Below are 70,672 nucleotides of genomic sequence, written 5' to 3'. Positions count from 1 at the left end.
GGGATGAGGAAGTTATCTCATTAAAACATCAACACAGACAACTATAGAAACACAAAGGCTGACCTGAAAGAGGCATGATCATTGTAGAATCATTACGAGGTCACAAACGTCCTGCTATATGCAAGCTACCGGTAAGTTAATTCAGAGCCATCCTTTTTGCTTTACTTCACACAGGTAAGTCTACTTTGGGTAATTTCCAGACAATTATATATTTACAGGCCGGTTAGGGTTAGAAACATCACACCTGTCTTCCATGGATTTCTTTTGGGACTAAGCAATGAGATTTCTCAACCTTTGAAGGATCAGTAAAGGTGACAAACCTTTACTTTAAGTGGGTCTTGCAAGCATCGCAGCTTGATGCAAGCTAAAAAAGAAAATAATGGATATGGAAACTACAAACACAGATTTCACAAAAAACAAAAGATATTTAGAATCTTAAATAAGCTGAACATGATTTAGTCTTGATGTTTAGTACCTGATAGTTTATTTAGTGACTAATTTGTCTGATATAACACACATGTTTGAACTGAAGCTGTTTCAAAAATAACAGTGAGGTGATGTAATTGGCTTCCATGAATGATGTACAGTTAAAACAAAACTACAATAAACTGCTAACTCTGTGTTTGGATGTAACTACAGTCATGGTCCAGCGTTGGGCTGGAGGTTCTGCCATCGTCTTCTCCCTCTTCATCACCTCCTTTTGCCCCGGAGGGTCGGCGGGTTTGTTTTGCTAATGACCCCATCCTACTATGACCTCATTCAGTTTGCGCTCAGTAATTGTTGGCACACTGGCACACTGTGGTGTCGAGGGAGGGTGTCACACGCCTTGGGGGGGGGGGGGCACCCCATTGTAAACATTCCTCCCCGACAAATAAGGTATTGTCATTGATGATTAACGACAATGAGGGGTATTCTGTGTGTGTGTGTGTGTGCGTGCGTGTGCGTGTGTGCATGGAGAGTCGATGAATAATATTGATTAGCGAGGTGTTACCACAGATTAACCTCAGGGATAGATCACTCATAAATTGAAATATTGCTGCTTTCAGTGAAGTAAAAACACTTTACCATAAAAGGATCAAATTTGATGACATGGTGGAAATAGTTAACATCTCTGACAGGAACGAAGACGTTCCTGTCTTATACTAGATACAGTATATTTTGCCTGGGAAGGCATCTCTTCCGTGACTTGTCACAATGACAAGACTCCGGCTGAATGCTCTGCTGCTTGTGTCATTTTTATTTTATTTGAAGAACAAAAAGAACACGGATTCAAACACAACCATGCAAAATCTTGCTTTTTTTAAACCTTTTGTGGGTAGCAAACAGCAAACAGCAAAAGCCATCGCTGCGTGCTGCCCTACTCCTCCTTCTCCTCCTCTCCTCATCCCACTATCACATCGGACAGGGTCTACTTATAGTACCACGCCAGAGAGCGGAGAATGAAGAGAGAAAGGGTATTATGACAGTGAAGAGAGAGAAAGAGAGAGAGAGAGAAAAGAAGGGCAGACGGGGTATTATGAGAGAGAGGGATGAGAGCAGTGAAGGCATTTGGAGTCTTTATTCACCTTCCTAAGCCATGGGCTCCGCTCCCAATCCGATTGGTCGATACGGCCAGCCATGTAAATGAAATGCAAAGCAGAGAGACTCTGACTTCCCTTTGCCAATTTGGGGGGCCCATTCTCTCTCTTCCTCCACCGATGGCTTCAGTCTTCCTCACAACGTGATGCCTTTCTTCCTCTGTATCACAGCCCACCTCCTCCAACCTCTGATTCTTCTCCTCTCGCTTGAAGATAATGATGTACCTTTTTTCCCACAAAGGTCTATTTATTTTTTTCAAATCCAGGAAAACCTTTTTTTTAAAATAGCATTAGTCTAAATGTATTTACCCACATTTATATCAAAATTCCTCGATTTAGACATGTCAATAATGTCTGTGATGGAGACCGTCCTCCACCCGCCAACCGAAGGAGGGTCTGTTGACACTGAACTCTTCCCAGGAGGTAGAGTACTATTAATGGGGGCTCCGGCTTTGTCAACCCTTGTCTGTGAGATTTACTGTGCAGTTTATTTATTTTATTTATTTATTTTGATGAGTTTAATCAGCTCCAGCAGTGTTTTTTTTTTTTTTTTTTAATTTTTAATGGGTGGGACATGGTGATAGACGGGGCAGGACTGATGACAGCTTTAAATGCAGACAAATGCTACAGTCTGTTCCAGATTAAAAATGCCCACTTCCACAGTAATCCCTGTAGCGCAGCCAAATTGGTATTTCCTTCCCTTCCCTGAACTCAGCAAACGTGCAGGCATAGGAAGAATGCGTCTCACACTCCTCCCCCTTATGTATGAGTAAACCGGACTAAATCTGAAAAACCAAGAACAGTTACTCAAAATAATTTACAAGAATTTGTTACATGGATGCTCCTAAACAAAAAAAGAAAGCACGCTTAATATTATCTTTACTGATAGACGTGAAGAGAGCAATTAAATCCGCAAAAACCAAAGCTATAGAGGAGAGAATTTTAAAAAAAAGCACAAATGCAGAAACAGATAAAGTTGAAGGAGAGCTGCAGGCTGCGGGATAAAATGGGTTCAAGCAAACACAGATCAGGGATCAGGAAAGAAATTCATCATATTGTGTTCAAAAGTACAAGAACTGCTTCGTAATAACATGAAATCAAAGCAATCATGCAACCCTGGGTGTAACATCAGTAAAAACAGATTCCTCTGTAAACGGAATCAGCACATGCTTCAGCTACGGTTGGATTTTATTATTGTTTTATTATATTATTATGGCAGATTACATCTTATTACATAATGCAATGACATCACCAACCGCATAAACTCCTCAAGTATAGGATCAATTGATTTCAGTTGTTTTCATGGAAGACACTTTGATGGGTAGAATTAATAAAAGTAGCTGAAATAATGACTTGACTGTAATAATGGATTAGCAGGTAGAGGAGAATTTTGAGGAGGTGTGCTCTAGGAAAGAGAGGGATGAAGGTGCAGAGTGATGGAGAACGTGGAAAGGAAGTGAAGGATCGTGTGCAGGCAGGCTGGACCGGGTGGAGGAACGTATCAGGTGTGCTCTGTGATAGGAGAGAGTCAGCGAGGATGACGGGAAAGGTCTACAAGACAGTGGTGAGGCCAGCCATGATGGACGGCTTAGAGACAGTGTCTCTGAGGAAAAGACAGGAGGCGGAGCTAGAAGTGAAGGAGATGAAGCTGCTGAGGTTCTCCTTGAGAGAGACCAGGCTGGACAAGACAAATCTGCATAGCTAGAATATATATTAATTAGACCATAGATGAGTTTTGGAAACTAATGTTCACGTTGTGACATGAACCTCGGTCACGATATGAAATGTGTGTTTTTGCAAAATGCAAATATGCACCATGATGGGAGGAGGTCTACCAAAACACACGTCAACCAGTGCTCCCATCAACCCCCCCTTTATTTGGCTCTCCCCTCCTCCTCCTCCTCCCGAACCCTCCCAACAGTCCTGCCAAGCTGACAGCTCCAAGCTCCATGGAAAATGAGTCTCGCTCGCATTACAATTGCGTAGGACACATTCCATTAGCGCTATCTGAAATTGAGCACGGGCAGCAGAGAACAGGAGGCAGCAGCACGCAACCCTTATCAGAGGGAGAGGGTAAGTTCCGCCAACGTCACTAATCCAGCGGGTAGGATTGAACAGGCACGCAAAGAGTGAAAAGACAACTTAAAGGAAACACAGGATGTGCAGAAACACACACACACACACACACGCTTGTCGCTTTCATATACTCTAGCCTAGACAAAAGGGACAAGCAGAAACTTCTACACACATTCAGACAGATGCCCAGTAGGACACACAGAAAATAAAAGGCTCTCTAACACACACAATCGCAACACAAATATTCTACATTCAAATGACTGAAAAGGATCCAAATTTGCATTTCGCAAACGGACATGATGAAACTGGTGGAAAACGGGCAACAGATAAACTCTCACACAGCCCGTGTGTGTGTGTGTGTGTGTGTGTGTGTGTGTGTAGGTCTCCACTCAAACATCCTCACATACATAGATGTGTATTTGCACCTCCGAGTGTCCTCATGCTCATAGTTATTAACCCTTGACACATAAATCCAAGGGTATGTGGGTGATACTAGTCGTGTGTGTGTGTGTGTGTGCGTGTGTGTGCATGAGGAAGGACGGGCTTTATGTAGTGGGAATCTTTCACACAAGATCACTCAATTTAAATAGAGCAAGAACACTTTGATGTCTCCAGTCCTCCCTCCTTGCTTTACTCTCTGTCTGTCATTCAACCCTCTAATTTGCTTCATGTTGCCCCCCCCCCCCTCTGTGCCCCAGTGATAAGGTGTAATGAGAAATGTTCTCAAAATGGCTCTTACCTACCATGCAATGCTAATCGAGAGGGCGCTTGATACAGGCAGAGAGTAGAGGCGAGCGCTCATCCATCCCTGACTGTTGAAGGTGCTGAGGAGAGAGGAGGGGGGGGGGGGGGGGGGTAAAGAAGGAAGAGTTAAAGTATGAAAACGAGGACTAACAGCCCTGTCTCCTTAAAGACACAAAGTAATGAGGGGCAATACAATCTTCATTAGTTGTCATTTAGAGGGAATTATGACGACGCCTCCTCGGGGCTTTTATTGGTCACGCTGAAAGCGAGCTGTGAGCGAGATCAGGGATTAAAAGCAGCAGAGCCTCCTCCCTCGTTAAAATGGAAACGCAAAAGAGAAACAAACCTTCGTTCCAGCAGCAAATTAAAAAAAAGGAATGATGGGAATTTTAGGATCAGTTGAGTTTCAGTGGAGAATATAATCAAATATGAGGAGAAGTGATACATCAGATAAACTCGAGGGTTGACAATGAAGAATCCCAAGATTGATTAAAAGCACAAAATAATTTTCAAAGAACAGACTTCATAATTTTCCGATCATACAGTCTGTGAACGCCACGGAGAGGGTGTCGGATCCAGAAGGTTTACGTGATCTGTATGTAACGGGTGTGGGAACAAGGTTCCCCCCCTCTGTTGTGTTCTCATCCATTTGTCAAACAGGTTGGGCCTTCCCTTCCCAAACAGTGACATGTGAATCCTACGCCCAAGCTCAGTGAGAGATTATACGACAGGCACAAGACACTCTGGATTAACAACCTCCCTAACAGCATAATAAACACCAGATAATCACGTTTATTAGAACTCTTAACCAACCCGGCTTCACACATTCTGCTCAGCTGATCTGTCCTGTATTCCACTTCCACATCGATGGACACAAATGAAACTACAGTCTTATAAGACTAGCAGCAGCTTGTGAAAGCATTTGCTTTAATTGGATTTGTAAATTATGTGACTAAATTAACCTTCAGAGTGTCTAACAAGGAGCACGATTTCTGAGTCATTTACCAACGTTACGTATACATTGTAGTTGTGTGTGTGTGTGTACACGCACATTTAAGGCATAAATAAACATAGAGAAGAATACACACAGTCCCCTTCAAACCTCCCAGTCTATCCGTCACTTCCCATGGAGGGTTTCACGTTAATTAGCCGGGATCAAAACCTACAAATCCCTCCACTGAGGATTGAATTGTATTGCTTAAACCCCACCTCATCATTTACGCTAGGTCCCATGATAGACAAACACACACACACACACACACACACACAGGGCAGGAGTGAGGAGGAATGACCTGGAATATATAATCTGCTGTAATCTAATTTAAAAAAACACACAAGAATGATCATTTAATTATAATTTAATTACCAATTCATAACAGAATATCATCGTGAATATATTTGTCAAAATACTGCAGCTATATTTCTACGTATATATCACACATATATTTATTTTAAAGTGAATCTGCTAATTAACTATTAATTAGTAGATATTCATTGTTTCGTTATTACTGTCTATTAATTTATTGCTTATTATTTGTAGCTTTATGGACACTATCATGTCCATTATCATGCCAGCTGATATTGTGCCTTTAGGACAGGATTATATAATAATCTGCTACACTCGGCAGGTCTTGGGCCGTCACGCTGCTTTCATTATCCTACAGACAAGATCAGGGAAGGTCGGGAAACAGCCCCTGTGCTGACTGATCTCTTAAACACGTATGTATATCCTCATCATTGTTCAACAGAAATCTACACACAGATTGTCTATCTAACTTCCTTTTTATATTGTTCTTGGACTCATTTTTTTTTTGTCTTGATAATATTTTTAACCACTAAACTTACTTGGATTCATCCTGTTCTCCTGATTACGACATCGCATCCATATATGTATTTCCGTAACTGAAAAAAAGTCTGAAGTGGCAAAGCCATGCTGTAAAACAGGGGTCCCCAAACTTTTTCCTGTGAGGGCCACATCACTTTTCCCTTCTCTGATGGAGGGCCGGGGCCAGTTTGTAGGAAAAGTGTGATGATGGCAGGGGTGCCTCAACATTTAGGGGCCGAATGTGGAGGCAGGCTGTAGTTTAGGCTTCATCTCACCATCACAACTACACACAGTGACATGAATGGAGTGTCACACACGCAATGCCTCTCACACCCAAACTCAGTCTCTCTCCAGCATTATCACGAAGTGCAGAGGCGAAGAACGACTGGATCAATCAGCTGATCCAATACAGCTGCAGAGGAGCAAACAACAAACCTCAAATTCTTGTAAAAAACCTGAACGCCGCACGCCTTGGTTTTGAACCCAGGATCTTCTAGCAGGGAGTCAAGTGCACTACCCACTACACCACCTAGAGGCTACCCCACCGAACGTTAGGATAAATAGACAGTAGCATTGTGGACTTTAGACCAGAGGCACTGGTTTTGAATCCAGTACGACGTCACCTGGTCGGAGACATGCCCACTCCACATAACACAAAAGGAAAAAGCACAACATAACAACACAACAACATAGCGACACAGTAAAACACAACAACATGCTGTGGTCTGAGAATACCTCGAGTTTCCTCACCTATACGGTGGCGTAGTCGGTAGGGTTACCGGTCTACTGCCAGAGGAACTGGGTTCGCATCCAGCTGTGGGAGTGGGGGTGGAGCAGGGGCGGCAGGGTAGGCCCAGGGCCTTGCCTGGGCGGAGTGAACTGGACCACTGGTCCACTCCACTCCGCTCAGGCGTGCCCTGGACCTACCCTGTTGCCCCTGCTCCATCTCATTCCCGTAGTGGGATTCGATACCAGGGCCATTTTGCCCCCCTCTACAGTGCTGCCAACCATGCCAGCGTGGAGGTGAGGAGACCTGCCCTGTTATTACAAAGTAATTACTATGTAATAAGTTGATATTACAGAGCACCGGAACATTAACTTTCTGGCCGTATGTGACCATCACTAAAATTGTCCCAAATAAAAGGGAGGCTACTCATGTTGTATGGAAAGGAAAATAAGTAAATTCTATTTTGGGTCTCTGGTATTGTTCAGGGGGCCAGGCCAAATGTGGAAATGGGCCGGATCCAGCCCGCGGGCCGTAGTTTGGGGACCCCTGCTGTAAAACATATTTTTAGCTGCAAAGTGAAGTGCGCAATAAAAACTCGCACATGAAACTATTTTTTTTATTCTTAAACAGGTTTCAGAATAAACAACGAAGATTAAGGTTCTGAGTGTTGCTTGTTAAATGAATGCTTTAGAACCATGATCTAACAAAATGTGTGAATACGTTCCAGAGGAAGGGACATGTAACTCGTTACCATTTATTATACGACAATTATCGTGCCTCATAGCATGTAACAGAAGTGGCTTTGTTCACACAGTCCCTTCTATAGTTTCTGCCAGCTTTTGGCTTTCCGTCTCCCATGCTTGAAGGAGATTAAATGCAATATGGCATTGAGGAAGCCATGAAATAGGATTCTGAATCCCTGAAAAGGCATCTTTAGAAGGAGCTTCCTCCCCGTGGCTTCGAGAGACACGCGGTGTCTGAGCAAACTTCCCAGTGACGCTGCTCTCAGTAGAAATTCTGAATTCTTTGTATTCTTTCCAAACCTAAGTCTTATAAATTGCTATTTTAAAAAAACCAAGCTTTCCCTAATTCTGTGGCATTTTTATCACATTTGCGTGGTGATGAACGTGACTGCCAAAAGCTGCTCATTAAAGCGGTCGGTTATTTTAAAGAGGTGATGCAACTTAAAGCAACCTCATCTCAGTGCGTGCTTCAGAGCTGGTGGAGTTTGCCCTCTGCTGGTTGCATCGCTCGTCAGTGCACACCTGAATAGTACTTTTTAGAGCACATTTTTGAGTTTTCTGCTCCCGTACTTCATCAACCTGGAGATGAATCCTAGAAGAACAGTCAGAGAATCAGAAGAAATGCAACTTTTTTAACAGGTTTATTGACATGTGTATAGCGATTGTCTGTGCACCGGACAATTACAGAAGAATATGATATAAAATAATCCAAAGAGCTGTACACAACACAGACGTATTCAAAGGAATGCATTAGTAACTGTGAGGTTTTTATGCTGTGTAATACGTGCTGCCACTCAGCAGTTTATGAGTTGAGGTTTTGCCATCCTGAATGAAGGTCAAGGTGATACGTAAAATAACCGGGAGGAGTTAAGAAGAGCTAATGATCATATTGGGAGGTATTTAAACAACCTGACGCCACGCTAACACACTGTATATGGAACAAAGAAACAGAATTCTAAGAAAGAGAGAGAAGGAAATTGAATATAGCCCAAAGAGCATAAAACAAAGACTAGGAAAAGCTAAAAAACAAAAACATCAGTTCAAATAAATGGTCTAAACTAGGAGCCAATGATGTCCTTCCATCCACATGCCAACGGCGTTACGTTCGTTGTAACATACACCATCTGTAAAAGCACGATTCACTTGATTTGGCGTGCTCAGTAAAGGGCAGCGATGTTTTCATATGCTTTTAGACATTTTAGCAGGATTTCATGGCAAATAAATTTTACAATACAACTATTTTGCTGCTAAAGTAACTAAATGTTACTGTAATTATTTAATACAGTACTATTACTATAAAAAAACAAACATATCTAGGACCCTTTTGATTCGCCGTGTTGCATAAAGTCAACGGGACTTGAAGGAAAAGCTCGACGATGTTTCTCTCTCTCCTCCAAGAAGTTTCTTCAGTTCCGCCCAGAATTTAAAGGAGTTTATTTTCTAAGTCCAGTTGACTTTATTCAGAGGAGATCTTCCGTGACCTGGGTGACTGAGACACCCTTTAAAAAAAGAAAACCCATGTATAGCTGCCACTGACACTGTGGTTACTGCATATACCCTCAGTAATCAGGCTACAGCATCAATGATTGCCTCACATCTAACCCCTTCTTACGATGTTCTGCTTTCTTCAGGCCTGGCCAGCGGTGAATCTGATATCCTGAGCTGATCCACCGAGTAAAAAAAAACTTGGTCTTGTACTTCAAATGGAAAGCAGAACATTTAGCCCGTTTGAAACGTTCCACGGTCAATTCTAAATGCGAGAGGAAAACCTGCGTTAGTGCGGACATCTTTCCGAAGTGGACCAGTTTGGTGGAAACTGTTAGCATAGTAGTACAACGTAGGATTCGAACGTTTTAAATCCCGACATCACAACATGTGTCGAGCACGAGAAGTATTCTAGGCTGTTTTTCTATGTTTCATCGTTTCCTTTAGATCGTTTCCTTTAGAGACGTGTTCTGGAAAAACAACCGAAACACAAAGTGGTGCAGCCGGAGACTCGGAAGACAACTGGGTCGGCGACAACGCGTCATCATGAACAGGTTCCATTCAACCGTGCAAAGTTTTCCAATAGGAGTATGTATAGAGTACACACTGTACGTGTACGTTCAACACATGCAAGCTACACACAATTTTGATGTGAGCGTGTGTTACGAGTTACACATCGTCCACGCTTGAGGCTATTATTGAAATGATCTGACTTTTAGCTAGTTCACCAAGACACACCGTAATATTAATTTACAAAAATAGTATCACAATATAGACCATTCAATATGAGCACCAGGGATGGCTAAACATAGCCTGAGTATTTGGCTACATTCATTGTCTGGGCAATGTTTCTTGTTTGTTTTTAACGGAAAACGTGTGTTTGTTGGACACAGTGTTGGCAAAATGTTTCCACTCACAAGCGCTCCTACATCTACCACACAATACTATTCAGAAACATACAGAACTTGCTTACACTGGAGGGGGGGGGGGGGAGGGGCGTTAACTAAAGCCAGTGATCAGTTAGAAAAATAGCTGTTTTTGCTTTGTTTTTGTTTTTGTACACTCAACATGTAAAATAATTAAAATAATTCATCCCACTTTCCCCAAATAAAACCCTCCCCTTTTCCTAACAAAATAGTTTTCTTTGAAAAGGTTATCTTTTGAGGTTACACGAGGTCACACCTCTTGACCCCCCCCCCCCCCCCCCCCCCCATCACAAAAACACGGACCCTGTTTAGCATAAATCAGGAACCAGAGGTGTGTTCAAATGAATGCAACGACAGTTGTGGGTATTTTCATTCATGTTCTTCTGCAGCTCGTTTCCTGTCAGCACGTTTCAGCTGACAGGAAACGAGTCACATTTTTATTCTCATCTTTAGAACCCAATGCTTTGGTCGAATCACATCGCTGGTCTGAGACACCGAACACGCCTCTGGTTGAACCTTTAACCTGAAACCATTTCAGCCATGTTTGAAGTGGCTGCTGACATAACACTTGGCTAAACATTTAGCTTATCCATGCCAGTGCTGTTATTGCTGTGGAGAGTTATGAAGGAGATTTGACCGAGAATCAACCCCACCCTTGAATATCCTTGGTCAGCTTGATAATCCTGGACAGGATCTGGATGAATTCTTCCCTCTAGTGCAACAGAGTTGAGTGGTTTTCATTCCAAGCTAATGCTAAACAAGGGATCGTATTAATGGGGTCTCTCTGCATAGATTTCACAAAATAGTTAAAAATGGATGTGTGTCGTTTAGAGCGGTATCACAGTGTTTACATTAAAAACAACAACAATGTGCATATCAGAAACGAACAATTTCTGTTAAAAGGGAATGGAAATGTGAGAAAGAATGTGCTCGACTTAGGTCAGGATGCAGAACGCTGGTCCGTGGAACACACTCGCAGGCCAGCAGAATACAGAAGCTGCTCGTCATCTCCAACGCAAAGAGAAGCTGACTGGCTCGGCCTGCGTGGGGCGACAGACTTTATAGTCAGCAGAGTGTTTGTGCTTGTTTTGAACGGGAGTTAAGCAGCTCTGTGTAGACTTTTACTTACTATATCAATCAGCGCTCAAAGGATAAACAAGGGGTGGGATTCTTCAACATTCAGTAGCAACATTTAAGAGTGTCTGTGACACAGTACAGATGGTCCTCACGTAACGACGGACTCGCTTAAAGACGACTCGGTTACAATGGGCTTACGGAAATTTAAAAAGTATGTGTTCAGCGACAAGGAATCGCTGTTACGACGAGCGGAATGCACCGAGTTGTGAGCGAGTAGAAGTAGAAATGCTCTATACCTAAAAGGCCTCCTTCATTCATTCAATCTCACGTTCTCTTTATCGGCCTTGCGGGTCACGGGTGTAGCTGGAGCCGATCCTAGCTTTTCTATGGGCGAGAGGCGGGGTACACCCCGCAAGTGTCGCCAGCGCATCAAAAAGAATCCTTCGTTAAGTGAGGACCGGCTGTACATGCGGAACGCGCGGCCCGAGTTTTAACTCGACAGAACACTGATCTGTTGCTACGGGGATGAAGCTCGGGACTCTTCCTGTGACTGTGAAGGCGGCTGCCGAGTTGTGGCCGTTAGTCGATGGGACCCTGGAAGATGAGCCGCGTCCAGCCGGGGGAGCTGAGGGCAGTGGAGCAGAAGGGGCAGATTGGCCTGAAGGCGTGTGTCCCGTGTGGGAGTGGGGTCTCAGCCCAGTACCTGGCTGTCCTCTCTGAGCAGACGTGGCCGCATGGCACGTAACCGTGAGTGGGAGCTCCGGCGTCGACGTACACCGCAGGCTCGCAGCCCAGCCACAGAGGAACGTAGGGCCCCACGCTCCTGCACAGGGGGCATTCCCGACGCGCCGTGGAACCGTCGGCCTCTCCGGGCTCCTCCATTCTCTCGGCTCTCTGGCCCCAGTCGTGGCGTCCGTGGACGTGGCCGCAAGTGAGGTATACCCAGGGCTGACGCTCTTCGAGGCTGAAGTAAGAAAACAGCGGCGTTAAACTCACAAAAGTGGAAACGTATTCCTCACAAGGCAGGCAGGAGATTCAATCCGACCGACCTGTGGCTGCGGGGCAGGCTGGGGAACGCCAGCGTGCTTAGGCCCACGGGACACTGGGGCCGGGACGCGTTGAGCTCCTGGCGAAGTGCTTCCAGGTGACGCAGAGTGGGAGCGCGCATCAACCCCTCGCCGGTGCGCCACAGCAGGGTGGCGCCGCAGAGGTCGACCAAAGAGCCGTCACGCAGGGCGCTGCTCTCGCCCTCCGCCTGCAGAGATCGACGCAGACGGGGCGCTAAACAAAAAAAAAGCCTCTCCAAACGGCATGAAACCGAAAGTCTGGCGGCTCACCAGTTTCCCCCGGCTGGGTCCGGAGCGCGTCTCCCGCAGGGCGTAGACGTCTCCGCAGACGGAGATCTCCCGCCACAGGCCCTGCTTGGGATCCTCCGGGAACCCCTCTGGGTGCATCACTAGCACGCCATTGGTGGTCAAACCATCCATGTGCCCGTCAGGATTTTTCCATTTGGTTGCTTTCTCCTGAGGGTATATAAAACACGCATCGCGAAAATGATCGCAATTTATTACAACGGGATTATTATGGGACTACTTCCAATTTCTTTGTTAAAAGTCCACTCACCCCTAAGAAGATATTTTTGGATGAATCAAAGCCAGCCGCGTAGATGCGCGCCGTGTACGGGGGGTTGCGTTCGCAGACAACTCTGCAGGCAAAGCGTGAGATGGTGCTGGGGGCGATGGAGGGGTCCTCACCCTCTTTGCCCCCGCCAGAGGTGTCCGTCACCACGAAGTCAATGGGACTCTCTGTGGAACGTCCAATCTGCAGGACAGAGAACAAAGGAATGCTCACCTCACGACTCACGTCAATGCCTGACTGAAATAAACGGCTTCCTAACAGATGTTAAAAGTTGGTACTGTTTCATGTAAAAATACAACGACCAAAAATGTTCAGCCCCCCCCCCCCCCCCCCCACACACACACATAATTGTGGATTTTATTGCCGTAGTCAGATTTGCCATCCCCATGTTGGAAACTAATACTGATACTATTTTAAGAGCAGAACTCGACGTATAAAAATAGACACACGTTTTCCACATGTCTCTATTCATAGTACTTAATGAACCCAGTGTACAAAAATAATCTGCTAATGCTAGAAGTTTCTTTGATAATGTTACATAACAGTATATTTTGGGAGAAAACTGCTCATGGAGACAAACGTAGGTTTATTTTTGTGAGCACGGGGAGCCTTTGCAGGAGGCGCACGTTCCCAACACGCTCCCAGTCCTGCTCTGATATCCTTGATGTGTTACCTGGAACATGTCTGTGTTGTTGTCATGGCAATACTCAACCACCACCGTCTGGTTGCGGGACAGAGTAAAAGAGATGCTGTGCTGCCCCCTGCTGTGTACAGCCTGCAACAGCAACAAGCAGAGTCCAGAGTCTCATATATCATGATGAGGAAGCTACAGGAATAAACCTAAAATATATATCGATGCTGCATTTGCAAATATATATATATATATATATATATATATATATACAAAGCACAACGACTTCACTACAAAATTCAATATTCATTTTACTTCACCATCATCATCTGACAATCACTGCCACACATGCACATACGCAGGAGCACGCACACACACACGCACAAAAGACTTCATCACCCTTTGCCATTCTTCCTCTGGATCATTTTTAAAAGACAAGCAAAAGCCACAAGGGAAGGAACACCGCACACTGCAAACATGCTATCGCACGCACACACACACACACACACAGACTTACCTTGCTGTCCTGTGGTGTGTTGAGGATGTGCACAGCGCTGGGTTTGACACCGTTGGCCTTGGTCCTTCGGTACAGAGCAAAGCGGCTCTTTCTCCGTCCACGGTCGCCGCTTGGAAGGGAGCCATTGTACCTGGAGAACAGCAAAGAACAGGAAGGACAGGATGACAATACAAGGACATGAGCGCGTCACACTCAGACTAATGTCAACAAGACTACAAACGACTGGAGTTAGCGAGCCGTTTTAGCTCATCAAGCTTTGCTGAGAATTGCCGTCGTCCCATTTTTTTCTGCATTTATAGTGAATAAAATGTCCCTGATGCTGTCGAGGTGTTTACAGAAATACCTGTAATCAAAGCACGAGCTCACACGGGCTATAAGGCTTTATTATTATTATGTATACCTCTGAAACGCAACGGGCCGGTCATGATTTACGTCACTGCTTCTTGATCTCGCTCACTCGGCTTGTACTTGAGGCTAATGCATTCAGCAACGTCCTACACCATTAACCACGAGGATATATCAGCTCGTGCTCATAAATGAGCTCTTACATCAGAACCACTCTGGTGTTATCGTCTTTTTTTGAAGCGAGCTGAACATCAGTTTGGCAACGAGTTGATTTTAGGACTTCAAATGAAGAGCAGGGCAACGTTTGTAATTAAAAACGACTCAGTGGAAACCCAGAGGGCTAAACTCAGCGTATCTGGTCTGGCTCTGGCCAGATCTGTCTCACCGCGTCTTCCCAGGGTGGGCTGTAGGAACCTCTGCCTGTTTCATCAGCGTTTGTACGATTAAGCTGCAATTGTGATCGATTCTTCAAGACGTTCCCATAAATAAAACAAATCAACGGTCGTTGTGAAAAAAATGACGAGGTAATGACATCATAGCGGTACGTGGCGCCGCAGTGGTTAGCGCTGCTGCAAGAAGGTCCGGCTTCCACTCCACCTGGGGCAGAGTTCGCGTGGGTTCTCTCTCTGGGTTCTCTCTCCGGGTTCTCCTGCTTCCTCCCGCCATAAAAAACATACCGTTTCGGTTATCTGTGCTTCGTGTGGCTCTGCAACGAGTTGGCATCTCATCCCGCCTCTCAGCCAGCTGGGATAGGCTCCGGACGATCAAGGAGATGAATGGATGAATGAGGTCATGCGAGGGCAGGCATCGAGCGGCGTGTCGGTATGACGATCGGTATCTCAGGACGAAGCTTCAAATAAGCCGTGATGTTTTTTTCTAAATGCGAGTTCGATCAGAGGATGACCTGCTCCCTGCTCGTGGGTTCAAACCAGCACCGGGCCGAAGAGAGGAAAGACTGGGTCAGGTGCAGGTTTCTAAAGGGTCCGGTTAAAAGGCACAAAGACGTGAAATGGGACCACGGGGAAGAGGGCATCAGATTACTAAAAGAGACACGCTAGGAAAGCAGCAGCCAAATTCATGAAATTAAAGTCAAGGGCGGGGAGACGGGGGAGGACGAGGGAGGACGAGGGAATGCTGAGAGATAAGGCCGGAGACAGGACCGAAGGGGAAGACCAATGGAAGAGCAGCGCGACAAAGTGTGACTTCCTCTGGATCTGCATCACGCATGTGCAGACATCACAAAGCACAGAATGAAATATTCACTCCATCTGCTGCCCTGCCCTGTCCCCCACAACACACACACACACACACACACACATTGAGGGCAAGCCACCAAGGAGATCTACCTCCGGTGAATCAGCACTCTGCAAAGAGGGAGGAGAGCGGTGCGGATGGGACAGAAACAAGAGGGATTCCAAAAAAGAAAGGTGTGGGGGGCGATAAACAGAGAACCAGAGGGGGGGGGGGGTCTTCACAGCGAGGGGACAGGTCTGAAAGTGAGCCCAGCTTGCGTACGACTCTTCGACTAACTAAGGCCATGAGAGACGGCAGACAGCCGCTAAAACGTTTAACCGCGCCGGCGCAGGAAGACCGGCAAGAAGCAGCAGAAAGAAGAAACGATTCAAACTGGACGAGATGAAGCCACACCAGAACCACGACCCAAAGCGACGCAGCAGAGACGCACCGCAGAGCACGCCACAGCAGAGCACGCCACAGCAGAGCACGCCACTGCAGGCCTGACACGATCACTTCCTCATCCCGACGGGCATGTGAAGGGCCGCCTCTGTTCCAACGGTCAGACGATGAGGAGGGCAGCTGATCAGTATTCCGAGGCAGGCCGGCCGCCGACGTTGAGCCGGAGAGGAAGAGGATAGGCCAGTGGGTCGGTTATCTCCGGCGTGCACAGGAAGCGCCGCGGGGCGAGAGGGAGGCCCGCCAGCCTGGGTGTGACCGTGCGTGTGTCCCCGCAGGGCCGCGCGTGTGTCCCCGCAGGACCGCGCGTGTGTCCCCGCAGGGCCGCGCGTGTGTCCCCGCAGGGCCGCGCGTGTGTCCCTGCAGGACCGTGCACAGCGTGGTGTCCCCGCAGGGCCGTGCATGTGTCCCCGCAGGGCCGTGCATGTGTCCCTGCAGGACCGTGCACAGCGTGGTGTCCCCGCAGGGCGGCGCACAGCGTGGTGTCCCTGCAGGAGGGGGAAACGCTGCGGAAGCTGGTGGCCGTCATCAAGCACATCCTGTGCTGCTGTGTGCTACTGATGAAGAGGGCTTTTCTCCTCCTCCTCCTCCTCCTCCTCGGCAGCGATGGCCGTCTCGCCGGCTGCTACGTTACTCTATTAGCGAGCAGTTAGGAGTACGAAACGACTTATTCCTAAACTAGACTGCGTGAGACGCCCGCATGTTTCATCCCATGATGTCACCCCCCCCCAGTCCTACTTTTACAAATCTCAGATCCAGCATAGTATGACGTCACTGGAATCTTCAGCCCCCCCCCCCACACACACACACACTACTACCATTGATGAAAAGCGGCTACATCCGTAGTAGCAGTGCGCGCTACAGCACATTTAGCATCCTTTACGCAGAAACGGATCGTGAACGCGGTGTCGTAGATTAGAAGAACATTCTTTCGTCGGAAGCGTAAAGTTAGTTTGTAGCATCCACAGACTGATGGTGCAATAGCCGAAGAAAATACCCCCCAAATGTGTCGCTCCGATGTGAAACACGACGAATTCACGCGTCATCGCGTTGGATTCATGCGCTGATTTGAGCCGATACAGATTTCACGTTGATTTGACGCTGTAATATTTCCCCCCCCCCCCCCTACCCGATACATATATCGGTTTAAGTTCTGAGAGACTTACCCCAAAATGACCAGTTCGCCGTATCTTATCGGGTCTTTAACGGGAACGTCGTCATCGTCGCCTTCTTTTTTCGGTGAATTCATCAGACTGAACTGCTCCAGAAGAAAACAAAAAAACAAACAAAACCGCGTCCAACAGCAATAAGCGGCGAGATAAAACAATGCTAACACACTCGAAAAGTGTTTGAAGTAACGGTGGTTGTGGTCGAACAAAGTTTGGACACAATTGACCAAAGTTTCTCCGGACTTCTTTAGTTTGTTGTTTTGTCTTAATCCCATGAAATCACATCTTCTCGCAGCTTTAATGCTAACATTGCTAGTTAGTATCGCATCCTATCTGTTCGGGTAGCATACAGCAGCTAACGGAGGGGAGAGGGCCATACCACCTCCGCCGGGGGGGGGGGACGCTCAGAACATATGTCGAAATAGTTTATAACGTTGCCTGCACGAGAGGCCATACGCCGTCGTGACACTTTTAAAACGTTATACTTCTGGAGCAGGAATGAGGAGATGTAAAAATATGATCCGGCGTTAACGTAATAATAGACTCCGATTTGAACCTTCCCGTGGAATACGAAATGGATGCGTCTCGATCGCAAAGCTGCTGGCTCCCACTAATAAAATAAAACGACGAGGCATGTCGAAATTTAGGGGAAGTGCCCACGTCCTCTGTGGAGGATGGAGCCGGTACATTTAAAGTAAAAAGACTCGGACACTGTGCATCTATAAATCACACATATCTCTGAATCTGTCGGTGATTGTGCAGCCTGGCGTCATGAGATATGGTGTGAGCGTGGACAAGTCAGATGTGGGTCACCGCTGCGCCCCAGACCAGACATCTTATTTTATTCTTATCTGCTTTTCATGTGGGAGTCTGGAGACAGATATAGGCCGACTGGAGACCAACCTCTCTCTCTCTCTCTCACACACACACACACACACACACACACACACACACACACACACACACGAGTTTTTCTTTACATGTTATTTTTTGGGGGCAATTTTTGCCTTAATTGAAAAAGACAACCGCGAGATTGCGACAGGAAATAGAAAGACAGAGTGGGGGCCCGTGGGTTATCCGCGCTCCCCTCAATAGAGTAGCATCAACGCGCTTCTTAAATAATGTGCCACAGAATTATATTTAAATACATAATTATGTGACCACATGAGGGCAGCGCATTTCAATTGTGAAATGAAACTTCCCGCTCTCTGAAGTTATTCAAGTATAATTACACCTTCTGTAATCCAACAGCTCATTGTGTGTATGTGTGTGTGTGTGTGTGTGTGTGTGTGCGCGTGTTCATTACAGCTACTGCTCTATGTTAGCTGTTCTTTTAACACAGCCTACTTTGATTTCTGCTGGGTTCATTTTGACATGTAGAGGCTTGCATGAAAGGGAGGCACACATGGACCCTGCAGCGTGTGCAGCGATGTTGGCCCCTCCTAACAGATAAAGTGCGTAAAGCATTAAAACATTTACCTGCTCACACAGATAATCACTTGAGTGAAACGATAATGCAAAATGGAAATGTGTCCCGGCTCAAAGACGGAGAAAGTTGCTACTGTAGGGAGGCTATTGTGGCAGTTGGAAGTTGTAATGACTCGTGAAAGAGTCACCTCGTGAGTCACCCTCCACACCCATCGTTTCTGAAGAACGGCTCTGTGTGCTCATACAATAATTGGCTCACCTCATGAAGATTTACAATACACGTGTTACAGTGCTGCTCACAAGGTCCGCCTCCGGCATACTTCCTAAAATGTACAAACTGGATGGACCAGATGTGTGGGTATGTGTGTGTCTCAGTAAGTGCGACTTTCTTTCTTCCCCACTCTGGAAATGAGGCCACACCCTCCTCCCTCTTACATCTATTTTCTCTATTTATTCTCCCTGCTCTCTCTTTTCTCTAACTTTCCACCTTCTTTGGCAACTTCAGCCCGACACCATCATGCATCAGGAAGCAACCTCTTCTTGATTTATGTTGTTTATGGTCATAATGATCAATGAGCAGAGCCCGGATCCAGTTTGAGCTGCCGGAATTATTCACCCAGCTGTGTATAACCAGGAATTTACTGTGCTTGAAATGAACAAAATGCACTACATTTCACGTATTTAACCTTAACTGATGCAAAATATTTGATGTGCATGCAGTACTTCATCTCCAGACAAGAGTTTCAGTAATAGGATAGCTAAAATAATTAATCAACCTCAAAGAGCAATAAGGAAGAATCAACTGGACTCGCTTAAATTTGATTAACGACGTTTCGTTCCTCTTCCAAGGTGCTTCTTCTGTTCTGAACTTGGATGAGAGGTGAATTGTCTTTGACCAAACTTCAGTAAGTCCAGCTGATTTTTTGCTCTTCGTGGATTGACCTGGATGACTGAGTACCTGCATGAACAACATTCATCAATCTGTTTGTGAATTCGTAGCGGTAAAGATGCTACGAAGCATTACAAATTACATCCAGTAATCCACTCTAATGCTGCAAACAGGCAATATATAGTTTATATAGGCCCTGCACGGTGCCAGTTCTGTCATCTAGCAAGTCAGTTTAGATTGCATTTGTGACTGAAATCACTTTTCCTGTATGACACATTCACCAGTCAGACAAATTCTTGAAAGTTGAATCACTAGGATCGGCTTGAAAGTATTGCTGCAGCTTCTTTGTGATACTTTTGTTAACAGTTTAACAAAGTATACATCAGCATTGACATTAAAAAAAAAAAAACTATCTTAAAAATGTGGTGCAGCTGAGTGAGCCGGAGCATATACAAATTTAAAATCTCCATTTATGGCAGGGTTGACATTTAAATGTCAATGAATATAATCGATGGAATCCAACCGTACTGGAAAGGAATTTGTTGTTGATGCCATATCACACTGAATATTAGCATCGCACAGGTCACCTAAAACCCATATTTGAAGGGGAAATCACAGATGAGATTGTGTTGCCTAATTGTGAGTATGTGGGAAAGCATTATCTCTGCTATCATTGTGTACTTTTGGTTGGCTGAGTTTCAAGTGAAGCAAAGGAGGACTAATCACCGATCATTTATAATGCATACACATGCATAATGTACAAAAATCAGAACCTTGTCATCTTAAATTCACTCCTAAAATAGCAGAGCAACCGATGTGACATGCACAGATGTGGTCAAATATACACAAAATACTAATATGTACACATGAAGTGCATCAACATGTATTCAAAATGCCACTCCATTTTCTATCCTCTTATTCTTTGCAGGTCATCCCAAGGCCGATGCATAGAGAAGAACTGTTCACACTCACATTCAGACCTATTTGCAACTTAAATTCATAAAGCCACCTGACCTGTATCACATGTCTTTGGACTGCGGTAGAAAGCAGGCATATTTGGAGGGAACCGATGCAAACAAGGGAGAGCATTTAAAGTCCACACAGGAAGGCCCCAGATCTGGACTCAAACCCAGAACCTTCTTCCCGTCAACTCTTCAAACAGATAATACACAAAGTGTCCTTGTAGCATTCATGTATGAATTCATAATGTATGTGACTTCTTTCGGTGATTTTTAAATAGACTGTTATAGTATTAGGGATGTAAACACACCTTACGGAGAGCTGGCCTCAATGTGGATTTAACTGGTTGCGATTTGAAAGATGGGAACAGATATTTGGTTGAATTGTCGTCAGTAAAGATTGAAGTCCACGCCGTCAATTTTAGACCACTTTACCGCTCTGCTACAGGCTGCTGTGTCGTCGCCAGCGTTGCCATAGAAACAGGAACAAACAAAGGAAAGGTATTTCTGTCATTCAGCAACCCCTTCTCCTATCTGTCGTTAAAGCTTTGACAGAGCGGTGAAGCTAGAATCCCGGCTGTAATGCACAGGAAACGGCGTCTGAGTTGTTTTACTTTATTACAAATAATGTATTGATCCCTTATGATTTGGAGCAGCGATTTGGGCTGTTCTAAGAGCGTGCCGTGCCTGCGATGAATGCACATGTGGCTCGTGAGCATTTTGCTTGTTTGTGTGAGAAGCACCATCCTACCTCGAGTCAATGAGGACACAGATGGCTCAGCAAATTCACTTCCTCTATGGCCACTTGGACACAACAGGCACTGTGAGTGATTTTTGCCTCCCTGCAGGCAGAACTAATTGCATACACAAGCAGGTTTGTTGCAAAACACTGAACAAGAATGTCATTATAAAGTGTGGAAATTGTAGGTTTCCAGTTAAATCCACATATATATTGAGGCCAGCTCTCCATAAGGTGTGTTTACATCACTAATCCTCAGTGTGGCTTCAACTGTTTGAATCGTTTGGGACACTAGTGTCATTTTTAGAATTATTACGTCATGGAATTGGACAAGGAAGAGATGATGTGAGATCACATGACAAGCACAGAACAAGGAAGTCATTTGAGGATCTCAACGGAAAAAAAACTACGAGCCAAATTCCAGTTAAGAATGACGAAAATAAAATCTGCAACGCATGTGACAAGCACATCCTTTGTCGTCATTTATTTGAGCAATACAAAAAAAAGGAAAATCAGTATTTAGAGATACCATTCTTGCAGTGCTGTGAAGCACGCACAAATCGTCACGTTCAGGGAAACACGGCGCAAGTTCAGATGTCAGGTGACTGAGCTCCCTGGAACACCTGCCATCGACCTGTCGTGCTTGAACGCAACCCGAACGCGGAGGCTGCACAGACAGCTGCCGACAACAAGTGCTTTACGTGAAAGCAGATGGATTCCCAGACGGGTCATTAATAAGAGCCGGTGGGGGGGGGGGGGGGGGGGGGGGGGGAGCTATATGTGGATTAAGTGGTGTGTTATTTAGGGATGGGAGCTGTATTTGTGACACTATTTCTGCATGTGTCGGTGGGAGGTTGCCCACAGGCCCCAGAAACAGAGCGACATTAATTGGCTCCCTGCTCAGCCTGACGGTGTTCCACCACAGACCTATTAATAATTACACAACGTGAGGCGGCCTTTGACCAGACTTAAACAGGTTCTAACAGCAACCTTTAAATAATGTGTTCAGGAAGTTACTTGTTGTTTTCATCAAATGACGGCAAATCAAATGTGACAAATATATGACTTCATTAAGGGATTTCAATAAACGCCACTGTGTTTAGTTGCCAGATTGTGTTGCATTGTCTTCATTTAATTAATAGCAATATAAAATAGACATTACAAACACAACACCCAGTGTTATCAGCCAGATGCCTCAGGCGACAGTGATCAGCAATTGATTATGGCAGTAATCCTCCTCTTCATGGACTGGCACAACCAACAGGAGCCGTCATCCTGTGGGATGGGGGGGCTTCTTCTTCTTCTTCTGCTGTTGCTACTTTTTTAAATCTTCCAGCTGTTGGTTGCAGACACAAAACGCCTTTTCTGCTTCTTGTTCTCAAAGACAAGCGGCTTGTCGTGGTTACTACCAACAGGATTTCAAGCTATTGCTTGATATTCTGGCGCTTAGTGGATTTCAGTCCAGAGTCTTTACACGAGGGGTCCCCAAACTTTTTCCTGTGAGGGCCACATCACTTTTCCCTTCTCTGATGGAGGGCCGGGGCCAGTTTGTAGGAAAAGGGTGATGATGGCAGGGGTGCCTCAACATTTAGGGGCCGAATGTGGAGGCAGGCTGTAGTTTAGGGTTCATCTCACCATCACAACTACACACAGTGACATGAATGGAGTGTCACACACGCAATGCCTCTCACACCCAAACTCAGTCTCTCTCCAGCATTATCACGAAGTGCAGAGGCGAAGAACGACTGGACCAATCAGCTGATCCAATACAGCTGCAGAGGAGCAAACAACAAACCTCAAATTCTTGTAAAAAACCTGAACGCCGCACGCCTTGGTTTTGAACCCAGGATCTTCTAGCAGGGAGTCAAGCGCACTACCCACTACACCACCTAGATGCTACCCCGTCAAACATTAGGATACATAGACAGTAGCATTGTTGACTTTAGACCAGAGGCACTGGTTTTGAATCCAGTACGACGTCACCTGGTCGGAGACACGCCCACTCCACATAACACAAAAGGAAAAAGCACAACATAGCAACACAACAACATAGCAACACAGAACAACACAACAACACGCTGTGGTCTGAGATATCAACTTATTATTTGACAGGTACGACTTTAGTAATACCTCGAGTTTCCTCACCTACACGGTGGCGTAGTCGGTAGGGTTACCGGTCTACTGTCGGAGGAACTGGGTTCGCATCCAACTGTGGGAGTGGGGGTGGAGTAGGGGCGGCAGGGTAGGCCCAGGGCCTTGCCTGGGCGGAGTGAACTGGACCACTGGTCCACTCCACTCCGCTCAGGCGTGCCCTGGGCCTACCCTGTTGCCCCTGCTCCATCCCATTCCCGTAGTGGGATTCGATACCAGGGCCATTTTGCCCCCCTCAACAATGCTGCCAACTATGCCACCGTGGAGGTGAGGAAACCTGCCCTGTTATTACAAAGTAATTCCTATGTAATAAGTTGATATTACAGAACATCAACTTTCTGGCCGTATGTGACCATCATTAAAAATAAAAGCGAGACTACTCATGTTGTATGGAAAGGAAAATAAGTAAATTTTATTTTGGGTCACTGGTATTGTTCAGGGGGCCAGGCCAAATGTGGAAATGGGCCGGATCCGGCCCACGGGCCGTAGTTTGGGGACCCCTGCTTTACACATTAAATGTTAAAGGTTGTTATTTTGCTGCTTGCCTGACTTCCAAACACTGGTGTCAAAACGCACACCGTCCTGCCTACCTGCCTGGTGGACTGCCTCGCTTCCCGTCAGGATCCTGGCCACCCTATCCCATCTGTGGCGTTCTTCCAGATGTCATCTTCGCTGCGATCTTCATGCCTTTTTATAGGAGTTGGTTAGTTAAACAGGGGAAAGGGATTCCAGGTCTACTTGCATAAAGCCATTAAGGCTGTTTCTCAAAAAACCCCATTTACAGACTCGAGCCTGCTCATGACAATCAATCAAACGTGAACAAACCTTGTGTGGTAAGAATGATCCTGAACTATATCTGTATGTCAGGCAGAGATAATTCTGAAATATAGAAAAGCTTTTTCTAAATTGGGGCCAGAAATGAGTTTAAATAGTGCTAGCAAACACTACTAAATGATGCTGATTCTCCTCTTCCTGGCCAAACGTACATTTAAAGCACTGTACCGTACTGTACACGTCTCAGCAACAGAAAGTCGGTCGGGATAATTGCAGTGCAGTTTAGACGACACACAATTTACATCAGAATAACAATAGTTAAAGCTCGTTTTGTCCTAGAAGACAAAGGCAGACACGTCTGTTGTGCTTCTCTCCCACTACTCTGTTAACTGTTATATAAATCAGCATCTGCGGCTGCCGTGAGCTTTGTGTCATTCAGGAAGGTGACACAAAGTGCGTAACACTTCCTGTAATAAATCAGAACGACTGTCCCTGTTATTTACTCTTTTATCTGCTGGAGCAACAAGCCTGATTATTGCAAGTGGATTATTCTCAGAGCTAAATTTCATCCCATTTATTATATTGCCGCATAAGGGAGTGTTCTACAGAATTTAAATGCAGCCGGGGGGGTATTTCACAGTTTTAGGTTTGTGAAATAATAGGAGATTGTGAGAAATGTGAGAAGCAGCCTCAGACTCCTTTAATTACATCCGTGAGCCTGAATCTATGTTGCTGAACTCCCACAGCACAACATCATCTCAAAGTGTAAGCACATGCCTTGAGCTCCTTATAATTATTACCACATTGTCCAATGCAAAGGAAAATACAGCAAGCAACGGAGTCTTAAAGCCTCGGAGGGCCTGGAAGCCGATTGCCTGTATGCTGTTTCTAGGACACGCTTGAAAAGGACCTCAGGATGATAACAAAGATTTTCTGAGACTGGAACTCCCTTTGTCCATGTCAGTGGTTGTTGGACCGGAAATGACAACTGCAGATAATCAGCCAATCAAAAATGACATTTTGTTTTTTAAAAAAGGTGTTAACCAAAGGAATCCATTTGTGACTCTTATCCTCGGTGAGCTGAAGAAGAATTGGTAAAGTGATGATTAATGAGAGGGGTGTGTGTGAGGAATTCAATTTTTTTTTTTGGTCCTGTTGTCCATGGCAACTGAGGATGCACAATCCTTGATTGGAAAAGAGGTTGGTGAATTCAGGATTGTGACAGATAAAGAGATGAAGAACTTGCTGCCAGCATTCATACAACAAGAAACAGGTGATGTGCAACTTGGTTATGCATTGAAGACTTTTAATCAGTCGTCTATGATGCAGCAATGCCCAACAGTCCCTTTCAATTAAACATTAATCCAATCCAAGTAGTGCACCATTGTTCAAGAATGTCGACAAAAAAACATAAATATGCTTCATCTGTAAATTTAAAAAAATGTAAAGCTTTTATTTTTAATTGATAAGTATAATGAAAAGGGCCATATCTCACAATGTTAGAGGAAGGGATACAAATTCATGGATTCATGCGTTTATATGGAAACACTCCAACATTTTAATGAAGCAGACACATAAAAGAAAAAAGTGCATCCTTGGCAGTGATCGCTATATTAAGCTATTATTCTTAGACAGTAGTGACTAGTGAGATATTATAACATTTTAAAGTGTGGGTTGGCTTCAAAAAAGCGTCCTGCCTTTGTGCTACACTGGCTGTAGCTTTATATGTAATAATCACACATCTAGCACTTCACAAGGAAGCAAATAAGCTTAGCCCTTGATCAGCAGCCGGTGCAACACTGGTTAATGTTTCCCAGAAAGCCACCGTTTAGATTACCTTCACGTGACATATTGCACTTTGGTTTACATTTATTGCTTGCCTGAGTGAAGAACTGTGGGGGAGATGAAAATCAAAGATCGGCTGAGTGAAGAAAACAAAACAAAAAAAAAAACAGGGGAAATGCCAAAGAGCTCGATTCAAAAATATTGTTTGAGACTTCAAGCCTTTGAAAAGGAACAACCACCACAATGCACAATGGAGCGCTTTGCAAAAATGAGCAAGTCGCCGCATGCTCGCTCTCAAGTCCAGCCAGTGTGACACGTGCACAACGACTCACTGATTCTTCACTCTTTTGCGTTTCATCTCTTGAGAAAAGTTACGTTTTTGTCACCATAAATAAAAAATAATAACAAACAAACATCATAACTCTCGCAAAGGCCTCAAATCTGATTATTACAGCACGCGCCGTAAATACAGGAAACTCCTGCGACCAGTGAACATACCAGAAAGTGACAGCAGTTTCGGGCTGTGTCCATCTCTATTCTAAGTGGGTGACCCTGTCCTTCAAACTGGACAGGGTCACATGTGTGGCCCAGCTTTTAGACAGAGCAACAGGTCAAACTTCAAATGAGCAGCCACAGTGCAAACACCACATGGTCAAACTGAGCAAACAGAGATAGAGAGCGAGCATTCCTGCACTGGAAGTCCCAGACTTTTTGGAACATCGCTATAGCAACATGTTAAATATGTCATCCCTCAAAAAAAAGGGGACATCTTCCTAGATGAGTGGGCCTCAATCTCTATCGTGATGAAGAAAATGAAGTTCAGAAATAAATACTCACTGCACTTTTTATCAAGGTGCTTCTGCTTCTGCTCACCCAGGCGTTGTAAGCCATCCGTTTTCGTGGCACGTTTTTCTTCTTGATGATGCCACTTGGCACATTTCACATCCGCCTTTGCGTGCATGGGGAGGAAACTGATCTTACACGCAGCTATTTGGGCCTAAAAAGAATCAAGATATACAGTCGGGAGTGGGTAGAAGAAAAAAAAAATGAATGGCTTAGATCTCCTCTCAAGTCCGTGCCTTCGGGCAGTCAGAAGCCTTTCATGGAGTGTTTACTCGTGATGCTGCTTTAATCAAGGTCTCAGTTACACACAGGAGTTTTGCTTTTGGAAATTTTCTCACCCAGAAAGTAAAATCTTCATCATGCTGTCCCTATAAATCATGCTACATGTCCTGATGGAGATTGAAGATTATGTCCTGCTTCTTCTGTGACCTCTTTGCCGCCCCACCCCCAAGTCTTTATGATTTGCACCAGCTCCATACTGCCCCTTTGAATTGTCCTGTTTTTGTTTGAAAACGTTAAAAAGGCCATTTGTTCCTGCTCCCACACACAACAAAGTGATATGTGACAATCACGACCCTGAAACTGGAGCTCTCATCCCTTATTCACAGCCAGTGACTCACACCAGCGAGCGCAGAGGGGAAACGGGCCGAGGCGCACTTCATTTTACATCTTGCCTCTTTCGACCATTTCAACGCTCTAAACTCTCACTTCTTCTTTTTTATAAAAACGTTTTTTCAGAAGTGGAAATTTGCTTTTGCTCCTCCCCTCACGATCACATCCACTTATAAAAAAAAAAAAAAAAGAAAAGGCATCATCTGTGAAATGATCTGGATATAATTTTTTTTATTTATTATTTTATGAGCATAGCAAGAAAACGGAATAGAAACAAACCAGCATAATCTACGGACTGTTAACAGACGGTTATTGTGTGTCTGCTGGACCATGACGGGCACAAATAGATGAGGATAAATAACAACGGAAAAACAAGAATGTTGCAGTAAAGCACCTACTTTGAAAACGGTGTGTGTGTGTGTGTGGGTTGTTGAAACAACTCGCTGAGGTCCAAAAGTCAGTCACAGGAAATCTAAATGTGCACAGCCAGCTAGTCGGTACACCCCCCCTCCATCCCAAAGTGCAAACTCAACATTCATGCAAACTTTCAGCCTTGCAACCCCCATGGTTTTGGGGCACCTGTAACTCAGGTCCCCTTTTTTAAGGCAACTGCAACTAAAACTTAACGGTTATGGAAGCTTTGGGTGAAACAAAAAGGTGATAAGAACGGTGGAAAACATATATCCATATCACAGTGTGTGTGTGTGTGAATATCCAGCGTCCACATAGTGTCTTTCAAACAACCTGTCACAGTAGACATGACAAACACACTTCCTGAATCATCCCAGTACAAAGAGTTATATTAGAAAAAGGTCCTAACACACCAATATTTCACATTCTTACACACGACACAGGCCAGAGCTTCAGCCGTGAAAGTGATATGCAGATTTCAGAAGCTCCCGTCCTTTGGATCTGTAGCTGGGGTGGTGAGAATATCAGCATCACAGGGTTCGAAACCAAAAAGAGCGTCCCAAAGTAAAGACCCGCCCCCCTCCTCAAAGAAATGAAACATAAACGAAGGAAATCAAAAGAATTAGCAGGAGTTAAACTTATTGTATATTTAAACGGTGCTGATTACATATAGAAGGTGAACCAAAGCAAAACTACTAAAGTGAAGGCCAGCCGGAAACAAAAAAACTATTTGTCTTTTGATTAAACAAAAACCGGTGGTTATAGCGAAGTCATTGTTATCAAAAAAGAAAAAAAAAATTAGATATAATTGCTGCTCTCGTTGACATGTATATACTCAGCAGAGAGGTCGTGGCATTAATTGCTTCGGATTGCATTTCTTCTTTGAACTAATTCTCATTTCATTTTCCTCCTCGGCTGCTTCTCTTGCCTCCGGGCCGGTGAGAGGAGAAACATTAAGACTTGTAATTCGAGGTGAGCCAGGTCAGGCCCTCGTATAGTCCATCTCCTGACGTCGCACACGAGGGCTGGACATACCAATTCCTATCTCTGATCCGGGTCAGGCCCAGCTTCTCCTGAATCTCATGGGGTTTCATGGAATCCGGGAGGTCTTGCTTGTTGGCGAAGACGAGGATGATGGTGTCCTTCATCTCCCGGTCGTTGATGATCCGGTGGAGCTCCTGCCTCGCCTCGTCGATCCTGTCCCTGTCGGCACAGTCCACCACGAAAATGAGGCCCTGGGTGCCGGTGTAGTAATGTCTCCAAAGCGGCCTGATCTTGTCCTGGCCGCCCACGTCCCAGACATTGAACTTCACATTCTTATAGGTGACGGTCTCCACATTGAATCCCACGGTGGGGATGGTGGTGACCGACTGTCCCAGCTTCAACTTGTACAGAATGGTAGTTTTCCCAGCAGCGTCAAGTCCGAGCATCAATATTCTCATCTCCTTGCTGCCAAAAATCTTTGCGAACACTTTCCCCATCTTGTTTTTTTTTTTTTTTTGCCGTTCATAAACAGCAACTTACGACCGAGCGGCGAAGGGGCCTCCACGTGAGGCAGAGCTGTGTCGAGGTTCCACCGTCGGTGCAGCCGGTCGACGGATCACTTCAGTTATCTCAACTATGATGACGATGATGATGATCCGACCTGAGGCGGTTTAAGCCCTTGTAGAAATGGGTGGGGATTTATTTACTCGATTGTGTGTCTTTCAATGAAAGTAAAAAAAATAAATAAATAACAAATACATCCCCTGGTTCACAATTTGTCCACAAAAATCCAGTTACTATCAGTCGAACTTTCAAGCTTACTATATGAATCGGGCCCTATTCAAACCCGACGTCTTTCACTTCCTCCTTTTCAACCGGCTGTTCAACACTTGCCCTTAGCGCAAAAAAAAAAAAAAAAAAAAAAAAAAATCCTGTCGATGCGTTTCAACGCGAAGCTCGCCTTTAAAATGCGGCAAAGGAGTTGGTCAGTCTCCGGTCAGTTTCCGCGACAGGACATCCAGAGGAAGGGCGCTTCAAAAGGTCATTGATTCGTCCGACTTTCTTCTCGTCCCCCTGTGGACAACAAGAGCGGTCCGGATAAGGGAGGGGTGTTAGGACGGAGGACAAGTTCGGATCGGACAGAGAGAGGGCGAGAAAAAAAAAGACCCAATCTCTGAGGGTAGAACAGCAAAACACACAGCCCGGGCTCGGTACTTACATCTGCGGCAATCATGCCCCGGTGCCCAACCGTTTCTCCCGGCTCTCCCTCTCTCTCTCTCTCTCCCCCCCAGCCGTTCAGTCACAGCGGTGGCGGTGCTGCTGTGTTACCGGAAAAGGTGCGGACCCAGATCAGCCGCCACTTCCTCTCCCGCTGCTCACATACGCTAGTGCTGCGTTCAGGGCCCCCCCCGCTCAGCTCGGATATTTCAGCGAAGGACACGTATGTCACAGCTACGAGGAAAAAAAATAAATAAAAAAACATATGATCTACTTTTGAGTTAGTGTGCATGGATCATAATCTCGATAACAAGTGAATATGAGAACCTGGACCTAGAATTGTATTTTTCCCCGCCAAATGAGTGGCACGTTAAAAGAGTAAGATACTAAAATACACAAAGTCTGTGTGTAAATCCTCAGCCGTCCAGGTTGAGGTAAATCACAAAGAGCAAACACGAAGAATCAAACGGACCTGTTCGGGTTTGGTTGAAGACGTTTCACCTCTCATCCAAGAAGCTTCTTCAATTCTGGTGAAGGAGGTTAGCACCATCTCCTTGGTTTTGCTGAAACATTAATAATTACATTAATAATTAACTGTTTCTGTCTTTAATACATGCGTTTATTACATTATGATATCTAAACATGTAACGCCAACTTTTCATAGCGTGTAAGAAACCCATACACACAAGCAATCACTAAAGTACTAATATTTCCGACTGACACCCAAACGCACCATACGCCATTTCACATGCGCTTTTTAAAAATCGAACCGCATACAGGTTTGTGGCTTGTTGTTGCCATTTTGGCCTTCATCGTGAAGATAATAACATTTGAAGTAATTTCTTCCAACACCAGTTACGAGTTTATACACATGAGGCAGATGCGAAGCTTTAGTGGCTCCAGCGTCAACGTTAGTGTCCGTCCAACATGTCTGACATTATTCATTCAAAACGGACTCGCATAATTAGTTTGTCACATCTGCTGCTTCAGGCCTCTCGCTTTACAACTACCTCCATTGGAGTGTAATATAGTGTAACTAAATTAACTTCTTCTCGTTTTTTTTATTTTCCTCTATATAATTCGTGTACAATTGATAAAAAAGGTTGTAGAAAATGGGAAGCCGTCTCACACGCGCATGGGCGGGCTTTTAGCTGCGCATGCGCAAACCCGACCTCGGGTTTATCGTTCCATTAAGTTGAGAATGGTGGGCAAGGCGCGCCAGGTCTACGTTGATTAGTTTGAACGAGATACTTCAAAAGCTATCCGTAAATTCTCAAGGTTTGACCCAACAATTCATGGACGATACTGGTGAGGTTACAAAATTATACTTAGTTAATACAATCGCGACACATTTGGTATAATCGCGGCAATTCGGCAGCATGCTAGGAAAATGCTATCGTTAGCCGGGTAGCTAATATGGAGTCGCTACTGGTACCGACTACTTCCTGGAATGGCGGAGAAATGAAAAGCACGTTGTGTTTGCTCTAAATGTGGTACGGGATAGTGAACGTTACTTACGCGATTATAAATGCTGACACGGGAATTCGCAGTCGGCATTACGCCTTTGTTAATGTATAGCTAGCGTTATCCGTGGGCCATTTCAATGCTGTTAAGGAAATGTCCTGGCGTCGAGGCCTAACTTGTGGTTTAACTTTGTGCTAACGAAATGCAGAGTGCGACCTGGCCTCAGATGCTAAATGGTATTGGTAAACAACGCTAAAGCTAATAATATCACCTTTTGACGCATCGCTTAGCTAGCAATTAACCAAGGTAGCGAAAATCCCGTCACGTGAAGATATTTTTTTTTGCCGCTAACGCGGTGGAGTCCATGTTAATGTTAGAACGAGGAAGTATCGCTTGGCAGCCGCCGCTGCTTCCGCCGCGGTGACCTTTTTTGATAAAATAAAAAATGCTGGCGGCACGAAACACCGGTTTTGCAACCTTGAATTCCAAATTTGATCAATAGTCTACTATAAAATGTAAAAATGCTCAATTTACTTTTGCATAATGCAAAGGGAATGAATACATTAATTGCTTTTGACAAACTGAAAATAACTTTTTTCCCACTTGTTAAAAACGATGGAAATCTTCATCAAATGTAAAAATGTCAGCGGTTGATCTTCTGTCAGTTGCATTATTGATTAACCTCTGATCATAATCCAATTTTCCCCGACAGATCTCCATCTTTCAGACAAGACAATTATTGGAATGCTGGACACTGAGTCCCCTGCCATGGAAAGCAATGGGGATGCCTTTCTGCCTGGCCTTCCCGTTCTAGGCCAAGCTGCCGATTGGTCCATGGACCAAGTTGCTCCGGAGTCGCTCACAAACATCTTGCCCGAGGACTCCGATGCGTCCCGAGGTGCTACGGGAGCAGAACAGCAACCAAACCAGCAAATTAATTCCACAGACCTGGGATCTGTGGAGAAGGCTGTCGAGCAGTATCAACAAGCCAGCGCTCCGCTCTTTCCAGAGGAGCAGCCGCCGCCTCCGCCGCCGCCGCCACCGCCTCCACCCCCCGCGGAGGAGCCGGCGCAGCCGCCGGCACACGACACAGATCCCTGGGGGTCTCAGCGAGACAACCAGGAAATGTGTGTTATGCCAGAGCCTGCCGTTCAAGATGGCAGCCAAGGTAATCTCAATAATGGTTGCTTTGATCCAGAACAAATGGTTGCCCTTGCACGACAGAAGTAGATGGCGTGACGCCTAAATGCCAAATCAATGGCGGCTATTCTTCATGATCGTGTTGACTTCTCCAGGTGTGACCGAGGCAACGCAGCCGGCGGGGGATGGCATGGAGCTGGAGGAAACATCCAACCAGGAGATGGCAGGAGAAGCGGCTGTTCCCGCAGAACCGGAGCTGCCCAGCGAGTTCGACAAACTTCTCAAAGGGTGCGAGGATAACCCCGATGACTTCAACGGTTGGGTCTACCTGTTGCAGTATGTGGAGCAAGAGGTAAGGAAGAGGGTTGAACAAAAAGGGTCAAAGTGTTTGCAGAACTTAATTCAGTTCTATTGACATGCATGAACAGGACTGTTGTCGTTGCCGATGTTAAAATGAACTCTCTGATGTTATGATTCACCCACAGAACGTCCTCGCTGCTGTTAGGAAGACATTTGATTCGTTTTCCCTACGTTATCCCTATTGCTATGGCTACTGGAAGAAGTATGCGGATATTGAGAAGAGGCATGGCCATGTACAGGTCGCAGAAGAGGTAAATATCAGTCTGACAGAAGAATGTTTGTTTGTGTTCTACCAGTTTTCTTTTTTTTTTATAGTAGGGATGAAGAGTTGATTAAAATATTCGAATTGATCTTTCTGTAGAACACACCCACATGACTTTGTAGACAAATAAGGGTCTAAATTAAAAAAAAATGCCATCTGTGCAGCAATGAATAACGACTAAAGTGACGGAGAAAAATAGTTTACAATTGAGCTTGATTTAGAGTAATGTAGGTTTAGGAGCTCCTATAAAGAGATGGATCCAAGTACAGTTATTATTCTGTTTTTTTACTAGTATTGGGGCTAAATCTCTGACAGATTAAATATGGTTATCCTGTTATTTGCGTCTCTGTTGCACAGTAACGTTACCGTGATGGGTAAGCATGTCACAGGTCTTTCTTAGTATTTATTGCTAAAGGCTACTGATGGCTACACGCTAGCGTTGCCCTCCCAGGTCACTGAAAGCATTTGTTGATTTAGTATCACTGGCTTGTCATCCACGAGTAACGCAGATTTTAACGTCGAGTCACACCTGGTGAAAACTCAAACGTTTAATCGACTAACGTCTGACTAATCGGTGGAATGTTTGTAGTATTCTGCATGGTTATTGGCCATAGTGTAAACTCTAATGGTATAATTTATAGGGGCCATTAACATTTTCTTCGGTAGACTGTTGTCATATAATAAATAGTTTCAGCCTATTACTCTTATTTAGCTTTTTTCTAATTCCTCTAGCGCCTCGCAATGATGCTTAATTCCTCGCCTCCTTGAAGAAACTGAGTAATAAAAAATAATGCAGGCTGCCCGACGGGGCAACCACCTAAAATAAGTTAATGTCGGATCCTGTATAATGTTTCAGCGCGTGTTGCTTCAGAAATAGCCGAGCCTAATCTATATTTGAAATGTCATGGAACTTGCTCGCTCCAATAAATTCACGATTTTACAGTTGTGTTCAGTATAATGGATGTGAAAACCAAAGTTCTTATTCGAAGAAGGGCTCTGATCGCAATATTTGTCAGATTAATTGCTGACTTTCTGGCATCTTCAGTCTCTTACATGAAGGATTTTGCTTGTCACGGGTTGTAATCGCATTTCCTTGTTTTCTCCCAAGGTGTACAGAAGAGGCTTGCAGGCCATCCCCCTCAGTGTGGACCTGTGGCTGCACTACTTGACCTTCATCAAAGAGAACTCTGACATGACTGACCCAGAGACCGAGGGACGCATTAGAGCGTGAGTCAAAGATCCTTTTTTTTTTGAGTCGCGCTCTCTGACGGCAGAAAGTTCCTCAGTTTTATTTATTCAGGTGTTGGACGTTTGCCAAAGAGACGGCCAGTAGCACACACTAAACTTTTCCTTTTGTTTGTTACCATCAGAGCTTACGAACACGCGGTGCTCGCAGCAGGCACAGACTTTCGCTCGGACCGTCTATGGGAGTCCTTCATCAACTGGGAGACGGAGCAACAGAAGCTGGCTAATGTCACTTCCATCTATGACCGTGTCTTGGGCATCCCCACCCAGTTGTATTCCCAACACTTCCAGAGGTAGGATGGAAACCCCTTTCCGTAAAGAAAATGCAGCAGAATCGTGGTCTGTGTCGCATCTGATGCAACAAAGCCTCCCATTTGTCTTTGAAGTAACCTAACGTGTGACATGTGTCAGGCTTGCTGTTAAGTCTTGTCTTCCTGGTTTTAATCTGTTTAGGTTCAAAGACCATGTGCAGAGCAACAATCCCAAACATTTTTTGGCAGAGGGGGAGTTTATTATGCTGAGGCTTGACCTCTCCAAATCCAGCCTAGCTGCCATGGCGGGCGAAGACGGCGCGACGCCCGCCCCTGTAGAGGATCTGCCGCCTGGTACAGAGGACCTGTCGGACCCCGCCAAGGTATTAAACAAACTTCCAAAGTTGCATGAGAGGTACCATTCCAAAAGTACTGCAGGGGTTAGTGGGAGCTTGCCTTTTTTTCCACCATGAGATGGAAAGAAAGCATTGTTCAGGTTTGAAGAGGTGTCTTTATGTCAGCAGCCATGCCAATGAATACCAGGGGGGATTCAAGTTGGCATCCATACAGGGACTCGTCCTTAAACTTAAAGGAGCATCCCTGGCCTGCACCCGGCACCCAGAGGCTGTTATGCAGGGTGCATACATACCGCCTCTATCTACAGGCTTCTTGTCTCTGTCAAGCTCATGGTGATGTAAATCCTTGGTTGCAGGACTCGCAGATTTGACATCACGTGGACGTCGAGCTGCGCAGACAGGGTGGTGACCATGTGCTGTTCTCTTTTGTGTGTGTCCATAGAGAGTGACGGAGATCGAGAACATGCGGCACAAAGTGATCGAAGTTCGGCAGGAGGTGTTCAACCACAACGAACATGAAGTCAGCAAGCGCTGGACCTTCGAGGAAGGGGTACGTCGGTTTGTTTTGGTTTGTGGCGGAGCTAAGTCTAGGGAAGTTCTCTGAATGTTTTTTTTTTTTAACAAGATGCATTTATTCTTTGTCTTTTAAGATAAAGAGGCCATACTTCCACGTGAAAGCCTTAGAGAAGACCCAGCTGAACAACTGGAGGGAATACCTGGACTTTGAAATTGAGAATGGGACTCCGGAGCGTGTGGTTGTGCTTTTTGAACGATGCCTCATCGCGTGCGCACTCTATGAAGAATTCTGGACCAAGGTAACGTGACCTCTAACCGCTCTGTCACTCCTGTGACCTTCCTGCACTTCCCCATCCACGATGATCATCACGTCGACACAGTAAATCGTCCTGCACTCTCTCTGCGTGTAACGTTGATATGTGACTGTATCTGTTGTATTAGGAGATGGCCAGCTTGCCACACAAGATATGACTGCAGCATTTGCCAACTACTACGTTGCATCTTCTTCGTCTCCCACTACCTTACAGAAACTTATCTAATTGGTTCCATGAAGGTGCTGATGGGTTTACACAGAAAATTTCTAAAAACGATCTTGTCAATGAAGAAATTCACGTGTTCTGATCGCAGAAAATTTAGGTTTAAAAATGTTTTGTCTCTTTTTTTGCCTTTCTTTTTCTCCTCTGTTCTTCCTCTGTCCTCTCCTGCACTTCTTCCGACTCGCTTTCTCTCTTTCACTCTGAAGTATGCAAAATATTTAGAGGGCTACAGCACCGACGGTGTGCGACACATCTTCAAGAAGGCGTGCACCATCCACCTGCCCAAGAAACCAGCCATCCACCTGCTGTGGGCAGCGTTTGAGGAGCAGCAAGGTGAGCGGCACACAGAGCCCCTGAAGATAATGTGGGATAACGCAACACCAAATGTCTCCATGGTGATGCAGACTTGTAATTTTACTGACTGTTCTGCTTCGTCTTTGCCCAGGTAATGTTGAAGAGGCTCGTGGCATCCTGATGTCCCTGGAGGCTGTGATCCCAGGCCTAGCCATGGTGCGTCTTCGGCGGGTCAGTCTTGAGCGTCGTCGTGGCAACTTGGAGGAAGCTGAGACCCTCTTGAGGGAGGCCATGGAGTCGTCAAAGAATCCCGTCGAGTCGTCGTTCTACGCCGTGAAGCTGGCCAGGCAACAAATGAAGTTGCAGAGAAATCAAAGCAAGGCCAGGAAGGTGTTGCTGGATGCAATAGAAAAAGACTCGGTGAGTGTTTCCTGGTGACCGTTTGACAGATGCATCGTGTGGGCAGTGAACGTAACTTGCATGATCTTTCTATCTGCAGGGACTGCTAGAAGGTTCAATGGTGTCTGTAAAGCACTCCGTTTCTTGACTGACGTGAAACTGTAAAACATAAAGGACAATCGTTTTGTTTCTCTCTAGACATTCCTCTCAGGACGCAGATGAACTGGAGTCTTCATGATTTGCTTGAAGAACAAATGGCCATCCTTCACACTTAAACCTTTATTGTCTACCAACTTACAAATGTAATATTTTTGTGGCTCAACAGACAAACTCCAAACTGTATCTAAACATGCTTGAGATGGAATACAGTGGAGACGTGTCGCAGAATGAGGCTGAGATCTTGGCCTGTTTCGACCGAGCCCTGAAGAGCCCGATGCACCTGGAGTCCCGCCTCCTCTTCTGCCAGCGCAAGGTCGAGTTCTTGGAGGACTTTGGCACCGACATCAATGTGTGAGTCTCACTTTTGAAGAAGAGCAATGCAGAAGACTGAAGGGAATTAATTATTAGTGACATCAAGTAATCTTCATTCTTCTATATCTTTTTAGGCTCGTGGCTACCTACGAGGAGCAACAACACCTGCAGGCAGAGAGTGAATCCACAAAGAGGAAAGCCGAGAACGGCTATGACAGGTTTGTGGGACCACAAACATGGATTTGTCGAGTTAACTTCAGATCGAGCCTTGGCAGCCCAGACCCGTTGCTCTTTAGTGATTCCGTGTATCTTATACGTAAAACTATGCATCTCCAGCTCTCAAGAACCTGATGGCAAGAGACAGCGTGTGGATGACGCGGCCTCTGGTGCAGCAAATGCGCTGGCGGATGCGCAGGCCAACAACTCTGCATACAACTACAACTGGTACCAGGTGGGCTCAACGGACGCGGGAGAAGCGTTTCCTTTCATGCAAAGCACGCGTTCAAAATTATAGCGGTCCCACATCGCTAGCAAGATAAATCGCTGTTTTTGTGCAAATTTCAACTTCTACACTGCAAGTAAGTTTTTAGATAGTTTAGTAAAGGCATAGAAAACCAACAGGCGTTGCGTGCATGCTGCTAATTCTGTGAAACTGAACATGCTGACTGTGCAGAGTAAAATGGGTCGTTCAAGATACTGTACAGAAGAAGAGCGGTCTTTGGTTCAGAAATTAATCAAAGAAGGGGAAAACCTATAAAGACGTGCAGAAAGTGATACCTTAAAATGGCAGCCAAAACCAGGAAGGGGGGGAGGAAAAAGAAAAATGACTTCAAATGGATCGGAGAATAACCAGACTGGCAAAGGCTCAGCCAATGATCAGCTCCAGGAGGATCAAAGAATGTCTCAGGTTGCCTGCGAGTTCTGTACCAGTCAGACAGCGTCTATGTAAAGCCAAGCTACCAAGCAAGAAGCCTCCACAAGGTCCCATTGTTAAGAAAAAGACGTGCTCAAGCGGGTACAAATAGCCAAAGAACACATCGACTGGCCTAAAAAAAAAATGGCGCTGATGAGAGTACGGTTGTTTTTTTTGGGTCCAAGGGCCACATACATTTTGTGAGGCATCCTGCCAACACTGAATTCAAGCCGCAGTACACGGTGCTGACGGTGAAGCATGGTGGTGCCAGCGTCATGTTTCTCAGACTGCGGTGTTGGTCCTATTTATCGCATGCCAGGGATCAGTTTGAGTACGTCAGAAAACCGGAAGAAGTCATGTTGCCATTCTGAAGAGGAAATGCCCTTGAAATGGGTGTTTCAACAAGACTGAGTACAATCGCCCTGAACACAACGTTGTCTGTGATCGGGTTAACTTATTCTTTCCCTCTCTTCGTTGCAGCAATATGGCGGTTGGGGACAGAATTCCTGGGGCCAGTACAACCAATATGCCCAGTATAACCAGTACTACCCCCCTCCTCCAACATGATGGGGGGAACAATCCTGACATGAAGACAGACTCGCAGGAAAGCACCCTTTCTGACCTTCCTGGATTTCTCAACAGTGCTACTCAACAGGTTGCCATGGAGACTTTAAAACCACAGCATAAGCTGATTTTTTTTTTTTTCTTTTTCTTGTTTTGGGTTTGTTAGTGTGCAAATCACTTAAATGACACTTTGAAGCTATGCTCAGAATAAAATATAATCAGCCCTCCATGGCATTGATGTTGAGGAGTCATGTTTAAAAATGTTAATTGCTGCATCCATCATCTCCATTTCCGGGTTCTGTAATGCATGTTATTTGTGAAGGCAGATTAAGATTTCCTGTGATAAAGGATTTGTAAGTTTTAGATTGGATGACTTAGTTTGATCTTTCTTTAAGATTTGTCCTTGTAAACGAGGCATTTGTTGTTGTGCTTCTTCCCAAACTGATAGATTTTAAATCTTCCATTCTTTTTCCATAACAAAATGAAGAGTTTCTCCTTTTTGCTTTTTTCCGAATTGATTTCATAATAAACAGATTATCTAGAAGTGTCTCTGTTATCGTTTTTATTTCGTAAAGGCTCTGTCGTTATTTTCCGTTATTTACCATCAATCTTTGATTCCCGTCACCAGCCCATGTTTTTCCCACTTAATCTGTGAGCTTGGTTTCCTTCCACTCCTGCTATTTAGTGGATGGTATTGAGTACTATCACTTCACGTGTGATGTGGTATCGCTGCATGCGTGATCAAAGATCTGAAGAGCTGCCTGAAGAAGAATACTGGGATGAATGAAACGTCTGAATCCATGGAGGAAGCATCTCGAGAATGAAGAACGCACACGCAGCATATTAAACAGCAGTAGTATCTACAGCGGATAAAATGCTACACGTTTGTCAATTTGTGGCCCTCTTGGCCTCTGAAGTCGAGTACCCACAGCCTATCCTATATTCTACTGGTGCAACCCCTAATTAACTTATCAATGGTAAAAGGTGAACACGTTAACTGCCTAACTAATCAATAAAGACCTGCATAGGTGGGAACAGTGTTTCACTCCCTGCGCATCAAGCCCCCTGCCGCTGATAGCCAATAACCGTGTCCTACGAAGCGTGGTGGGCGTGGCGATCTTTTGGGTTACGTATTTCCGCACATGCGCAGTGTCGTCCCTGGAACTTCCTTTTCTATGCTTAGCGTTGAACGACTAGCATCAAACGAGGTAAGGCCTGTTAAATTATAAGAGAAAACAGCCCAACAATCAGAAACCCTTGAAGTCTTTTGGTAAATAATACGCCCCCCGCGGCACGTTCGACCACGGTTTACTTAAATGTGAATAGTTCCACGCGATTAATGTGTGTATATTTGTAACTATTTAATGAAACGCATGTTCCGCGAGGCTAGTTAGCAAGACAGCATTAGCAACGGCTCAGGTGAGGAAACGTCCACTCAGAACAGCACTTGCGTCCAGCCTAACGCGTTTCTGACGGGGTGAAGTTCCTGTTAATGTAGATCTACGTGCAAACAAGGGAACCTTATAGAGGAAAATCAAGCCGGTTTGATAGCGAACGTTAGCTGTCATGAGATGGTGTCGGCGTTAGCTGTGTTCGTTCTTACCGGACTTGTGTGTTGCTTTCCTCGCAGCATCAAGATGCAGCTCTTCTTGCGTGCAGAGAACACTCACACCCTTGAGGTCACCGGACAGGAGACTGTCGGGCAGATCAAGGTAAGGAGTAGTCATCATTTGAATTTGTTTTCTTTTTTTTTAAAATATATGTGGCACCTTAGTGATCTGTTGCAATAGAAAGAGCCATGGATCATTTGATTGCGTGTTTCAGGCCCATGTCCAGACTCTGGAGGGCCTCCTGGTTGAGGACCAGGTGCTGCTGCTGGCTGGACGTCCGCTGGAGAACGATGCCTCCCTGGCAGCCTGCGGTGTCTCAGAGTGCTGCACCCTGGATGTAGCCGGCAGGCTCCTGGGAGGTCAGTCTGAAGACTCGACTCTTTTGTTTTGTTCTCGAGCATGCTCACCGGTAAACTTATAATTAAGGTTTCTGTGATTCGGACTGCCATGTTTGTGTGTTGTATGCTAGAGTGCAGATGTAGATTATCAGGGGACTTTAGATTAACATTGTGCCCCCCACTCTCAGGTAAGGTGCATGGCTCTCTGGCCCGTGCTGGAAAAGTGAGGGGACAGACACCAAAGGTAACACATTTAGTTATTTACCACTGCATCATGTCTTGTTTTGAATGCCCTGGTCTTCGTGATGTATAAACCTAAATATTATATTATAAAATTACTCCTTCTTATCCGTCATCCAGGTCGACAAACAGGAGAAGAAAAAGAAGAGGACCGGCCGCGCTAAGCGTCGCATCCAGTACAACAGGCGCTTCGTGAATGTTGTGCCCACCTTCGGAAAGAAGAAGGGACCCAACGCCAACTCCTAAGTGTTTATACACGCACAAGGAGATACGCGACCCTCGCTTGGTACCGAGTTAAATGATATCCTGTTGTACAGAATAAAAATTTACTTGGACAAAGTAGAGCTGTTTGTGTGGTGTGTTCTAAAAGTCACGTTGTGTCCTGTTGGGAAACGGGTAATACTTGCATGGTTCGTTGCGTTTTTAAATCCAGTGACTTGTTAAATAGGTAGAAATGTGATTAAGGTTCGCACAGAGGTTCATCAGATTTACTCTTAATCATTTTGATTCTGATCTCATCTACCTGGATAAAGTGTTATACAAACGACAAGTCTGAACTTACAGTTTGATCTAAAAGGGGATCAAATGTACGGCATTTGTTTTTACCACTCGAAAGGTAACCAGAGAGTAAATCACTTAGTCTCAATCGGGTTTATTTATCATTAATATTGTACATGCAAAATAAAAAATACAGATCAAGGTTTCAGGGCGTCTCGTATGTACATTATTGACAAGCTACCACATGTGGGGGGGGGAAAGAGGCCGATGTTCCCCGTAGCCTGTGACGAGATGAGAGAACAGCAGAAACTAAAACAAACAAGTGTCCCCTCCACCCTTAAAACGTAGTGCATGCTGGCCGCCGTGGGTCTAATCGATAGTCGCCAGCTCGACCTCAAAGATCAGCTTCGCATTGGGTGGAATTCTGGTAAAGTAAGGGTTAAAGAAAAGTCAATGCGGCGGAGAAACAACTCAAACGACCCCCGCCCCCCCCCCCCTCCTCTCACTGAAAACCTGTGTGAGGAGTGAAATGAGAAACGTCCTACGGCTAATATAGAAGACGTAATGCAGTATATGTATATTTACATGTACGCAGCAAAGCAAAAGGATACTTGGAATCGGGGAGACCCTTTTTTCCGTAGGCCCACTCCGGTTCGATCTCCAGCCGAGCAGTTTCACCCTTGCTCATCGTCATGAGGGCCTCGTCCCACTGAAAACGGAAGGTTACCGATGACGACGTTGAAATCCAGAGAAGCGTTACACTGAGAGACCGACTCAAGCGTGGTCACTCACTCCTCTGATGACTTTCCCCATGCCGACTTTAAAGGTAAGCGGCTTCGCTTGCTTCTTTTTCCTTGCGGCTGCAGACAAAACGGCGAAGGAGGAATTCATATCGAGTGGCCGAAAGCAGGAAAGGTGGCTTCTGGTTTCACGGCTCGTCTTTGAGCAGCGCAAGAATCCAGAATTCAGCATTTTAACCAGAAGTCAGTCCATTTCAGGATAGATTTTTCCTTCCTTCTTTCCATCATACCTGCGGGGATATTGGTGTCGAAGACGGTCCCGTCCTCCAGCGAGCCAGTGTACCAGCAGCTCACGTTCTCTCCTTTCTTCGGAAAGTTTGTCTTGTCGCCTTTTTTCAGCACCGACTTTGTGTACCTTGGTGGACCCTTTGAAAAGCAAAGCAGAAGCAGTTCATGCACTTGATGTGCGTGTAAACGAAACACACACAAACCAGAAATGGCATTTCAGCACCCTGGAGCCGTACCTCGTCCACCACCTCTGCCTTGACTTTGGGTTTCTCTTCCACTTTGACAGTCTTAACCTGCTCGGTCAATTCTTCAACCGGGTCCGTGCCTTTAAACCTCTGGAAATGAAAAACAAAAAAAAAACAAACAAGACAAAGCAAGACCCTTAATCTGTTTGTCAACACAAACATTCGTCATCACCATGGAAATGCATCAGGTCGAGTCCCCGTCGCTTACTTTACTCTCAAACAGCTGATTATAGGCAACGATCAGTTGCTCCTTCTTTGCTGTTTTGGCAACATTTTTGATGTTTCCCAGTAGCTTCTGCTCATTGAGGAACTGGGAGAGAGAAATAAACACGTTTTTGTACTTATGGGAGCATAAAATAACATTCTTTTCACACTGTGATTAAATAACAAGCTACGGCTAACGTTTATAGCAGATTTCTGCAGAACGCTTTTGTGACTGTGCTGCGTATTGTTCTGCACCGGATGCTAACAACACCTCGAAGCTAACGCTGCAGCTCAAAGGGAGCTCGAACTCTTGAACCGGAAGCATGCAACATAAAACCACTGCGAGCTGTAATCATACCGAATGTGCCGCGTTGTCTTGAATGAACTTTATAATGTCTTTTTTGGCCAAATCGTCACTTTTGAGCTGCTCATCGCTCCACTCCCGTGCAGGTTCAGCCGCCATTTTGAGAGGCGAACTGGTGGTGAACTTTGACTCCCGCAGCTTGTATTTAAAAACTCTCTCTGAAAAACAATAATTAAAGACCAGAAAAGACAAATACAAGCAATAATCATTAGCTTATAATAATGCGATTTTATTCACGTTAGCTTGTGGTTTGAATTAATGAGACGAGTTAGCAGGAGAGCAAATCCCAACTCTCTCTTTTTTATCCTGCCACCTTCTGGTCCTAACCGGTACTACAGTTACTCAGGAAGAAAAACAATCATCCAATATCGTTAAAAGCAATACACTTTTTTAGATTATATAATTGAATTACATTTTAGTGCAAAATAAATTATCTTTGCATAATTTACAGCAGATCTTTTTAGGTCCATATTTTTCATTTGTCTATAGCCCAGGACCACAATTAGTGGGATTCTGAAGGGATGTCCCTCTATACACTTGCCTGATCTTGTCGTATGCTCTGCATACAAATAGAAAAGACAAGTGTGAGGAAATGAGTGCTTCCTGGTCTCATTAGAAAGGGAGACATACACACAACTCAAAGGTACTCTCTCTTTAAACATAACTTCTTTTTTGGCATGCAATGGTCAAGTAAAACAATTAAAATACAAAAACTCCAACACGTTTCAGTATTAACTCTTTACCAGGGAGTCAACTGCATAAAACTGTCTCTCCTGCTGGAAATCACAGTGGACAAACTGGATATTAATATACAGAACATTCACACGTTCTATTCAGAAATGAGCCAGTATTTACTTTGTGCAATCAATATCAACTATCCATTGAATTTGGATTCCATTTATTTACATTTTTGCAGGATAAGATTTGCATTCTTGTCACTGATTTAAGTGTGTAAATGTAATGTAATGTAATTCTCGGCAATGGTCAGGGGATTTGATTGAAAAAAAGCTCTAATTTTCATTCTATTTTTGGACTCTCTCTCTTATCTGTAAATCTGTTAGGTCAATCTTACGTGCAGTCATGGTGTCCTCTGGGCTTGTGTTGGGCTGATCGTTGAATGTACGTTTACACAAAGCTTTTCTGGTCGTTGCATCAACCTCCACTTCAATGTTTAAACATTGAACTACCAAACTGTATTATTTTAATTATAACTTCCATGGATTTTAAATAGATTGTGCTTCTTACATTTACAGAAAGCAAAAATTAGTTCACTTCCGAGACTCGCATATTTCACATTTGGTAAGCAGAAAGTCTTTTCATTCACTCAGTCGTGTGACAGATGTTAGTGGTGCTCCCAGTCGTGTGACAGATGTTAGTGGTGCTCAAAGTGCGTCTTGCTTCATGCATTTAGCTTTATTGACCATGAGCAGCCACATAAAGTCAGGCTACCGTAGATAGAGGCTCTTGCATTCTGTCTGCAGCATCCTGATTTGCTGCATCACCCATCATCTCTGTTTGTATTCAAATGCACTGCGTTAAATCCCCCCCCCCCCCCCCCCCCCTCTGGAACCAACTGTGAGAGATTCAGCAGAAGGAGACCTGCATAAATACGTCTGATTGCTGACTTCCTCTGCTGATTCATCAATAACCTTGAAAAGCAGGGAGATGAATTTACCGCCGCAGCTGTACTATGCTGTTGAGCAGGGTCATGCAGAGTTCTTTCCTTCCCTTGTTGGTTACAAAGCCTCAGCGGTGACTCTGGGCGAGGAGCACAAGGGGAAGAGGAGAAATCTAACCATTTCCTCAGAGGAAGTCACAATCTGTGGAGGTGAGTTGCCTCTGCCTTTTGATAATGCCACATTCTATTTTCTCTATTGATCGCATCTTTCATTCAGCTGATATTTCTCTTTACATAACACAGCCGTCCTATTTTTCTCTCTTTTTTTTAAACCTCCCCATCTCTTTCTTTCTTTCCTTCTCATGCATCCTGCGTGAGGTTTGCTAATATATTTCAGAGTGACGAGTGCGTGTCTGTCTGTGTTTCTGTATGTCTGGATGAAACTGCCATCGCAGAAGGCATCAGGAGATAAGCGCAGTTGACTGAGGATCATGTCGGCTGCATCGTACCCCTCAGCTTTGCATTCAGCTCACATATTAAGTAAGGGAGGAATTCAATTTTACTGCTCTTACAGGCTGCACAAGCAAATGGTGCACACTCTCTAAGATGTGCTCCTCCGCACGGAGACAGCAAACAATATAATCCTCAAGCAATATTTGAAGATATATACAGCACAGCCTCAGGTACACTCGACTGAAGTATGAGCGCTGTCTGCCAAGTGGCCTGTATTTTATAAATACATCTACAGTATTTGCATATCGGAGCAACGCTCAAGTAATTAATATGATGATGGCAGGTATTACTTAAACTAAACTCCATTCATCCTTCTGGGTTCCTGCAGCTCCGGCTGCCTGTAGTTACAACATGCGACCGCTAGGGGACAGTATGTACACATAAACGACGCGGCTGAAGAGGATTTCTGTCCCCGATTTGCTAAAGATTGATATTTTCAATATTTGAGGTTCGCAATAAGGTTTGACAGGAGGGGAAATGGTCATGAGTCACCCAGTTGAAGAGCAAAAACAATAATAAATACAGTGTGAATAAATAACAGGTGCATGGTAAGGGGAAAAGAAGTTGTCAGCGCTGCCACGGTCGGTAACTCTGGGTGGAGGCTGTTAATGTTGCGTTTATGGCAAAAAATGCCAACTGTGCATGTGCAAAGGCAGTTCTGTTGACATTATTTTGTTCTTTTAACATGTTTTTCCAAGAAATTCTGCAATGATAATTTTTAATTGCAGAAGACAAAGTGATGCATGTTGATTTTTCTGTGTCATTGTGGATGAAATGTAACTCATTTTTTGAGACATCGTTCTTAATTTTTTTTTTTTCTTATTTAACAATGCATTTCAGATCTGCTTATTTGCACGCCTGGAGTTTTCTCTTAAATCGTTTGGAGTCTAAATCAAGGAAAATCAGATGCGATCAGATGGTTAGTCATTTCCACCATCAACAATGTAATTAGTGAAGTCGCTCATCAATAAAAGCCAATAAAATCACTCATTTCAGGTCAGACCTTAAAGATATCATTCATCCATACACGAGCCGAGCAGCCGGCTCCTCTCCCGAAGCGTTTTTCCACATCTCCACCCTCCACCCGCATCTCATGGCGGAGGAATGAAAAAGGCTTTCATAATGGAAATCATCTCTCGATGGCCTTGGTCCACCGTGGATAATGTGTTTTCTGCTCAGAGCCTAATAAGCTTCCCCTAAGCCATGTGGCAAGCTGAGTTCACCTGCCTGTGCCCTGGGCTGAGAGAACACATCTTAAGGTTCTTATGGAATACAATTCATATACGCTGCTGCAGCTCAAACCAACAGTTCACACTTCATGCGATGCAGGCAGAGCTCCTCCAGGGTGGGAGGTGGGGATAGGTCAGCAGTGGGAAAACTCCACAAACATCTGACAGTGAGAAAGTTGGATCTGTTACCTCGTGGCATTAAAAAAAACCCACTGCTGTTTCTCTCCAGAGGACAGTGAGGCCTGGATTACAGTCCGAAATGGTAGGTGGTTTGGTCAATGGGGAATGTGGGGATTTCTAGCAATCATACTCCTGGTATTATCATGCAGCAAGGAGCGCTCCATCCAACAAGCTGTACCAGGCTTTGGAGCATTTCCAATCCAGAGCTTAGCCTGCAGAGCCGTAGTCTCAGTACTGGCCCACGCCTGCCCTGTCAGATCTAATCTCTGGGCTGCATGCCGTGAAATAGGGCTTATTAAGAGTTTAACTGAGATCAGCCCAACCACGATCTGTGGCGTGCAAATGAAAGGGGGTGGGAAGGGGGCTCACTCACCTGAGAAATCTCAAAATCACAAGAACTGGGTGACATAAGGCGTCGCAATCCGCCACCAGAGGCTTTGCTTGTACAACCGCTCCATGCTCTCTCCCGTCTGCCTCCGGAATGCATCGTCTGTCAACTGCTAATTAGAAACCAAAGAGTAAAAGATGGTTTGAAGTTTCAATTGGAACTGGTCCCAGAATGATATCTCACAGGGCTTAAAGGAACAGAATTCGAAGCCGCATGGCTCCAAAATGCTCATCTCCTCACATCTTTCTGCTTTGCATTCCGCATTTGCTTTGGTAGTGCAAATTATACATTTAAAGCCCTGCATCATTTCATTCGTAGCTCTGTCTAGAATGTCCACTGCAGATAATAGTTGTATACCCTGCAAATATTCTTCCACTACTGCAGTGGGAGCTTGGCTCTGGTATTTGTTTTTTTGTCCCTCTTACTTCATTTTGACTTTCTACAGATTCAATATACAGGCTGAATTCAGAGACTGTTGAGTAAAATTGAGTACAATTTCTTTGCACGCCCTTCCAAGAAAAATAACATTTCCTGAATGATGTTCCTGGCTTCACAGAGCCATGCGACTTGTGCCACTTGGCTCTGTGGTAATGCCTCTCATAATGCATTTGCCCGTCGGGCGGTCTGATACTTTCATCTCGATTAAATCAGCAAGTACCGAATGGAGTGCCATGAAAGTTTGTATAGACATTCTTTGGTTCATTCACAATGAATCAGAAAAGTTCGGGTTCTTCGGGGAATTCCGGCAATCTGGGATTTAACCCAAGTCAAATGGGAATGAAGCTGAAGCTCCAAAAGATTCAGGGGTGGCATCAAATACTGAACCTACTGAACTATGTGTTGATTCTCCTCAGTCACCCCTCCAAGAAGCTTCTCTCGTTCAGAGAAATACTAAAACCAGTGTGCAAGTTCTGCAATGAGTGAATGAATGAATTTAAAGGTTTTCACCAGGTAGCTAAATACTACTAGCTAAAAATTCTTTCCCCGTATGAAAATTAAGAATCCTTAATTGTCATAATATTTGAAAAATACATCTAATTATGTGCATCTGTCCCCAAAGTCCAAAAGTTATTGAGCAAATGGCAAACAAGGAATGGAGCGTATGCAGATTTGACTGAATAAAGTAATGTGCATGGATGTGTGAGGGACATTTGTGGCCCCTGAGCTGGAATAATCCTGGATTCACCGCAAATTCATGGTTAATGAAGATGCAGAACGCCACGACCCTGGAGCCGGATCACTGAGACTCTACCTTGTTCCTTTCCTTGCATGAAGAAAAATGGTTCTTCATCCTCTTCTGAAAACATCTGAATGGTTAATAATAAAAACAAAAAACCCCTGCAGCACAGAAAAACTAGTGCTCTCAGTTCAAAACACAATATAATAGATAAGACGAATAGGAGTAAATAAACACAATGTAAGAGAAGCTGAGTTCTGCAGACAAATACCTGCAATACTTAAAATAGCAAAGGTGAATCTGTGCTGCAACAATATAAAGATAAGCTGTACGTCCCAGATAGGGGCCGAGGCCACACATCTGGACTCCCATATCTGAAGGATCTGTGGCCAAACAGAGCTCTGGTTAGTGTTTACCAGCCTTGGGATGAGGTACACACTTTGTGTGGGCCGACGAGACTGATGCACTACGAAGATGAAGCGAATGTGCACGTGACAATGAAAGGCAGGCGTCAAGATCAGATGAGCTTTTTCTTTTTCCTTTTCTTTGCCTAATTTATTTTGAATGTGACATTTTCACAGCGTGATGGAAGGCTGGTATTTACGCTTCCAAGGGAAGGAAGATGAAGATCAGTCGGATACGCTAATTTCCCAGAATCGTATCAGTGATTGCTTTTGAAATGTTGATCTTTAAAATGCAGGCCGAGGACTTTTTTTCCTTTGGGTTGGTCGTGGCTAAGTTTATTTCATGGTGATACGCACCGGCAAGAAATCCCCTATGGTGTGTAGAGAACTTTCATCGCCTTGTTTCATCCTCCATTAATTCCATTCCGTGGTCCCCAGTGTGGTTTCGCCACTATAGCCTGTTGGTGCACCTTTTAAAAACAAGCCTCCAGATAACATTTGAGCAAAAAACACATTTCTCAATTATAAAACAGAACAAAACCCCTGCAGCGTACCTGTCCTTATCGGGCTGTCAAGTAAAACATAGAGCAGGCATTTTGCTCTCCAATACGCATAATGTGCTCTCAAAACGACGGATGTTGTAACTTTTTTCTCATTTCCTCAATGATTGTATTGCGCTTTAGAGCAATCCCTTCCTTTAGTAAGAACACAAACACACACAGGCTTACTTTGTGTGCGTTGGTTGTTTTTGTGTAATTGAAAGTGGGTTCGTGTTCAGGAGATTGAATTCCATCTTCCTCCCTTCAGTTCAGCGGGGGGGGTGGGGGGGGGGACTTTGCTGCAGCCATCGTGTAAAATGCATCGTGACTGCAGTGACACGGAGGCGTATTGATGACGGAACGTGTTTCTTACACATGGCGTTGATGACGCAAGGTGAAATCTCCTCTCCGGGATGAAGAGCTAAGATTCTACTCCTTGGATACCCCCCCCTCTAAACATACATGAACTTGGAGGCCATCCAGGGTACAGAGGGCATTTTTAGGGATGAAGGGCTTTGTGTTAAATCCTGTACATGCTCACAGCACACACCTGGTGCCAAACTATTGGACATTAAAGAATGGCGGCCATGAAAAGTGGTGACCAGTCATTTTTCCACATGAAGCTTTCCAACTCCTCTCAAGCCAGCTGAGCCGCTCGGCGTGATCAGTATGCGAAGCCCGACCCGGACAAGGCAGCATGCAATGGACTTGAAAGGCTCGGCAAACACCCAGGAACACATATTCAGGCAAACACACACACACACACACACGCACACGCATTTTTTCCTTTTATGTCACGCGCTGAGGAAAATGCACGGAGAACCCTTTAATTCCTCTCTCTCGGACAACGAGATTCTAAAACGGAAAAGCCAAAGATTCACACACTCCGGCCGCCTTGATGGCTGCACTCACTCTCCTTCGCTGCTCAATAGGAGAGCAATAAAGATGCTAAAAATGATACAATCCATGAAGGTGCTGCTTTTAAAGAGGAAGAGGAGGAGGAAGACAGAATGACCAGTCTCTACAGGAATCAAATCTCAGCCCTGATGTCTGTCTGAGTTTTGGATAGCTTTCCTCCGGGGGGGTGGGGGGGGGGGGGCTGATGCAGGGATTGTCTTTCATGGTCCCTTGCAAGACAGTGTAGCCAAACCTTCTAGAGTAGTAAAAAAAAAAAAGATGAGAGTGTGAGCGTGGAAAAAAAAAAGAACTTCACAGACTTATCCGAATATAAATTATCCCTTCCTTTGGCCCGACATATATGCCAAATAAGAGAAACACAAAGAGACAGAGAGCTGCGAGGACGATGATGATGATAATGTCTGTACAGACGGTCAGACCATCCTGACACAATAAGCCATTATCTGGAAGGGTGAGATTTTCCGCTGTGGCTCGGGGCTCATCAGCGTAAAGGACAGAGCGGGAGGTGGCAGACGTTGCCAGGTCGGGGCATCCAGCATGGCAACGTTAACCCTTACAGGTGGAGATGGGTGTCGCTGCAAACCAGCAAGCGTATCTCGGGTCTTCTGTCCTGCTGCAGATGACAATGTGTCACAGCTTGTTGCTTCAATGTTGGATTAAGACTGCGCTGAGATGAAGAAGATGAAGAATGAGATTTCTACATTGTATAGATTTATCAAAAATCATTCCCAGTTCTCTGACTTTAGCTTATTGAGAAGTAGCTTAGCAAAAAGAGATGTCAGGCGTTTGCAAAAGGACAGCGGCAGAATGCTGAATGTTGAGCAGCATTTTTGAGCAAATTGATCTTAAATCAGTGCTAAAAGGAGGAGATAATCTTCTGGAGGTCTGGTGGTCATCATCCCTCTCTCTCTCTGTGTGTGTGATTTTAAAACAAAATCATTAATAATTTCATTTATGACTCTTTGTGAATAAAGCCCATGGATTTGGTCTTTTGGGAACGTTTTTCTGAAATGATCCCGATAAATTTTTCATCCTTTCAAGAATACTAAAAGCCGTATTTTCCGTTTAAGTTGCATGAGTCTGCGAGTAAAGACGATCCTTCCTGCTACCGTCACACTGTTTTGATGCAACGCAGGAACATGTCATCACGCAACACCTGCATGTCCGATACGCTCAACGCTGCAACAATGCATTTAACAAAGCGCAATACTTGAAATCTGGACAAAAGCACCAGCTGAAGAGAGCGGTGTTCCGCATTTATAAGTGAATGAATGTATAGTCAGATGGGAGAATGTGCAATTGATGATGCCTTCAGGCTCAAACCATGTTGCTATCAGTAACACACAGACAGGAGTTCTGCAGCATATTGTGTGTACTACCTCAGTGTGGTGTTTGATCACACTGAGACACTTGTGCAGGTGAAATAACAGCCGGCAACACGCTGCACGCTGTATAAGTGGCGAATAGACCTGGAACTGCTTGTCTTTGCATGATCTTGTGCCGAGGTATCAGAGTAATAAAGCACAATGATGCAGTTTTATGTGCAACCCCTCTGCAGGAATATCAAGTGAAGGCAGGATGAAGTTCCGCTTTTAAGGCTTGACCCCGCTCCCTGGTGATGCTGCATTCAGCAAGACAAGAGTAGAGCTCATCCTAATTATTTTTAACTGATGGGCCAATCCATCACGGGAGACAGTCTAAAGAGAGAAGGGAGGGGGAGGAGGAGGAGGAGGAGGAGGGAAACAGGGAAAGATGGTAACAACTATGGCTGAGACTCAACGGCTCTTCCTCTGTAGGGTCTGTCCTTTGTATTTTTTCCTGTCCCACCTTCTTGTTTTTTTTAATCGTTATCCTTCCACGTCTTCCATTGCTTCCCCCCCTCTCTTTCCTGGAGTCGTTTCACACTCCCCACACATTATTTAGTGCTGCTCTACTGTGCATTCTTCAGGGTGACTTGATGGCAGAAACACACGATTCCAGCCATCGTAGATTATAATTCAGAAGCAAGCGATCTTCTGCCTGGATGAGTCGATGTGAATCCAGAGAACCCATTTAGCTTTATTCCTCATATGAGGATTTCATGACAAATGTCCACGGTCCAGGGACGTCAGGTCATTAAATTCAGATTTATAAGATTGATATCAATACTTATCAAAACACTAACGCCCACTTATGCCATCAGAGGCCCCAGGCGGCTATTCCTACATCACGAAGAGAGAGACAGATAGAGGAGAGCGTGGTGAAAGAAAGGGAACAGACAGAGGGGGAAAAAAATGTCCTCAGCCACTGCAGCGGAGTGTGATTTAGCATCGCAGCATTAGCCGACGTCTCCTGATAACAATGGTACGGGATTAATCAGTATTCTGTGCATATCTTAGGGCCGCACTAGTCTTTTATCACGGCAGCAACTGCAGTCTTCCTCGAAAGCTAAGGTTAAAATGGAGATTAGGGTTTGTTCCTGCACACCTTCTCTAATGAACCTTATCTCCTCCTCCCCCCCCATCTGTTCATTCTGCCTCACTCACACAGGATAAAGCACCTTCTGCCCTCTTTCTGCGTCTCTGGAGGAAAACAAAGTGCGGCTCTCCGTTTTCGGTGTCTCGTTTAAGGGGAAATGGGCCAGTGTGGCCGTGTTGCCTGATCCACTTCCTCTTTGAGTCATTCACACTGAAGCATTTACATTTACAGCTGCTTCGAGGCTTTAGAAACCGCAAAGGTAAATTTCACTTGTGCATAAAGCAAACAATAATGAGAATATAACCTAAGTTATCTGAGTAATTAAGACATATTGTGAATTAAATAATATTCATCTTCCATGCAGAGCAAAACACAAAAATAAAACACATTCACACACTACGGAAAATTTAGAGCAACCAAGTCAGCTAAAATGCATGTTTTTGCATTTTAGCTAACTTGGGGGGGGGGAACACCCAATGACAGTGTGCCTGGGAAGCAGCCTACTGAAGGGTGGATAAAGCAGCACCCTGTGAAGAATGACAAATTACCTTCAGTGATGTCACATGAGTGAACGTTTCGGGCTGCTATCCATCCATCCATCCATCCATTTTCTTCTGCTATTCCACGCTGTGGGTCATGGGAGTTGCTGGAGCCCATCCCAGCTTGCTATGGGTGAGAGGCTCAGGCAGGGTACACCCCGAATGTGTCGCCAGCGCATCGCAGGGCAATTTCAGGCTGCTCTGAGTTCTGAAAATGAAAGCTAGCAAACAAACTGATGTTTAGAAGAAGTGATCTCTCCAGATAAAAAAAGAAATCGATAAATTAGCTGCTACAAACATAATGCACCCACATCTCTCAGGTTTTATCGTGGGCAATCATAGCGTAGAGAATAATGGAACACACACAAACACACACACACACCTACACACACACACACACCTGTTTCTGACCTCTACTTCCTGTCTATCTTCCCAGCGTATCGCCGTATGTTTTCCCCGTTTCGTGGCTGCAGATATCAGCACACTATTTGCATAAAAATGCAAAAAAGAAAGAGGGAAAAAAAAGAAAGCGCTGTTTCGGCTTCAAGGGACATATCTTTTTTTCCGTGCACTATTGTTCAAGCTGAATCTCAGCAAAAATGCTCGAGCCATTCTCTGCATGAATGCCTTTTCTAAACCAACAGGCTTTAGATGAATTTTAAATCACTCAATTCTGCTTCACTCTCCGCCTTCTCTCTCCCGACCGCTCATATCCAGAGCAGGCATGATAAATGCGAACGCACACCTACGACAACCGTCCCCGTCCCCGTCTCCTCCTCCCCACCCCTCCCGGATCGAGCCGTCCCTCCGTCTCTTGGTTCCACAGTCACTTGATTTGGGGTGTAATTGCGGGTTCAGATCTGTGGAAGGGCGTGGAGAGGAATGATTGCTGCGCTCCACTGAGTGCTGAGGGTGAGCTAGAAGACATCAGTGCACAGGAGATAGCACGCTGCTGTCGCTGGCTACCTACACTCATTCCACGCTCCACGCGCAGGACTGTGCCAACGGGAGTCTTTGCGAGTTTAAGCCTCGGTCTTTGCTTCTTTCTGTCTTTCACACTTGACTCCCTTCGCTGTGGAAGCTTTTTCTTTTGACATCTTCGTCTCCTCTTCTCCTCCTCTTCATCTCATCTATCATATGGACGATCTCTATTGTATAGGTCCTAGTCTACCTAACTTGTCTCTGTGTGTTTTCTTTTCCACAAGCACGCGTTTTCAATTTGACGCGGACTCGCCCGGGCTCGAGTTACCGATTTCCACTCCAGGTGCTTTTACATTTCAGCTATCATATTTACATGGATGGAAAGCATGTCTGAATGCATATTGCGTTCAGCCAGGTGCTCCTGAGCCTTAACCCGCAGGGATGCAGTCAACCTTAAGCACAAGATACCATTCTCAGGTTTACTTGAGGAATCCTACATGCTTTCAGAGCGTTTGGGTATGCAAGCTCTTTCATATTACACAAGCTCCAAGATTTGCTGTTCAAATATTCTTGATTTCTCCAGACGCTGGATTCAAAACTGTAGCAATTTGTGTTGTGTGAGCTCGTAATCAAGACCCGCAAACTACTAAGAGCCCGCCGCTGAAAGCCATCAGCCTCCTCTGGTTCTATGCTAACATATTAAAAAGAGTTAAATGGACATTCCCTTGTGAATTCACACCATTGAAATTACATACCAACAGGCTACCGAACATACTGGTTTACTAGTGTGTGTGTGTGATATGACATCAACAGGCAAAGCTTTCCCTGAATTAACTCTCATAGTCATAAGAGATTAAATGGTGCCGTGTGTGACAAATATTTTTAGTGTGTCTATCTGGGTTTGGGCGAATCTCCAAACTCTACAAAGCAGAGGTTCAGGACGGAGAATATTTGGAGTTTGGGATCAGAAACTCCACAGAACATTCCAGGCCTTTACAGGAAATGATTTATTTAGGTAAGTAAGTGTAGCAGTGGGCCATGGGGCCTCCCCTGCCATCATTTAGGCACATGTGCTTGCTTCATTTATCCTATTCTTTTTATTGATTAATTCATGGCCCTTATTAAATTTTTACAAGTTGCCAATTGACCTTCAAATGTCTGACTCCCCCCGTCGATCTGGAGCCAGTGACTGACTGCCTGCCTTCTTGGTAATGGGAGAAAAGGATGCCACTCCTCCAGAACATTTGCTCTCTCATCACAGAGGGAGCTGCAGTTAGGATACCGTCTCCTTTGCTGAATATTTCACAAATCGCAGCCCATTATAATCCTTCTTTTTTGGGGTTGCGCAATGAAAGATTGCTCTAATATTGATGATGTGGTAATTCATCAATAATTGCAGGCTGCTGGGATAACTACCCACATATGGGCAAGGGAGTATCAATTAAGCAGTCATTCATTTGTCACTTTAAGTGTGCAGTGATTCTGCACCAGTCGAGGGTTTTTCCACATTAAACAAAGTGGCATATAGTAAATGTTGGATATCCAACCCCCAGAACACTGACATTTATCTCATTATTCCTGAGGCGTCAAAGAAACTCTGGCACGAAAAGTAATCTTAAAGGTAGCTTCAAATGGTAATATCTCCGAAACTGATTATGCAGGCAGCAGACATAATTCACGGTTTGAAGATAAAACAGCAACAACTAAGAAAAACTGTGATTTAGAGTTGGATGCCAGCATGAGTCACCTCAATACACTTAATGTTCACCACAAAAATCTTGCAAAAAAGTTCCAGGCTACAGAAAAATAACGTGACTTACAAATACAGAATAAAGTACAAGTTAGACAAGTAGCTGAACCATCTTAGACTTTGTCCTCTGACTTTTGCCCTTTATGTTTCAAGGCTACGGTGTACAAGCCAAGAAGTGTGAGAATCCACTGTCATTTCTTTGCATTAATAGAGTCAAAACCACACACACACACACACACACACACACACACTGAAGATGACACAACTGTGCTGCAAGACGCACACTTCTGAATGAACGCATGTTGAATTCCCTTGAAGGCCATGGCACAGTACTTCTCCACATGCGGCAGCTAGATTTAAAGATCAGCAAAAATTCGACAAAAGCAATTCAGACACTTGATAAAAACACACATTCTCATCAGAAGATCAATCAGTTCTGTTCTGAGCTTTTCATCATGTCCGTCATCAAATGCACAGAGTTGTCCAGTTGTTGCTGAAATAAAGAAAAACAATGGGATTGCTTTGGATTCATGTTAGCTCCGAATTATTCGTATTTAAGCGATACTCGACCTCGAAACAATAATAATTCACGAGGCTTGAACGGCACAACTGTGGATGAAAACAGGCACATTTTCTCTTGTCTCATCCGATTTAATTCCATCAGCTGTTTAGCCATTAATGGCTTCTCAATAAATATTTGCTGTGTGCTAGATTTGTCTCATTCTCTAGCCTTTCAACTCTGCTGCTGTTTGAAAAATGAAAAACGCAAAATGGGTTTTGTCACAATAAGCCGACCTCTTTTGCATAATTGTAATCATTTAAAATATTGTTGAAAACCCCATTGTATAACAGCGTTATTGTGGTCTTATGCATTATATATGATCGTCTGAAAGACGGAACTGCTGAGCCTCTAATAAACGCATAAACAGTCTGTACAAGTCTGTGGACCTCTGAGGGATTACATCACGTGAAATCCAGGCTGATGTGTGAAACAACTTCTCTCCTCTTGAGAGGCGGCACAACTTAGAATCTGTCAGACGGGTATTTAATAACTGAAGTGTTATCCTAACTCCAGCCCTAAAATTAGTCACCATGCTCCGTTGCCATGGAGAGTATCAGACGGGGCTTTGTCTGCGTGTCAGAGAAAAGAATAAACCCCACGTCCCTGCGATAAAAGCCACCAGATTAGGAACACAGGAATGTACCGAATGCATCGTTCCTATCTCTTACTTCCTTTTCTTCTCTTGTAGTTTCTTTCTCTTTACCACCCATCTGAAGGAAAAAATATCATTCTTTTCATTGCTCTTCTTATATCAGCTTGTACCTCTGTATGAGCCTTCCTTCCGCAACCTTGTCTTTTTGTCCTCATTTCACCTTTCTTCTCTTCTCTTTCACTCACTCCTATTACTAAATCCTACACCTTATTTCTACCTCATCTGTTATCCTTTCTTTCCTTTCCCCTCCCTCCCTCCTTCTGTTCCTATCAGAGTAAGGGTTGCGTGCCATTGCCCCTTGTGAAGACACCGTCCCACTGTAAACGAATGAGCCTGTCACACCGCAAACAATCTGCATTCATCATGTCTTATCTGCCCGGGCCTCTGTGGCAGCAGTCATGATACCCAGGCAGAGCCAATGTGTTTGCGCCCGTGGCACACAGGGTCAAGGTCCATGGCTCAGGGAAATAGCACACTGGCTCAAGGCTTATTTGGCGAGCTGGTGGGACAGCAGCTTATCCTTGATCCAGGATAACGCTCTTTCTCTCATGTTTTATTTATTTATTTATTTACCCAGGGACGGATTGCTGACCGTGCATGCTCTTTTCTAAAAAAAAGCATCAGACCCATGCAAGCGGCATCGCGACATGCTAATATTTGGCAGGATAATAGGATAACCAGTCTTTAAAGTTCAGCACAAACAGGTTTAAGTGCTTTACTTGAGGGCTTATCATAATTAATTGTTGCAATGAGAGAGAATTCTGCTTAATCTCCTCTCCGACCTGAACTGCTCTTCCATTTTTGGGAGCACAAAGGAACACACACATTTTTAGGCTTCAGTCTTTAATTAATTCTTACGAGAAATATGATTTCAGTAAAAAAAACCCACCAACATAAGGATGGAGCAAAATGTCCACGTTACTTCTGTGAAAGCCGATCCGTGGAGCTTCTATAGAGAAATCCCATAACGAACAGATGATGTTGTCTGTCTTAATCAGTGGGGCTCACGCATAATTCAAATTTCTCTCACTTTCTCCATGTCAGAATGTGAACGCATGACGCAGGTCTTTCTCTGCCAGGTGAAGGTTTTGGGTCTTCTGCATGAGTGACAAGAAGATCAAGGCCGCTCTTGATAGGAGATAATTATGCATGTCCACAGCCGACTGCAGACGCTCAAATCTTGAATGAAACAAGCGCGCTTGGCTGACATGTTTAGACATTTCAATGAAGTGAATCGCGAAATGCAAGGCAAAGGAGAAAAAAACGTCACCTGGCTTCAGATCTAAACTCGTTCTCTGGCACTCCTTTGTGGATTCCGACAGTCCTGTCATGTTTCTCCTGTGCAGTAAATGTTCAAAGAGCAGCACACATTTCACCCTGATCCCCGAACATCTGAGAGACTTAATGTCTTCTTTTACACAGTTTGACTGGATCTGTGACCCTCGGGATTCACATGAACCGGAAAGCTCAAAGGCCCGACAAAGCAGCAACCTGCAGACGTCAGGGAAGTCTTCACCAATTAAAAGAGAGATGGCTTTGGAGACTGGCGAGGAGTACCCAATAGTTAAATTATATAGTGCCATTATACGTCTGCTACTATTTTCATGACATGTACATGCTAGAGCGGAGAACTTGTGTGCATCGTCTCAGATTTCCCATTGATAGTAATTCACATTTATCCACCTTTCCCTGTAAACCATTTATTCTGGTAAGACAGTACATAGAAATACAGGAAATGAGTGAAAAACCTGTGAAACACGGACATTTGTTCCTTTTCTTTTCAACTCCACAAGTTCTCGGAGCAGCTTCAAATAAACTTTGACACCTCGGTGGCCTTGAAACCTTAATGTTGACAGGACGTCTGCTTACGAGTGCAGCGTTGAGAGGCTGAAGTGAACGATAGCGCCAGTTTGCAGGGCAGCACCTGCTACCTGGCAGACCAGTGGGCTGCCGATCACTCACCAACCCAGGTGACTGGACTACACCTCCCAGATAGCCACTCTATCACGGTGGACAGCAGCAAGTCAAGGGTCGTAGTCCCTCCCGCACAAGGCCCATCCGAGGACACGCTTTAAGGGGGCAGGGGGGTCGAGTATCGCATGGATATTTCGAATAACTGGAGAGATGTGACTAAAGCAGTAATAATGGTGTAACACACTGGTGCAAACATTAGAGAGACTGTGCCATGATGGATATCTGCAGCTAATCATGAGGAACACGCAACAACACATGTTTAGGCTTATGTTATTACTGAGATCGAATCCATTTTGACTGCTTTCTAATTATAATCCATCTCTGGCTTCTTTCTTCCACCGACACTCCAAGTAAAAAAATAAAAAAGTAAAAGGCAGAAGCAGAAACAAGCTGCAAGACCTTAAAGCAGTGCAACGTTCATCCAGTTACATGAGCAATGCATGCTCAGGCTGCTTCTGCTCCCCTGCTGCGATCTGGACGGGTCCAGTGATGGATGCAACTGAACTGGCAATTCATTCAGAAAATAGTAACGACCACTAGAGTTACTCGCTGCACTTACAGTAAGTGTCTTTTTTTCTCTCTCTCTGCTCATCACATTAGCATTTATACATTTAAGAAAAACACTATGATGGACAATATCTAAAAGCAGGGGCCTTAAAACCGATTTCCGTTTTGCCTTAAACAAGCTGAGCCTTAAATCTCGTGAGGGCAGTCTGCGGCTGTCGACGGCGAAACACGCTAGCCTTGACTGATAGGACACTGCTCCGCTAATGGATATTTAATTGCGTGAGCCATTATGATGCTGGAATATTTCAATTACAGACATGCATTATGCTTTCCTTGGAGGAGCAGCTCCGTGTTTAATTTGGTTCCATATAATGACTGTAAAATGAATTTTAATTGTTATATCCATTCCTAAAGTAAATGGGCATATATTTTCTACTCCCTGCCGTGAGGTGACTTTTCATTCCGATTTGAAGCATTGCAACCAGACTAAATAAAGCAAATGGAGGTGATCTAAAAAAGCTTGCATTTAAAAAAAAGAAAAGAAAAGAAAAAGCAGGAAGACATTAATACATTTTGTGGCAGTCTCTTTACTCAGGGGTGAAACCTCATTAAAGAGAAAAGAGAATTGACATGAATGCAAAAAAAATGGGACTTTCTCTTTCAATACAATGAGACAACATTTCAGGCACACCTGAATTGTCCATGTTGTCTCTCCATTCAGATCTTCTCGAGAGCAACGTGGGTCTCACAGAGAGCTGAACAGCTGCCATATTTATGACAGCTAGCTGACTATATTCTATTTTAAAATGGTACTGGCGTCTGGGTCTGTTCTTTTCACTGTGAAATCTTCACTATTAGAAGATGAAATATATGCGGGCCCTTCTCCTCCCCCCTCCGTCTCTTTCTCCATCGATGACTTCTGTTGTCTGACTGGATCCAGCAGGTTCCGCCCGGTGGAGATGAGCTTCCCCCATTCGAAAATCAGGAGACACAGCCGTCTCATAATTAGATTTGCTTTTCTGTGTGGCTCCAGTCCCTTCAATCTAATCTATTTATGCATTCTCTCTTTCAGGCCTCATTGCGATTCTATCGCCTTGTATTTGTACCGCGCCTGTCAAAACGGCCTTCTTCGCTTCACAATTTTGGACTCATTTCGCTGGCGGAGATGGGTGATGATTGCCCGCTGGTCTCATTGCAGATGCAATGTGCTAGAACTTAAGAGGCTTCTCATCTCTCTTTAAATCCCTACTCTGTGTGCGTGTGTTTGTGTGTGTGAGTGTGTGACTGGTCACGTTGTTTTAGCAGGACTGTACATATGCACAGCTGTGGGCTCGCCTGTGCGCTCGTGTCCTTCTTGCACATCAATAATAGTTGGTATCCGTGAGTGTGTGGCTGAGTAGTAGTGGAGGGGGGGGTTAGGCAATGGAGAAGGTGGAGTTTTAAAGTAAGATTAACTTTATTGATTCCTGGCAGGGAGAACTGGTTATTGTAGGAGCAAACAACAGGCAATAGGTGGAAATGTAATAAACTGAAAGTGAAGATTTGGGGGGGGGTTCTCATGCAAACAAAAATGCCTCAGGAACTTGTTCCTCTGCGGATTCAAATTGTCTTACCCCTGCCCATACTGTAACTGCTCAAGCAACCATGGGGCACTCGGTGACACTGAACCGCTTAATCTTACTTTAAGCATCCACCTCCAGCCCACGACTCGGCTGTTAAGTCAAAAACTCAAACTTAACGAATTCTGTCAAACCTTTAACTCATTATTTTTTAGGTATTAGATATATTGTTACACAGCAGACAATGCATGCTTTGATTTATGGAGATACAAAGTGATTTGTCCACCAACAAATGACAGCACAGGACTGTTTTGGCATCTGCTGAGATGATCAGGCTTCCTGCTGGAGCGAGGAGAGTGCGTGATTGTGTGTGTGTGTGTCTGTGTGTGTGTGTGTGTGGCAGTGTCTCCTTTGTGTGGCCTTGGCCTCGGGCAGCTATGTTGATTTTTTTCTCATGAAAATGAGCGATACCTCAAAGGGTCCAGGTGAGTCCAGGCTGCTTCGACTGTCTCTCAAGTGTTTCACTCCTCGTGTGTCAACAAGGAACTGCTGCACTTCGTTTCCGACCCCATTATCGTAAAAGGCAATGTCACTGCAAAAGGCTCGGCAAAGCTTCACCACATCCTCACAATGCAATCCCCGTAACAACAATGAGCGCTTTCCTGACATGTCGCTATTTCATTCTCCGCCTGACAGCACTCCTGATTCCAAGGTGACACAAGTCCACTTTTAAAGCTGGGCGGGCTTTGTGATGAAGACATCTTTACTGAATGACATGAAACTGTCGGAAAGATGACTCAAGGATGAAAGGCTCAATATCTTGCAGGTGTCTGCATAAAAGTTAGAAATGACAAACATACAACAGTTGTATAAGATATTCCATAAGTTGATGACTTCTTCCTGAGCTGTAAATTGATTTAGCCTAAACAAGTTTAAGGGTTTGTGACAATGCAATCTTTTTTTTTTGGGACATTCATTATTCATGAGCAACTTTATTAAGTCATTGTGCAAAAACAATAAATGAAAAATGAATGAGTTTAAAGTCACTTGTAGGATTAACTTCTTTCTGTGTACACTTAAAAAAAAATAAGACAAAGTAGCGACACTTTTACTCAAAAGTCTGTTGATGAAAAGCACGGCACATAACCACTGAGAATAAACTGCTGAGAGCCTGAGAACATTTCAAAACTGTGACTAAAGTACTAAAATCCATTTTTTGTGGGAAAGGTCTATAATTGAAATGGACCCTTTCCGACTGGAATCAAATGGTAAAACCAGCCGAGCATCCTAAATCAGCCGTGCCAATTGTCTGACATGCGTAAAATCTCTGTGACTCTTGTATCCTGTGAGCTCTCAGATCTCTGAGCATATAACGCAGCTCTATAACTAGCGAGCAGCAAGCAGCAGCACTGCTCGGTTTGGGGACACCACTGAAACTATGGTCTGTCTGCCTGACGGGGGCTTCTGTCACCACTTCCAGGAAGAGTCAACGAACTGAACAGCCGCGCAAGGACAAAGGAGCTCTGCTTGCTGCCTGAGGGATCAACACTGTCACGGCTTGCTTTTAATTTACTCTGTGTAGTTGAGCATTTGTCAACCAAACCACCTGATTGTTGTCTCTAAAACATTTCATTCCACTGGCTGAAAAACATTCCCTTCCTGCTATCTGACTGGGGATGCTCTCCCCACTCTCGGAGTTATAGTTGGATGCCATGCTTATTACTTCCCCTATGACAGCGTAATTGCACTCCTGCAGACATGGCTGTGCATGCAGCGTTGAGCTTCTACGTCTTACTGCTGCGACAAACGCGAAGTTCACCACGGCACCTTGAACTTACACCTCACAATACTTTTGCAAATATGATTACTGCAATTTAATTAGGCAGAGAGCCACAGCACTAAAGCCATTAAATCGGTTGCCAGCGCAGGCCAACGGTGGCAACCAATCCCAGCAATTAACCTGCGTCTCTCAGACGACTGCAGCCCAGGTTGTCATTACGACGAAGGCACGATGCTGCAAAGACCCAAATGTCCCCACCTTGTCCAGAACACTTAAATTCTCATCTAGTCGCAAAACTGGCAAAGTTCATTAGCATAAACGCACAAAGTGAGGATCATACTCTTGCATTTTTCAGATCACCGGGTGTTTGATGAGTGTGAAATGTAAATTAAAGCGCTAAGACTTCACATGAACGATCACAGGCACGACTGATCTCTCTCATCCTAATACTGAACTCATCAATATTTCCTTTAAACATCATCCATTTCAGGTTTAGAATGATAGAGAAATATGTTGGTGCACAGACATAAATAATTGGGGGACTTGAATTGATGCTGATTCCACAAATTTCTCTGTATGCGCAACATCAACATCTCCTTTATGAGAAACAGCAGCTCTGTGATGTCTAACATGAAAGCAGCAGTCTGTTTTCTTTAGTGAAGCTGCCCATCGATTAAGCAGTCTTCTGCCCGCCGCACCCCGAAAAGAAGAGAGTAAAAATAAATACCGTGTCAGAACCACATGCCGAAGAAAACTGTGATCTGCAAACCCCACCACATTTGAAAGCCATTTTTGTTCATTCTCTTATGACTTTGACAAAACAAGTGATGGCATCAAATATTTTACCTGCCCATACTTCCTAGTACGGCATCCAGAGGACGAGCAGGCAGGGAAAACTTTTAAACTGCAGCAGTTTAAAATAAGGAGCATGGACTGATATCCTAAATAGATAAAGTCTAAAACTTATCATGACGCCGCATCTTTGACTCTCGCATTCATCGACTTAGATGTGAAACCCCAGAAAGAAGCAAGCGAAACGCAAAAACACGACAGCTTAAATACTTAACATGAAGGTCTGAGTGACGCTGGATGTTGCTGTTGACATTGTATCTGTTCTGGGTGCGTCGTGTTTCTGTCACATGATGGCTGATGGCAGCACCCATGAGACTTCGCCTCGCCCTTGGCGTTGTCATTCTTCATTGATCAGAGGGGAGAGGCTAACAAGGTCTCAAGGCTCCATGTAGCTCTCTGCCTGCTGCTGGATACCTACTCATGCTGCTCATTCTGTGCAAGGCAGTGTCATCCAGGAGCTGGACTGCCTTAGGAAATTCATTATACACTCAGCAAGTAATCTAATTCAATAAAGAGAAGTGAAAAAAATGATTGATGAAAAAGCTGCAGAGCTGCTGTATAACTAGGAATGGCTAACTTCTAGGATTAGAAATCAGGCAATTTTTGAGATAAGTTCAGAGAGACCAGACTTCGATGGTTTGGACATGTCCAGAGGAGAGACGGGGACTATATCGGTAGAAGGATGCTGAGGATGGAACTGCCAGGGAACAGGGCGAGAGGACGACCCAGGAGAAGATACATGGACGTAGTGAGGGAGGACATGAGAGTGGCTGGTGTTGGGGAGGACGAGGCAAAGGACAGGGTGAAGTGGAGAAGGTTGATTTGCTGTGGCGACCCCTCAGGGGACAAGCCGAATGTACAGTAGTAGTGGCAAACTATACAGCTAACATTATACAGTACTTCGACATATGGTTTGACAATGGTACCACGCAATGTGAGCACATTGTGAAGGCTGGCTTCACCTTGCACATGATTTGTTTGTTCAGTACGAGTTGTAATTAAACACCAAACATTTGGTCTTAATCTGGTCAGTGCATGCCCAGATTAAGACTCTAGGAATCCTTCACTGCTGGCATCCCCACTGGGGCGTGCACTGTCAATCCCCTTGCATCACATATAAATTCAGTTCCTTTCTTCATCTCGCTTTTAATGGCAGCAAAGCAAAACCTTGCTGAAGCAAAATTACCATCATGGATTTAAGCAAGGTTATGTACAGAGCAGAGCTCATTAGATTTTCTAAAAACCATCAAATCAGTTTGGTGATTCTGGCCCTCTTACCGGCAACCTGCATAGCAATCATTCCCCTTCTGACCTACACCACCGACCTGCTGCTTGCCCTCTCTCTGCCTGCTTCCTCATTAGTTTCTGGCAGAGGAAAATACATTAGTAATCCTACAACTCGCACAGACTGACTGAGGATTGTTGTTGTTTTTTGTTTTTTTTTACGCTTTCTTGCTCTCCGTCTAATTTTCATTCAGGCAAACACGAGCACAAAGCATACTTTTCATGCTGACACGTTTAATTTTTGCTGTCACTATCCTGACTCCTGCTATTCTGTTAGTCTGTCTCTGCAGCTGCACGACATTATTCCCTCTTTTTCCTCCACATGTCTGAGAAATACCCGGTGCACATAGCGTGCATGTACACGCTCCCACCCACACACTCCTCCCCTGGCATATGTTGCATCTGAGCTGGGTGAAACAGTGTGCAGAAGACGTCTCTTTCGCTTGGATCTAAATTGGCCAGACCTGAGCTCGGAACTTCACATTGGAAGAGGTGAAGCCCAAGCAATAGATAGCAGCAGCCGTTCAATACGTTTCTGGGAAGCTTTGCCGCACACAGGATGAAGAGAAGGATTGTATAATCAGAAGAATTGTGAATATTCAAAAGTACATATGCTTTACGTGAATATTTATATCATCCATCTATGAAATGAGCACAATGTTTGCAATATGGGAGTACACAGATGGCTGAGAGGCATGACTCGGGGAAGCTGAGCAATAAATTAAAACATTTCCAGCATAGATAGAGAGACTTACTCTAAAAACAAAAGCACTAAAACTGAAGCTAACAATAAAATGGGATTTGGAAGCCTGAGGTCAACATTCAGCGTCTAATAAAGAAACACTCAACTCAGAGGAACGACCCAGAGGGCTAATCATACAATGAATCTGTTGCCTTACCTGTGCTACCCCGAAGCTACATGACACAAACAAGACAAAATGACTCCAATTACGTTGCCGTGGCGCAGCTAGAGTGTCTTCATCTTCCGCCCCTAATTAGTTATTTTTGTGTTGCACGTTTTCTCAAAATTGAAAATGTCAGGAAAATGGATTTAGCACAAACAAAGCGTAGCTAATTGTGGTGTGGAACAATGGCAGGGGTGAGAAATGAATTAACTCGGGTGACATGTACAGTATGCTTGAGCATAGCATGTGCCATGTGTTGGCATGTATTACCATGTATGAGTCAAGAATGATTTATTGGAAAAGCAACAACCGGAGCATAATTCATTAAAGCCACTGTGCATTCTTTATGTTAGTACTGATCATTCTCCAGAACTGGGGGAGGTGGCGTGTATTTAAAAATTTTTTTTAGAGGTAAGTCAATCAGCATGAAATCTACATTTACCCTCTTCTCATTATCAAAGGCCAGACAATGAAACACTGACATTCAGCACAGCCGACCCTTTTAGTTGTGCTACATATCAACTGTACATCACCCTGTTCCTCATCTTCTTCCTCTTCCTCTTTCCAGTCAGGGGTCGCCACAGCAAATCAACCTTCCCTGTCCTCATCATTCCCGCTATTTAACCACCTGCATTTGGCCCCTCTGCTGTTTTGCACTTTCAGGAGTGAAACCTTTAGCCTTATTCAATCTGGCTCTTGATCATGGAGATAATGACTTTAGGGAGCTGCTGAGGCCGAGGGACGTGCCGAGGCTCTGTACACATGGCAGCCAGCAGACGGGATAAAGGGACCATTGGCTTTGCCGTGATGACAGGCAGAAGACATTCACATTCGTCATGCTGCCTAACCCTAACCCTAACCCAAGTTCAATATTATATAGGCTGGATAAGAGCGCTCGATTGTGCGCATGTCGGTTTACAGTAAAACTACAAATACACATGCCGCAAGTTTTTTTTTGCTGAATACTATTGTCACGTACAATTTTCACAAATACTGCCACGGGCAAGGTCGACCATTTAATAGCAGAAAAAAACCCAGAAACATCCTGTCACACTGTAGATTTAGTGCACGGACAGCAATAGGGGTCATCTTCTCTAAAGTCACAATCAGGCAGAATTTGTTCTGACTCACACGCATTAATGCCAAAATGTCAGAGCTAATTCATTTGTTCTATGGCTTTGTCTCCCTTTATTTCATGCCCTCTTTTGTGCCACTGCCCTCTTTCATTTGCCAGCACAGGAAATTTAGCAGGATTTTTGTTCTCAATCAATCAATCAATCAATGAATAAATAAATAAATAAAATACCCTGCCTCTCGCACTGAAATCAGAAGACAGCATTTCTCTATCTCTAAATTATAATCAGGCAATAATAGTTATAATAGGAAGCTGAAATGTGTGTGTTTAAAGCTGATTTTGGGGAGTGTTCGTGAGATTGTGATCTTTCTAATGTCCAGCAGGAGGCGACTCCGCTGGTCAAAAATTAAATTCAGATGTGTGAAGCTCATCAGAAAATTCCACCACTTCGCTCTCGATTAATTACACCCTAATGGTATTCCTAATGAGAGATTGCTATGACCGCCCTCAGTTCCTTTAAAGTATTATCCAGCACAGAATGCTTTTCATTTACAAAATTAGGATTCAGTTTTGAATAAAACGGATGATACAGGTGCGTGTGTTTCGTTTCATTGCGTAACTATCATGTCCTTGCATTCTCATTCAGAGCTTATAAATATAGAAGTGTAGGAGTGTGTTTTCTCTCATGGTGGGTTTAAGGTTCTTATCAGATAAATTATTAGTATTTCAGCCTTGCAGGTGCTAATTAAACATTCTCTTTGAGGATGTGAGATGTTAATGATGACGAGCACTAACTGTCGACACTAAAACATTATACGCACACTAAATATTGCCTTCAGAAGGTCATTTTGGAGGTGGGTCTCATGCTGAAAAGGACAAGTCTACCAGAATCAGTTCGACAACACCTTCTGATTTGACTGTAAGACTGTCAGGTAGCATCCGGCGGAGAGTCACTGGAGCCCACCTCCAGTGAATCAGCCACATTCTCCACACTTCACCTCTGAACAGTCTGGTGCAGAAATGTTGTTAGCAGCTAGTTGCAGTGCAAATGACAAGGCTGCCAGTGGAAGTTGCAGCACCAACACCTGCCCATTGTATCAGCTGCCAACTTTAAGCTGCCATATTTTACACAATGAAGCAGTGCAATCCACTCCTGTCCAAATTGACGTTCCTGCAAACCAAAAATCTGGATAATTGTGAAAGACATTTCAATGCCAGTATACAAAGTCCAATGCATTATTATTATTATTATTACACCAGCTGCAGAAGCAGCATGGTTACTGTAGCTATGCTGATTCCAGGATCTTACTATTGATTTATAAAGATTTCACTCCTCCTTCTTACAGCCTATCTTCCTTGTCTGTACAATACGTTATTACTACTGTGATCTTGTACAGGTCATTTTTTATTTTAATGTAATTTCCACTGTGCCGGCTCACCTACTGCAGGTTTTGGAGTCAGTGGTGTTTACTGGATTACCTGCGGGTCCAAGTTTTCATTAATCAGGAATTTGGACAGTTAGGAATGTATTACATTGATTTACTACATGATAAAGTAGTTTACTGTGGATTTATACAGTGTTGACTTTATTACTGTGATTTACAATGGTGTAAAATGCTTAACTGTTTGTTTTTTCACAGTTATAATCTTGCATTGCCATCTTTGCCACTTTTGACTTGGCATTTCCCCGGGGGGCTCATGTATGCTTAGTCCAATAGTCAAGATGTGGTCATGCATGGTTGACATAGATACAGCATGTTCCGTGAGAGCCTGGAGAGCACAGCGACTTCTCGGCCGCAGCTGTGGCAAACTGGCACACGCTCTGTTCTGCTCTGGTTGACCCTCCCTAGGTAAACGCTGCAGATGTGGTGAAGCGCTGCCACACTTTTCGCTCAGGCCCTCTCGCTCCCCGATGCTCTTTGCCTCCTATTCACGCAGGCAAACAAGCTCTCTGTCTCCAGGGAGTTATATCTTCATCCGAGGACGCTGAGAAAAACAAACTGGCGTCAGAGCAGCAGCATATGGTTCGATTCTAATGGGACTCGTCTCCTGGGCTCTCTCTGATACAGTAACACGAAAGGCTCAGTGGCTTGATGTTTTTTTTTTTTTTGTCCACTGGAGTTTGGGCTTAGGGTGGAACTATTTGTAGAAGATAATATTTGATTTGTAATTTTTGTGAGCAGTTTTGAGTTTAACATTGCTGTTATTCCTTCTTGGGATGATATGGCTCTTGTCTTTGCCAGCTTTGAATCCCAAGGACAATTGCAAGAGGAATTCGGCATCACACACTCTTTTGTTTATGCATGTAGGTCAGTAAAGAACAAATTCTTGCGAGTGTAACTTTGGAGGAGAGAATTTCCCTCCTGAGCAAGGGAGGGAAAGCAAATGACGTTCAGACAAACAAAAACACCCTCCACCGATAAAAAGCGATAGTTGCCTCACTGCGTCCGCTCCGTGGAAATCAGGGGAGTGACTTCAGTCCTCTGGAGTCAACTCAGTTACAAACATTAAATGGAAATCTGCAGTAACATGAAACATATGACGACAATAACATCAAAAGCACCACACAATGGAGTCAACAGGCTGAGCATGAGGACAGCCTGAATTCGTTTCATAGATTATTGTTTTAGGCTTAGAGCATCAGCCACTCCAAATTTATACATGGAAAGTTGGAAGCTAGCTGGTGGGAATTAATGCCAGATATGCTGCCAAGCTATTAGTAAGGTCATGGATGTTGGGCATTTAATTCCTGGCTCACAGTTGAAGGTCCAATTTATCTCAGAGGGCTGAGTTCAGGCTTCTGCACAGGCCAGTGCCAGTCTCATAAATCGAATGGAAACTCGTTTTTATGGACCTGGCGCAATATAATGTTCAAGTATAGTGTTGACTAAAATCTAATTTCATTCATTATGGATTTTCCTCACCTCACAATTTATGTTTAATGGTAACACTCAGGGCCACTCTATGAAGTGGTTTGACCTTTGTAACTCCATTCACTACCCTACTCTTAACCATATTGTAGTTGCCATGCACACATACTGCATCGTACAAAGCAGGGTTGTAGACGGGAAAGAACACATGACGAAAAGGAGAGAAATATTTTGAAGAAGCAATTGAAATATTTGTGAGAGGAAAGAAAAGCAAAACAGGTTGAAACAGGTGCATGAGTTGGAAAATATTTTTTGTCCAATAATATAGTATCTCAAAGGCAACCACTGCAGGACATACCGGTAAGTCGAAACCCAACCTATTAAATTTACATTAACTTGGTGAATTTCTTTTTTTTTTTAGAATTAATTATTTCTATTGATGACATTTAAGATCCGCAGGGAGATTCTGACCGTAAAGTTTCTCCCCTGGGAAGCAGCAAGATAACCCCCCCCCCCCCGGGGAGTTCAGCCACTGGTGGCTGATAACGCCACGGAGACTGAAGGAGCTGATGAAATAATAAAGTTCGTGCAAGGATTAAGATGTGAGAAAGTGCAAACAGTGTAGTTTTGACATGGAAACAAGCCAGCCTTTCTTTTTTCACGCAGCGGAAAAAAGCTGGTTCGAAGCAGTGGTATGTATGAAAAATGCAGAACGTATAATATCACCATCAGAGCTACGGAGGCAAACATATCAAA

The 70,672-nt window shown here is 44.5% G+C and overlaps 5 protein-coding genes across 5 annotated transcripts; 2 read left to right on the top strand and 3 right to left on the bottom strand.

Annotated features, from left to right (window-relative positions):
* Window positions 1–11,759: 11,759 nt before the first annotated feature.
* LOC137909133 (E3 ubiquitin-protein ligase pellino homolog 2) lies at window positions 11,760–17,252 on the bottom strand. Its single transcript, XM_068753556.1, has 7 exons — window positions 17,170–17,252; window positions 13,967–14,096; window positions 13,492–13,593; window positions 12,804–13,001; window positions 12,518–12,703; window positions 12,230–12,435; window positions 11,760–12,144 (listed from the first exon to the last, which is right to left on the bottom strand). Exons 1-7 carry the CDS (start codon window positions 17,250–17,252, stop codon window positions 11,760–11,762), a joined length of 1,290 nt encoding a protein of 429 aa, XP_068609657.1.
* A 10,320-nt stretch (window positions 17,253–27,572) lies between these two features.
* arf6a (ADP-ribosylation factor 6a) lies at window positions 27,573–29,638 on the bottom strand. The gene has a single exon (XM_068754016.1). The coding sequence runs from the start codon at window positions 29,242–29,244 to the stop codon at window positions 28,717–28,719; it is 528 nt and encodes a 175-aa protein (XP_068610117.1). The 5' UTR covers window positions 29,245–29,638; the 3' UTR covers window positions 27,573–28,716.
* Window positions 29,639–32,143: 2,505 nt separating this feature from the next.
* prpf39 (PRP39 pre-mRNA processing factor 39 homolog (yeast)) lies at window positions 32,144–39,274 on the top strand. The gene is made up of 14 exons (XM_068753672.1): window positions 32,144–32,597; window positions 32,725–32,921; window positions 33,055–33,180; window positions 34,300–34,418; window positions 34,562–34,729; window positions 34,890–35,070; window positions 35,486–35,593; window positions 35,694–35,858; window positions 36,302–36,428; window positions 36,541–36,809; window positions 37,114–37,298; window positions 37,394–37,477; window positions 37,596–37,710; window positions 38,653–39,274. The coding sequence occupies exons 1-14, from the start codon at window positions 32,174–32,176 to the stop codon at window positions 38,737–38,739; spliced, it is 2,355 nt and encodes a 784-aa protein (XP_068609773.1). The 5' UTR covers window positions 32,144–32,173; the 3' UTR covers window positions 38,740–39,274.
* Window positions 39,275–39,863: 589 nt separating this feature from the next.
* faua (FAU ubiquitin like and ribosomal protein S30 fusion a) lies at window positions 39,864–41,264 on the top strand. The gene is made up of 5 exons (XM_068753723.1): window positions 39,864–39,944; window positions 40,367–40,448; window positions 40,561–40,705; window positions 40,873–40,928; window positions 41,045–41,264. Exons 2-5 carry the CDS (start codon window positions 40,374–40,376, stop codon window positions 41,168–41,170), a joined length of 402 nt encoding a protein of 133 aa, XP_068609824.1. The 5' UTR covers window positions 39,864–39,944; window positions 40,367–40,373; the 3' UTR covers window positions 41,171–41,264.
* Window positions 41,265–41,560: 296 nt separating this feature from the next.
* Window positions 41,561–43,370, bottom strand: fkbp3 (FKBP prolyl isomerase 3). The gene is made up of 7 exons (XM_068753840.1): window positions 43,258–43,370; window positions 42,904–43,005; window positions 42,687–42,785; window positions 42,453–42,588; window positions 42,215–42,282; window positions 42,034–42,131; window positions 41,561–41,846 (listed from the first exon to the last, which is right to left on the bottom strand). Exons 1-7 carry the CDS (start codon window positions 43,360–43,362, stop codon window positions 41,792–41,794), a joined length of 663 nt encoding a protein of 220 aa, XP_068609941.1. The 5' UTR covers window positions 43,363–43,370; the 3' UTR covers window positions 41,561–41,791.
* Window positions 43,371–70,672: the final 27,302 nt, after the last annotated feature.

This window comes from Brachionichthys hirsutus, chromosome 20, assembly GCF_040956055.1.
Source record: "Brachionichthys hirsutus isolate HB-005 chromosome 20, CSIRO-AGI_Bhir_v1, whole genome shotgun sequence".
NCBI lineage: Eukaryota > Metazoa > Chordata > Actinopteri > Lophiiformes > Brachionichthyidae > Brachionichthys > Brachionichthys hirsutus.
This window is presented reverse-complemented; position numbering and strand designations above follow the sequence as displayed.

What these genes read in the sequence shown, in the direction of transcription:
- arf6a (XM_068754016.1), bottom strand. Translation starts at nt 29,244, where the DNA reads ATGGGGAAAGTGTTCGCAAAGATTTTTGGCAGCAAGGAGATGAGAATA.
- prpf39 (XM_068753672.1), top strand. Translation starts at nt 32,174, where the DNA reads ATGCTGGACACTGAGTCCCCTGCCATGGAAAGCAATGGGGATGCCTTT. An exon ending in GCTGGACCTTCGAGGAAGGG is followed by an intron (nt 35,594 to 35,693) that starts GTACGTCGGTTT and finishes TTGTCTTTTAAG; the next exon opens with ATAAAGAGGCCATACTTCCA. An exon ending in ATGAAGAATTCTGGACCAAG is followed by an intron (nt 35,859 to 36,301) that starts GTAACGTGACCT and finishes TTCACTCTGAAG; the next exon opens with TATGCAAAATATTTAGAGGG.
- fkbp3 (XM_068753840.1), bottom strand. Translation starts at nt 43,362, where the DNA reads ATGGCGGCTGAACCTGCACGGGAGTGGAGCGATGAGCAGCTCAAAAGT. An exon ending in ATCAGCTGTTTGAGAGTAAA is followed by an intron (nt 42,786 to 42,903) that starts GTAAGCGACGGG and finishes TTTCATTTCCAG; the next exon opens with AGGTTTAAAGGCACGGACCC. An exon ending in AGGCAGAGGTGGTGGACGAG is followed by an intron (nt 42,589 to 42,686) that starts GTACGGCTCCAG and finishes TGCTTTTCAAAG; the next exon opens with GGTCCACCAAGGTACACAAA.
- LOC137909133 (XM_068753556.1), bottom strand. Translation starts at nt 17,252, where the DNA reads ATGAATTCACCGAAAAAAGAAGGCGACGATGACGACGTTCCCGTTAAA. An exon ending in GGCGAACTGGTCATTTTGGG is followed by an intron (nt 14,097 to 17,169) that starts GTAAGTCTCTCA and finishes GCTGTTCTCCAG; the next exon opens with GTACAATGGCTCCCTTCCAA. An exon ending in CCAAAAATATCTTCTTAGGG is followed by an intron (nt 12,704 to 12,803) that starts GTGAGTGGACTT and finishes ATATACCCTCAG; the next exon opens with GAGAAAGCAACCAAATGGAA.
- faua (XM_068753723.1), top strand. Translation starts at nt 40,374, where the DNA reads ATGCAGCTCTTCTTGCGTGCAGAGAACACTCACACCCTTGAGGTCACC. An exon ending in AGACTGTCGGGCAGATCAAG is followed by an intron (nt 40,449 to 40,560) that starts GTAAGGAGTAGT and finishes TGCGTGTTTCAG; the next exon opens with GCCCATGTCCAGACTCTGGA. An exon ending in AGCCGGCAGGCTCCTGGGAG is followed by an intron (nt 40,706 to 40,872) that starts GTCAGTCTGAAG and finishes CCCCACTCTCAG; the next exon opens with GTAAGGTGCATGGCTCTCTG.